The sequence below is a fragment of the Diadema setosum genome, chromosome 2, assembly GCF_964275005.1.
Source record: "Diadema setosum chromosome 2, eeDiaSeto1, whole genome shotgun sequence".
Classification (NCBI taxonomy): domain Eukaryota; kingdom Metazoa; phylum Echinodermata; class Echinoidea; order Diadematoida; family Diadematidae; genus Diadema; species Diadema setosum.
Window position 1 is genome coordinate 32,930,318 of NC_092686.1, and position 72,089 is coordinate 33,002,406.

Sequence of the window (72,089 nt, forward strand, 5' to 3'; positions counted from 1 at the left end):
AACCATTTTCCTGAACCCAATCCTAACCCAAACTCTAACCCTATAAGCCTAAGTCTAACCCTAATCTTTACTCTAACCTTTTCCACTAACCAGTATTTAGCCGGGGGTAATTCCCCTTATGGGGGGGGGGGGGGGGGGGGGGGTGGGTAGCCTAATTCATAGCCCTGACACGAGGATGACATACATGTACTATAAAAGATTACGGATTTACAGAAAGAGGAGGTACCGAGGTAACTTGTATTGTGATGCCCTTGTAGAACAGTGCGAATAAACTTGGACTGATTGAACTACTTAGGCCTACATACACGCACAAACACAAAAAGTAAGATTTTATTAAAGTGGAATTGAATGATGTTCAAATTCCCAGGGTAGAGAAAACAAAATTTCTTGGTGTTATTTTAGATTCAAAATTAACATGGAGGCCTCATATACAAGAGACAGAGAAAAAAATATCAAAGAACATTGGTATTATATCCAGACTAAGCTACATGTTACCTACTGATGTATTACGGATGTTATACTCCACTCTTGTTTTGCCCTATTTGTCTTATTGCAACATGGTGTGGGGAAGTACTTTTCAGTCCAGTCTAAAGAAATTGACTTCAAAGCAAAATAAAATAGTAAGAGTTATACATGGAGCGAACCCGAAATCTAAAGCAGGCCCGTTATACTCATAACTAAAATTGCTTACTTTGAAAAATATCACCACCTATCAGCAATGTATTCTTGTATATCAGTGTGTCAACAAACTTATGCCTGACCATTTTGTTCAATTGTTTGATATCAATCAGAATGTGCATAATTATACAATACACGCTCCTCGTCATTAATGCATTTGCCCAGACCCAGAACCTTGTCTTACCAACTAATATTCGTTTTATGGGCCCGAAGAAATGGAACAATATCTAAAGACATAAGAAATGCACCATCTCAAAATTGTTTTAAGATAAGACTCAAGAAAAAGTTGTATTCATCCATGTAAGGTAGTTTATAGTGAGGGCTGCATGCTAAATTTATCTTGATTTACTAAAATGCATTATACATGTACATGTAATGTTGCCTTGTTTGTTTTAGTATTACAAGTGTATATATTTTTGGGTACTCTTTACCTCTCCTTAATGTATTTTTTTCTTTCTTTCTTTCTTCTCTTTTCTTTTCTTTCTCTTTTTCCTTCTTCCTATCTGTTTTCCTCCTGCATCTTTAGCTTTAGTCTCTTGTGTATCTGTATTTTGTCTTGTAAATGAAGGGGTCGGTGCATTATAGTGTTAACCCACACTTTGGTGAAAAATGAGTTACATGCATTTACACCATCCTGAATCACAGCTCTATAATCCCTAAAAATGTCATCTTGAAATTTAAGCAATAAATGGGTTTTTAATGCAGTCATGTTTTTGCCCCGAAAATTAATCACATCTTATAGGCAGGAATATAATGCTAAGCCACACTTTTCAAGATGGCGACCTCCATGGTAGCAGACAGAAGGGTGTCATAAAAATATCTAAATCTGAACAGTGAGGAAACTTTTTCATCTGCAAAAATGAGTGATTCTGATTCATAACATAACTTGTACTCTTCTGCCAGTTATGAAAGTGGAGATGAGATAAACATTAATGAACTTTTAAGCATTTAATGAGTATTTTTTTGTCAATTTTTGTGCTGTTGGGGTTAGCACTATTTTCATGCTAATTCTACTTATCATGACATTTTTTGCCAGTTTTTTATTTTTGTTGAACTTATCACCAAAATACCACAATCACTGGTTTTAGGAGTATTTTAGCATTGTGCATTATGACCTATAAGAAACTTAATCAACGTTCATGGTCTGTCCCAGCAGCTTAAAGTTTCATTAGTGGGTTAGCACTTTATTCATGCTGACATTTCGCTTCAAAAGGAAAGCTTCCTCAAAATTAATCAGTAGTTAAATAACTGATGAAATATATTCAAAATATAAATCTTCATTTGTTATGTGTGGTTTTTTCATCGAAATGACTTATTGTAATAAGTGTATTGTCTCTAAATTTATCATTTTTCCCGATGCAAGTGTGATCTGAAAACGTTCATATGGGTAAAAAAAAATGTACAGATAGCTGGATGTTTGAACATGTGCCTTTTCTGTTAGTAATTCTTACAGAGTTAGATCACTAGTGTAACAACATTTGAAATTGTCATTGATTAATTTGTAACTTCTTTTGAATAAAATGCAATTTTGCTATGCTTTCACAGCCATATTTAGGGGGATTAGCTATAGACAGTAGAAAATGGATGAAAACAAAATGCATTTTAATATCGATTTATTTACCTCAAATTTAAAAAAAAAAATCCTGCCGCTTTAAATACAGCTGCGCTTCCCTGTAGTTTCTTACATAACCGAGACACGATACTTACATGTTTAACATCCTTTGAAAGGATGTTGCATTTATGATATAACTGCAAACATTATTTTTCAAATCTAACGCTGTCGTATAAAATTCATAGTTCATGTTGTTGATATCTCTATACGGTTTCTCAATTTAAATCAATGAACGTTGAAAGCAATCAAAGCGGAATTTAAAGCATCAATGCTGATAGTATAGTGTTTTTTTAACGTAATTTAATTGTGAGTCAATAGCTCCCTTTTTTCCACTTCTGAATTTACCCTTTAAACTCGGTATTTATCATGCATTTTTATGAAGAAGTCTCAATGTTGGAAAGAAAATGTATTTGCTGTATTCTGTTACAAATTTCAGTTATTTTTTTTTTCCACAGGGTTGTTTTCAAGATTAATTTACAAAAAAGAAAGTTTCCTTCAAATTAATTTGGAGATTTGTGATTGATAAAACTAATTGAAAGCATATAGATTTTTCATTTTTTGGTGTACATTTTTTCACCGTAACAGCTTTGACATAAGAACATTTTTTTCTTGTTCCTAAATGATCTTCATGATCCAAATGTAGTCTGAAAACGTGCATATGGGGTAAAATATACGTATATAATTAATATAAACACACCAACTTGGTATAATACGTAGGCTATTTTGGTCTTATTCGGCACATTGCTTGTATGGTCTATCCGAATATACGAAATGATTGTTCGGACTTCCAAAGAGATTTTTTTCCCAATTTTTAAAAATGTTCTTTTCATGGATTTTTTGGCCATTAAGACTTAGTCATTCATTTTGTGATAAGAACTTTCCTGCATAATTTCACACAGTCTGCATTGACCAACGAACATGGAGGGGGGAGGATTCATTGAGGCATGTACAGTCATAATTCTGATGCAACACTATTTTTTTTTTTTTTGGTAAATTCGTTGCCATACAAAGAAGGATTTTACAGTACTATTGGTGATTTTGATACCCTAAACAAGAAAACCAATGTAGCTAAACAAGGCCTTAATGTCTACTTTATGGTATTTTATTCCCTTTAACAAAAGACATAATAATCTCTGGAATATGTTGATATGTACAATTTTACTTTATTTTCTCTGATGTAGATACTCTAAATTTAAAATGCGTTATATGCATAATGCTGAAGAAGGGACTCTTTCCCTGCTTTTAGGTACACGAAAGATGTAAAATCCTCAATGAGATGTAACCCCCCAAACAAATCATATTATTTGTATGACACTGAATGTTTGTCTTTTAAAACTTGAATTGTTGAAATTGTTTAATATCCACATTTCAAGAAGTCTTTATGCGTATATGATTGATTGTGTGCACGTGTGTGCGTCCGAAATATATGCAAAGTGTGTCTTCATAATTCACACAGATTATACAATACAGACAGTTAAAAACAAGTATATCTTACTTTAATTTCACTTCACAAAGGAGGGAAACTCAAATATTTCATTAATTTTCCATTTTAAGCGAAGAGATATTGATATTTTGTGAGTTTTCAAAAAATAAAGAGTATTTGTATACACGACGGATTTGGCTGCAATAAAGTGCTAAGCCACAAATTCAAAATGTGACTTGAAAAATCCTCTTAAATCCGCCAAAATATCAGCGTAGTAAATTTTCCGAAGACACTATTCAATCTTGAGTATGTGAGGGTTCATGTACGAAAAAATTGGCCTTCTCGAGTCATTAACCTGATTTATGGATTTTTTCAAACTTTCAAAAGCGATTATCTCAAAATGAACATTGTGTGGGTTAGCACTATAATGCACCGACCCCTTCAAATGTATATTAATGTCTTTTTAGCTATGTTTCAATCAGATTCAACTACGTTTTCAAATGTTAAAGGTGCACTCACTTCAAGCTGTGCTTACTGAGTTGTCACCTCCAGTTTGTCATTACTGAATGTTACTGTTGTTACACGAATTGATCTGGAAATAAATGTTCTATTGAATTGAGTAAAAGTGAAAAAGAAGAAAAGAAAAATAAGGAAGGTAGGCTACATGTTGGTATGATAGACCGCCCCCCCCCCCTGCCAAAAAAAAAAAGAAAAAAAGTAGTGTATATACATGTACACTGTATAATGTTTGCTTATCAACGCCGTATCACTAGCAATCGAATCAGTGACGGATCCAGGGGGAGCGCATCTGGCCCCTCCCCCTTTATTTTTGGTTAAAACAGAAGAAAAATAAAGAAAGAATGGGGGAGGGGTGTGTGCGCCCCCTTTAATTTTGTAAATGCGCCCCCTCTTTACGGAATTCCTGGATCCGCCCCTGCGAATGGTATGTTTTATTGTGGTGGAACCCTGTACCAACGATAAGTACAATGTAAACGTTTTTCGAGACCCGCATATAGTGTTGAACTTAGATGATTACTGAGTAGGTCCGCACTTGAATTCCAGATCCTTTTGTATACTTGTTTATAAGAAATGTTTTTCTACCGACTCAAGCAGGGCAAGGTGTAACTTATACACAACCATGTGGCTGTACACAAGTTAGTATCGTGCTTCGCACGGCGTCTGGGTCGGGATAGGCAAAGTAGTGAATATCATAAAAATTCTAGATAGACTAAACTAAGCAAAAATTCATTTCTGGCATTTTACGTCATTCACAAAGAATAGACCTGACGAAGGCCCCGGCACGCCGAGCACGGCAACCGTAAGGTGACGGCAACGAATCTTTTTTTTAGGTGATCCGAGTATCCTCTCGGATCACCTTCTGTTTTTGTACGGATTCTTTCTTCTTTAGGTGATCCGAGAATCCTCTCGGATCACCTATTGTATCTGTACGGATTCTTTCTTTCTTTCTTTCTTTATTTCTGGACAAAAGTTGTGCAGAGGTTAGTTCAGAAAGTGCATTGCCTATCAATGTCAAACTTATACCATATATGTATCATGTCGCAAAGACGACAGCGCAAGTAAAATCATAGTGATCAGTCGACCGTGACGTCACTATGACGTCATTATATGAAAACACATTTAAATGCATATCTCATTAATGGAATAGAATATTTCAATGAAATTTACGTCATATATATTTCAAGTCAAGCGGATTCTACTCATATTCTCAAAATTCATTTTTATCTCAAAACGCGCGCGTACGCGCGCGTTGAAATATTTGTATGCTCAAATTGAGCTCAAAATTGTTTTGCACACGTTTCAGACCATTTGGAGCATTTTTTGAAAAATTGAAAAAATTGGGCGGACGCGTACGCGCGCGCGCATATACGCACGCAAAGCTCATATGCAATAGAAATTTATCGTTTTTTCACTTATATCTGATTTCTGAAATGTCAGGGAATATTTCTACCAAGTTTCAAGTCAATTCGACGCAATATGACGTCATACGGGCCAGTCAAAGTTGAAATTCCGCGCGCGCGTCAAAGGCGATATACAGTGCAACTATGCCAAAAAATCGCCAATTTTAAATCCGATTTTACTCGTCAGGATGGACGGTGACCCCCCATTTTCTTTACATATTTTGAAAGCTGATGATTTGTACATGTCATTTCATGGGTTGGCGATGCTGAAAAAATGATTAAAAGATATCAAATTTCTTAATAAAGTAAAAAAAGTAAATTTTCAAAATGACGTCATCAAATTTCAAGTTCACTCAAGCGTATCTCCCATATTCTTTTGTCGATTTTCGTCCAAATTTCAATATGTTGTAGCTCATGAAATGTTCTTTCAGTTGTATAATAACAATATTTTGATTAGATGACGGCATCACCTCGTAAAAGGGGATTGAAAGTAACATTGTCAAATTTGACCAGTTTACGTGTTATCTCTATGGGAGTGCAGTTTTTCTGGAAATGAAAACTGACATGACTATCTTTATCGAGCACTACCTCACTTATGCTTCGGTGAATTTCTCCCATATTTTAGTATGTTGTAGCTGAGACTTTGGGCTATCGTCAGTGTGCCCTTTGTTTTTTCATACGGAGTCGGCATCATGCCCAAAAACCTGGTTGAAATTAAAGCTTATCTTCCATTTTTTTCATATTCCTTTCTTTCTGCAACTTTCTTTGCAATAACTCAAGAAAAACAAGCTCTATCAGCCCAATACTTTGCACATGTTTAGTTTATGTCACGTACATTATTTCATAAAATAACAACTACTTGATCGGGCACCTTCTTGGGTATGTAAATTAGGGTCAAAGGTCAAAAATGTTTCATCCTGTATCTTGGTGAATACATGTCTTATCTTTCCCATATTTTGCATACGTAAAGACCATGTTACAAGAATCATTTCACAAAATAACCACTTTTTGCTAAGACGCCATCTTGTCTGTGCAAAGTAGGGTCAAAGGTCATATGTACTTCTTTCTTTATCTTCATTATGACGTGTTATCTCTATGGGAGGGAATTTTTCTAGATGTGAAAATTGACATGATTGTCTTTATCGACGACTAGCTCAATTACCCTTCGGTGAATTTCTTCCAGATTTTAGTATGTTGTAGCCAATGTAATACTCTTTAAGTTTTGTTCAATCAAAGTTTTAATCGGATGATGTCTTCACCTCGTGAAAATAGATATAATGTAACCTTGTCAAATTTAACCAGTTTACGTGTTATCTCTATGGGAAGGAATTTTTCTGGAAATGAAAATTGACATGACGGTCTTTATCGAACACTAGCTCACTTACTCTTCTGTGAATTTCTCCCAGATTTTAATATGTTGTAGCTCAGACTTTGGACTATCGTGACTATACCCTGCATTTTTTCATACGACGCCGAGATCACGTCAAAAAACTTGGTTGAAATCAAACTTATCTTCGATGTATTGAGATATTTCTTTCTTTCTACAACTTTCTTTGCAATAACTCAAGAAAAACAGCCCCTATCACGCCCATATTTTGCATATGTTTAGTTCATGTCACGTACATTATTTCATAAAATAACAACTACTTGATCAGACACCATCTTGGGTATGTAAATTAGGGTCAAAGGTCATAAATGTTTCAACCTGTATCTTGGTGAATACATGTCCTATCTTTCCCATATTTTGCACACGTAAAGAGCATGTTACAAGGATCATTTCACAAACTAACAATTTTTTGCTCAGATGCCATCTTGTCTGTGCAAATTGGGGTCAAAGGTCAAATATACTTCATTCTGTATCTTCGTTAGTGTATACGGAATTGTGTACCATAGATGGCAGGTCTGACTCCCTTTTCTAAATGAGAATCCAAACATCACACGGCCAATGTCCACTAAACACAGATGAAACCGGTATGGTCATGCCTATTGGGATCAGGAGACTCAAATCGTTGATTTACGAACAGATCGGATCACCTAATTTGTCAGTGTTGACAAATTCTAAGTCTAGTTAGGTGATCCGAGTATCCTTCGGATCACCTTCTGTATCTGTACTGATTCTTTCTTTATTTCTCCTCAAAAGTTGTGCAGAGGTTAGCTCAGAAAGTGCATTACCTATCAATATCAAACTTATACCATATATGTATCATGTCGCAAAGACGACAGCGCAAGTAAAATCATAGTGATCAGTTGACCGTGACGTCACTATGACGTCATTACATGAAAACACATTTTCATGCATATCTCATTAATGGAATGGAATATTTCAATGAAATTTACGTCACATATATTTCAAGTCAAGTGAATTCTACTCATATTCTCAAAATTCATTTTTATCTCAAAACGCGCGCGTACGCGCGCGTGGAAATATTTGTATGCTCAAAACGAGCTCAAATTTTTTGTGCACACGTTTCAGACCATTTCGAGCATTTTTTGAAAAATTGAAAAAATTGGACGGACGCGTACGCGCGCGCACATATTCGCACACACAGCTCATATGCAATAGAAATTTTCAGTTTTTTCACACGGATCGGATGTCCAAAATGTCAAGAAATATTTCTACCAAGTTTCAAGTCGATCCGACTCAATATGACGTCATACGGGCCCGTCAAATTCAAAATTCCGCGCGTGCGTCAATGGGGATACACAGTGCAACTATGCCAAAAAACCGCCAATTTTAAATCGGATTTTACTCGTCAGGATGGACGGTGACCCCCCATTTTCTTGACACATTCTGAAAGCTGATGAGTTGTACATATCATTTCATGGGTTGGTTATGCTGACAAAATGATTAAAAGATATCAAATTTCTTAATAAAGTAAAAAAGTAAATTTTCAAAATGACGTCATCAAATTTCAAGTTTACTCGAGCGTATCTCACTTATCCCTGGCCAATTTTCACCCAGATTTCAGTATACTGTAGCTTATCTAATTCTCTATCAGTTTTAATCAGTCAAATATTTCGCTGGATTAAATCTTCACCTCGTAAAAATAGATTGAATGTAACCTTGTCAAATTTGACCCATTTGCGAGTTATCTCTATAATAGTGCAGTTTCTCTTGAAATGAAAATTAACATGACTACCTTTATCGAGCAGTATCACACTTACCCTACGTTGAATTATTCCCAGATTTTAATATGTTGCAGCTGAGACTTTGTTCTATCATATGAGTTCCCTTTATTTTTTCACACGATGTCGGTATCACGTCAAAATACTTGGTTGAAATTAAAGCTCATCAACGATGTATTGAAATATTTCTTTCTTTGCGCAACTTTCTTTGCAAAAACTCAAGAAAAACATGCTCTATCACCACCATATTTTGGACATGATTAGTTCATGTCACCTACATTATTTCATAAAATAACGACTTCGTGATCAGACGCCATCTTGGGTATGTAAATAAGGGTCAAAGGTCATAACTGTTTCATCTTGTATCTTGGTGAATACCTGTCCTATCTTTCCCATATTTTGCACACTTATAGACGATGTCGCAAGAATCATTTCACAAATTAACCACTTTTTCCTCAGGTGCCATCTTGGCAGTGTAAAGGTGGGTAAAAGGTCACATGTATTTGTTGCTATATCTTCGTTATCTAGTGTATACAGAATTTGGTACCAAAGATGGCAGATATGACTCCCTTTTCTAAATGAGAATCCAAACATCACACGGCCAATGTCTCTAAACACAGATGAAACCTGTATGGTCATGCCTATTGCGATCAGGAGTCGAATCACTGATTAAAAAAAAAAATCGGATCACCTTAATTTGTCAGTAATGACAAATTACAATCTCTAGTTAGGTGATCCGAGTATCCTCTCGGATCACCTATTGTATCTGTACGGATTCTTTCTTCTTTAGGTGATCCGAGTATCCTTCGGATCACCTTCTGTATCTGTACTGATTCTTTGTTATTTCTCCCCAAAAGTTGTGCATCGATTAGCTCAGAAAGTCCTCTTCCTATCAATTTCAAACTTATACCATATATGTATCGTCTCCCAAAGACGGCAATCGAACTAAAATCAAAGTGATCAGTCGACCGTGACGTCACTATGACGTCATTATATGAAAACACATTTTCAATCATATCTCATTAATGGAATGGAATTTTTTAATGAAATTTACGTCATATATATTTCAAGTCAAGCGCATTCTACTCATATTCTCAAAATTCATATTTTCTCTTAAAACGTGCGCGTACGCGCGCGTTGAAATATTTGTATGCTCAAATCGAGCTCAAATTTTTTTTGCACACGTTTCAGACCATTTGGAGCATTTTTTGAAAAATTGAAAAAATTGGACGGACGCGTACGCGCGCGCACATATACGCACGCACAGCTCATATGCAATAGAAATTTTCCGTTTTTTTACACTTATCGGATGCCTGAAATGTCAAGGAATATTTCTACCAAGTTTCAAGTCAATCCGACTCAATATGACGTCATACGGGCCCGTCAAAGTTGAAATTACGCGCGCGCGTCAATGGCGATATACAGTGCGACGATGCCAAAAAAACGCCAATTTTAAATCCGATTTTGCTCGTCAGGATGGACGGTGACCCCCAATTTTCTTTACATATTCTGAAAGTTGATGAGTTGTACATGTTATTTCATGGGTTGGCGATGCTGGCAAAATGATTAAAAGATATCAAATTTCTCAATAAAGTAAAAAAAGTAAATTTTCAAAATGACGTCATCAAATTACAAGTTCACTCGAGCGTATCCCACTTATCCTTTGCCAATTTACATCTAGATTTCAGTATGTTGTAGCTTATTAAATGATCTTTCATTAATATAATTACAACATTTTGATTGGATGACGGCATCACCTCGTAAAAATGGATTGAAAGTAATATTGTCAAATTTGACCAGTTTACGTGTTATCTCTATGGGAGTGCAGTTTTTCTGGCAGTGAAAATTGACATGACTATCTTTTTCGAGCACTAGCTCATTAATGCTTCGGTGAATTTCTCCCAGATTTTAGTATGTTGTAGCTGAGACTTTGGGCTATCGTAACTGTGCCCTCCATTTTTTCATACAATGTCGGCATCACGTCGAAAAACTTGGTTGAAAATGGCACGAGGCTTCGATGCAGCGTCATTTTGCTTAATACACAGGGCCTATGGAGAATGAAATAGGTCATTGCGTAGCGCATCCGACTCGTAATCCTAAGGTCCCTGGTTCGAGGCTCACCCCTGCCAATATTTTTTTTAAATTTTTTTAAACACGTTTTTTCTTCTTTTTCTTTAGTTAATCTTAATCTCCCTTTCCTTACTTTATCTTTTTCTGATTTTTTTATGCTTCTCCTTCAAATTTCTATAAAATAACATATTTTTTTCTTTATTTTTCTTTCTTTCTACTACTTTCTGTGCAATAGATGAACAACAACAATGGCTATCAATCCCATATTTTGCACATGTTTAGTACATGTCACGTACATTATTTCATAAAATAACAACTACTTGATCGGACACCATCTTGGGTATGTAAATTAGGGTCAAAGGTCATAAATGTTTCATCCTGTATCTTGGTGAATACCTGTCCTATCTTTCCCATATTTTGCACACGCAAAGACCATGTTACAAGAATCATTTCACGAAATAATCACTTTTTACTTTGACGCCATCTTGGGTCTACAAAGTGAGGTCAAAGGTCAAATATACTTCATTCTGTATTTCCGTTAGTGTATACGGAATTCGGTACCAAAGATGGCAGGTCTCACTCCCTTTTCTAAATGAGAATCCAAACATCACACTACCAATGTCCCGTCAACACAGATGAAACCTGTATGGTCATGAATATTTGGATCAGGACTCAAATCATTGATTTTCGAAGAGATCGGATCACCTAATTTGTCAGTGTTGACAAATTCCGGTTCTAGTCTTCTTCTTCTTCTTTATTTCTTTCTCCTCAAATGTTGTGCAGCGGTTAACTCTAAAAGTCATTCAACTATCACTTCTAAACTGATACCATATATGTATCACGTCATAAGGACGACAGATCTAATGTATCACTGTGATCAGTCAACCATGACGTCACTATGACGTCATTATCTGAAAACACGTTCACATTCGTATCTCATTAATGGAATGGATTTTCTCAATGAAATTTACATATCATATAGTTCAAGTCAAGCTCTATTGATGTATTTCATAAAATTTAGTCACGTTCATAGTAAACGAGCGCGTACGCGCGCGTTGAAATTTTAACATGCTCCAATCGAGCTCAAAATTGTTTTGCACACGTTTCAGGTCATTTGGAGTATTTCAGAAAAAATCGACGGACGCGTACGCGCGCGCGCATATACGCACGCACAGCTCATATGCAATAGAAATTTCCCGTCTTTTCACACGTATCGGATGTCTGAAATGTCAAAGAATGTTTCTACCAAGTTTCAAGTCAATCCGACTCAATATGACGTCATACGGGCCCGTCAAAGTTGAAATTCCGCGCGCGCGTCAATGGCGATATACAGTGCAACAATGCCAAAAAACCGCCAAATTTAAATCCGATTTTACTCGTCAGGATGGACGGTGACCCCCCATTTTCTTTACATATTTTGAAAGCTGATGAGTTGTACATATCATTTCATGGGTTGGCGATACTGAAAAAATGATTAAAAGATATCAGATTTCTTAAAAAAGTAAAAAAAGTAAATTTTCAAAATGACGTCATCAAAATTCAAGTTCACTCGAGCGTATCTCACTTATCCTTTGCCGATTTTCACCTAACTTTCAGTATGTTGTAGCTTATTTAATGTTCTTTCATATTTATTATTACAAACTTTTGATTGGATGACCTCATCACCTCGTAAAAATGGATTGAAAGTATCCTTCTAAAATTTGACCAGTTTACGTGTTATCTCTATGGGAGAGCAGTTTTTCTGGAAGTGAAAATTGACATGACTATCTTTTTCGAGCACTAGCTCACTTATGCTTCGGTGAATTTTTCCCAGATTTTAATATGCTGTAGCTGAGACTTTGGGCTGTCGTAAGTGTCCCCTTCGTTTTTTCATACGATGTCGGGATCACGTCAAAAAAGTTACTTGAATTTAAAGTTTATCTTCGATGTATTGAAATATTTCTTTCTTTTTGCAACGTTATGTGCAATAACTCAAGAAAAACATACCCTATCACCACCATATTTTGCACATGTTTAGTTCATGTCACGAACATTATTTCATAAAATAACAACGACTTGATCAGACGCCATCTTGGGTATGTAAATTAGGGTCAAAGGTCATAGATGTTTCATCCTGTATCTTGGTGAATACATGTCCTATCTTTCCCATATTTTGCACACGTAAAGACCATGTTACAGGGATCATTTCATAAAATAACCACTTTTTGCTCAGATGCCATCTTGTCTGTGCAAAGTGGGGTCAAAGGTCATATTTTCTATTTTCGCTATGACGTGTTATCTCTATGGGAGGGAATTTTTTAGATGTGAAAATTGACATGACTCTCTTTATCGAGCACTATCTTACTTATGCTTCGGTGAATTTCTCTCAGATTTTAGTATGTTGTAGCTGAGACTTTGCACTATCACGACTCGAATCATTGATTAAAAAAGAAATCGGATCACCTTAATTTGTCAGTGATGACAAATTACAATCTCTAGTTAGGTGATCCGAATATCCTTCGGATCACCTTCTGTATCTGTACTGATTGTTTATTTCTGGACAAAAGTTGTGCAGAGGTTAGCTCAGAAAGTCCGCAGCCTATCAATTTCAAAATTATACCATATATGTATCATGTCGCAAAGACGACAGATCTTATGAAATCATAGTGATCAGTCGACCGTGACGTCACTATGACGTCATTTTATGAAAACACATTTTCATGCATATCTCATTAATGGAATGGAATATTTCAATGAAATTTACGTCACATATATTATAAATCAAGTGAATTCTACTCATATTCTCAAAATTCATTTTAATCTCAAAACGCGCGCGTACGTGCGCGTTGAAATATTTGTATGCTCAAATCGAGCTCAAATTTTTTTTGCACACGTTTCAGACCATTTTGAGCATTTTTTGAAAAATTGCAAAAATTGGACGGACGCGTACGCGCGCGCGCATATACGCACGCACAGCTCATATGCAATAAAAATTTCCCGTTTCTTCACTTTGATCGGATGTCTGAAATGACAAGGAATATTTCTACCACGTTTCAAGTCAATCCGACTCAATATGACGTCATACGGGCCCGTCAAAGTTGAAATTCCGCGCGCGCGTCAATGGCGATATACAGTGCAACTATGCCAAAAAACCGCCAATTTTAAATCGGATTTTACTCGTCAGGATGGACGGTGACCCCCCATTTTCTTGACATATTCTGAAAGCTGATGAGTTGTACATGTCATTTCATGGGCTGGCTATGATGACAAAATGATTAAAAGATATCAAATTTCTTAATAAAGTAAAAAAAGTAAATTTTCAAAATGACGTCCTCAAATTTCAAGTTTACTCGAGCGTATCTCACTTATCCTTTGCCAATTTTTACCCAAATTTCAATATGTTGTAGCTTATAAAATACTCTTTCATAGATGTAATTACACAATTTTTATTAGATATTGACATCACCTCGAAAAAATGGATTGAAGGTAACCTTGTCAAATTTGACGAGTTTACGTGTAATCTCTATGGGAGTGCAATTTTTATGGAAATGAAAATTGACATGACTATCTTTATCGAGCACTAGCTAACTTATGCTTCGGTGAATTGCTCTAAGAATTTAATATGTTGTAGCTGAGACATAGGGCTATTGTAATGTGCCCTTTGTTTTTTCATACGTTGTCGGGATCACGTAAAAAAACTTGGTTGAAATTAAAGCTTATCTTCGATGTATTGAAATATTTCTTTCTTTCTGCAACTTTCTGTGCAATAACTCAAGAAAAACATACCCTATCACCAACATATTATGAATATGTTTAGTTCATGTCACGAACATTATTTCACAAAATAACAACTACTTGATCAGACGCCATCTTAGGTATGTAAATTAGGGTCAAAGGTCATAAATGTTTCATCCTGTATCTTGGTAAATATATGTCCTATCTTTCTCATATTTTGCACACGTAAAGACCATGTTACAAGGATCATTTCACAAAATAACCACTAATTGCTCAGATGTTATCTTGGGTGTGCAAAGTGGGGTCAAAGGTCACATGTACTTCTTTCTCAATCTTCGCTATTACGTGTTATCTCTATGGGAGGGAGTTTTTCTAGATGTGAAAATTGACATGACTATCTTTATCAAGCACTATCTCACTTATGCTTCAGTGAATTTCTCCTAGATTTTAATATGTTGTACCTTGGTGAATACCTGTCCCATCTTTCCCATATTTTGCACACTTATAGACGATGTCGCAAGAATCATTTCACAAGTTAACCACTTTTTCCTCAGGTGCCATCTTTGGAGTGTAAAGGTGGGTCAAAGGTCATATGTATTTGTTGCTGTATCTCCGTTATCTAGTGTATAAAGAATTTAGTACGAAAGATGGCAGATATGACTCCCTTTTCTAAATGAGAATCCAAACATCACACGGCCAATGTCTCTAAACACAGATGAAACCTGTATGGTCATGCGTATTGCGATCAGGACTCGAATCATTGATAAAAAAAAAATCGGATCACCCTAATTTGTCAGTAATGACAAATTACAATCTCTAGTTAGGTGATCCGAGTATCCTCTCGGATCACCTTCTGTATCTGTACTGATTCTTTATTAGGTGATCCGAGTATCCTCTCGGATCACCTTCTGTTTTTGTACGGATTCTTTCTTCTTCTTCTTCTTTTTAGGTGATCCGAGCATCCTCTCGGATCACCTTCTGTTTCTGTACGGATTCTTTCTTCTTCTTTTTATTTCTCCCCAAAAGTTGTGCATCGATTAGCTCCGAAAGTCCTCTTCCTATCAATTTCAAACGTATACCATATATGTATCGTCTCCCAAAGACGGCAATCGAACTAAAATCAAAGTGATCAGTCGACCGTGACGTCACTATGACGTCATTATATGAAAACACATTCTCAATCATATCTCATTAATGGAATGGAATTTTTCAATGAAATTTACGTCACATATATTTCAAGTCAAGCGCATTCTACTCATATTCTGAAAATTCATCTATACCTTAAAACGTGCGCGTACGCGCGCGTTGAAATATTTGTATGCTCAAATCGATCTCAAAATTTTTTTGCACACGTTTCAGACCATTTAGAGAATTTTTTCAAAAATTGAAAAAAATATACGGACGCGTACGCGCGCGCACATATACGCACGCACAGCTCATATGCAATAGAAATTTCCCGTTTTTTCACACTTATCGCCTGCCTGAAATGTCAGGGAATATGTCTACCAAGTTTCAAGTCAATCCGACTCAATATGACGTCATACGGGCCCGTCAAAGTTGAAATTCCGCGCGCGCGTCAATGGCGATATACACTGCAACTATGCCAAAAACCCGCCAATTTTAAATCCGATTTTACTCGTCAGGATGGACGGTGACCCCCCATTTTCTTTACATATTCTGAAAGCTGATGAGTTGTACATGTCATTTCATGGGTTGGCGATACTGGAAAAATGATTAAAAGATATCAAATTTCTTAATAAAATAAAAAGAGTAAATTTTCAAAATGACGTCATCAAATTACAAGTTCACTCGAGCGTATCTCACTTATCCTTTGCCCATTTTCACCCAGATTTCAGTATGATGTAGCTTATGAAATGATCTTTCATTAATATTATTACAACATTTTGATTAGATGACGGCATCACCTCGTAATATTGGATTGAAAGTAATCTTGTCAAATTTGACCAGTTTACGTGTTATCTCTATAGGAGTGCAGTTTTTCTGGAAATGAAAATTGACATGACTATCTTTTTCGAGCACTAGCTCACCTATGCTTCGGTGAATTTCTCTAAGATTTTAATATGTTGTAGCTGAGACTTTGGGCTATCGTTGCTGTGCCCTTCATTTTTTCATACGGTATCGGGATCACGTCTAAAAACTTGGTTGAAATCAAAGCCTATCTTCGATGTATTTTCATATTTCTTTCTTTTTCCAACTTTCTTTGCAATAACTCAAGAAAAACATACTCTATCACCACCATATTTTGCACATGTTTAGTTCATGTCACGTACATTATTTCATAAAATAACAACTACTTCATCAGACGCGATCTTGGGTATGTAAATTAGGGTCAAAGGTCATAAATGTATCATCCTGTATCTTGGTGAATACATGTCTTATCTTCCCCATATTTTGCACACGTAAAGACCGTGTTACAAGGATCATTTCACAAAATAACCACTTTTTGCTCAGATGCCATCTTGTCTGTGCAGATCGGGGTCAAAGGTCATATGTACTTCTTTCTTTATCTTCGTTATGACGTGTTATCTCTATGGGAGGGAATTTTTCTAGATGTAAAAAATGACATGATTGTTTTTATCGAGCACTAGCTCACTTACCCTTCGGTGAATTTCTCCCAAATTTTAATATGTTGTAGCTGAGACTTTGCGCTATCGTACGTGTCCCCTTTGTTATTCATATAGTGTCGAGATCACGTCCAAAAACGTGGTTGAAATTAAAGGTTATCTTCGATGTATTTTAATATTTCTTTCTTTTTCCAATTTTCTTTGCAATAACTCAAGAAAAATAGCCCCTATATTAACCCCATATTTTGCACATGTTTAGTTAATGTTACGTACATAATTTCATAAAATAACAACTACTTGATCACACACCATCTTGGGTAGGGGTCAAAGGTCATATGTACTTCTTTTTCTATCTTCGTTATGAAGTGTTATCTCTATGGGAGGGAATCTTTTAGATGTGAAAATTGACATGACTCTCTTTATCGAGCACTATCTTACTTATGCTTCGGTGAATTTCTCTAAGATTTTAACATGTTGTAGCTGAGACTTTACACTATCAGGACGCGAATCATTGATTTAAAAAAAAAATCGGATCACCTAATTTGTCAGTCTTGACAAATTCCGGTTCTAGTTCTTCTTCTTTCTCCCCAAAAGTTGTGCATCGATTAGCTCAGAAAGTCCTCTTCCTATCAATTTCAAACTTATACCATATATGTATCGTGTCCCAAAGACGACAGCGCAAGTAAAATCATAGTGATCAGTCGACCGTGACGTCACTATGACGTCATTATATGAAAACACATTTTCATGCATATCTCATTAATAGAATGGAATTCTTCAATGAAATTTACGTGACATATATTTTAAGTCAAGCGAATTCTACTCATATTCTCAGAATTCATATTCATTTTAAAACGCGCGCGTACGCGCGCGTTGAAATATTTGTATGCTCAGATCGAGCTCAAATTTTTTTTGCACACGTTTCAGACCATTTTGAGCATTTTTTGAAAAATTGAAAAAATTTTACGGACGCGTACGCGCGCGCGCATATACGCACGCACAGCTCATATGCAATAGAAATTTCCCGTTTTTTCACACTTATCGCCTGCCTGAAATGTCAGGGAATATGTCTACCAAGTTTCAAGTCAATCCGACTCAATATGACGTCATACGGGCCCGTCAAAGTTGAAATTCCGCGCGCGCGTCAATGGCGATATACAGTGCAACAATGCCAAAAAACCGCCAATTTTAAATCCGATTTTACTCGTCAGGATGGACGGTGACCCCCTATTTTCTTTACATATTCTGAAAGCTGATGAGTTGTACATGTCATTTCATGGGTTGGCGATGCTGGAAAAATGATTAAAAGATATCAAATTTCTTAATAAAATAAAAAGAGCAAATTTTCAAAATGACGTCATCAAATGACAAGTTCACTCGAGCGTATCTCACTTATCCTTGGCCAATTTTCACCCAGATTTCAGTATGTTGCAGCTTACTTAATGCTCTTTCATTAATATAATAACAACATTTTGATTAGATGACGGCATCACCTCGTAATATTGGATTGAAAGTAATCTTGTCAAATTTGACCAGTTTACGTGTTATCTTAATGGGAGTGCAGTTTTTCTGGAAATGAAAATTGACATGACTTTCTTTTTCGAGCACTAGCTCACTTACCCTTCGGTGAATTTCTCCCAGATTTTAATATGTTGTAGCTGAGACTTTGCGCGATCGTACGTGACCCTTTGTTTTTCATATGGTGTCGGGATCACGTCCAAAAACGTGGTTGACATTAAAGGTTATCTTCGATGTATTTCCATCTTTCTTTCTTTTTCCAATTTTCTTTGCAATAACTCAAGAAAAATAGCCCCTATCATCCCCATATTTTGCACATGTTTAGTTTATGTTACGTACATTATTTCATAAAATAACAACTACTTGATCAGACACCATCTTGTTTATGTAAATTAGGGTAAATGGTCATAAATGTTTCATCCTGTATCTTGGTGAATACATGTCTTATCTTTCCCATATTTTGCACACGCAAAGACCATGTTACAAGAATCATTTCACAAAATAACCACTTTTTGCTCAAATGCCATCTTGGGGTGCAAAGTGGGGTCAAAGGTCAAATATACTTCATTCTGCATCTTTGATAGTGTATATGGAATTCGGTACCCAAGATGTGTGGTCTGACTCCCTTTTCAAAATGAGAATCCAAACATCACACGACGAATGTCCCTAATCTCAGGTGAAAACTCGAATCATTGATTAAAAAAAAAAAAATCGGATCACCTAATTTGTCAGTCTTGACAAATTCCGAGTCTAGTTAGGTGATCCGAGTATCCTCTCGGATCACCTTATGTATCTGTACTGATTCTTTCTTTATATCTCCTCAAATGTTGTGCAGAGGTTAACTCAAAAAGTCCTTCGCCTATCACATTCAAACTTATACCATGTATGTATCATGTCATAAGGACGACAGATCTAGTGCAGCATTGTGATCAGTCAACTGTGACGTCATTATGACGTCATTATCTGAAATCACGTTTACATTCATATCTCATTAATGGAATGGAATTTCTCGATGAAATTTACATATCATATACTTCAAGTCAAGTTCTATTCATAAATTTCATTAGATGTGATCACGTTCATAGTAAACGAGCGCGTACGCGCGCGTTGAAATTTTAACATGCTCTAATCAAGCTCAAAATTGTTTTGCACACGTTTCAGGTCATTTAAAGTATTTCAAAAAAAATCGACGAACGCGTACGCGCGCGCACATATACGCACGCACAGCTCATATGCAATAGACATTTCCCGTTTTTTCACACGGATCGGATGTCTAAAATGTCAAGGAATATTTCTACCAGGTTTCAAGTCAATCCGACTCAATATGACGTCGTACGGGCCCGTCAAAGTTGAAATTCCGCGCGCGCGTCAATGGCGATATACAGTGCAACTATGCCAAAAAACCGCCAATTTTAAATCCGATTTTACTCGTCAGGATGGACGGTGACCCCCCATTTTCTTTACATATTTTGAAAGCTGATGAGTTGTACATGTCATTTCATGGGGTGGCAATGCTGGCAAAATGATTAAAAGATATCAAATTTTGTTAATAAAGTAAAAAAGGTAAATTTTCAATATGACGTCATCAAAATTCAAGTTCATTCGAGCGTATCTCACTAATCCTTGTTTGATGTTCGTCCAGATTTCAGTATGTTGTAGCTCATTTAATGTTCTTTCAAACATAAGATAGCAACATTTTGATTGGATGAAGGTATCACCTCGTAAAAATGGATTGAAAGTAATCTTGTCAAATATGACCAGTTTACGTGTTATCTCTATGGGAGTGCAGTTTTTCTGGAAATGAAAATTGACATGACTATCTTTCTCGAGCACTAGCTCACTCATTCTTTGGTGAATTTCTCCCAGATTTTAATATGTTGTAGCTGAGACTTTACGCTACCGGTAATGTGCCCTTCGTTTTTTCATATGATGTCAGGATCACGTCAAAAATTTTGGTTGAAATTCAAACTTATCTTCGATGTATTGACATATTTCTTTCTTTCTGCAACTTTCTTTGCAATAACTCAAGAAAAACAGCCTCTATCACTTCCATATTTTGCGCATGTTTAGTTCATGTCACGTACATTATTTCATAAAATAACAACTACTTGATCGGACACCATCTTCGGTATGTAAATTAGGGTCAAAGGTCATAAATGTTTCATCCTCTATCTTGGTGAATATATGTCCTATCTTTCCCATTTTTTGCACACACAAAGACCATGTTACAAGGATCATTTCACAAAATAACCACTTTTAGCTCAGATGCCATCTTGTCTGTGCAAATTTGGGTCAAAGGTCATATGTACTTCTTTCTGTATTTTCGTTATGACGTGTTATCTCTATGGGAGGGATTTTTTTTTTTAATGTGAAAATTGACATGATTGTCTTTATCGAGCACTAGCTCACTTACCCTTAGGTGGATTTCTCCCAGATTTTGATATGTTGTAGCTGAGACTTTGGGCTATCGAAAATGTGCCCTTTGTTTTTTCATACGATGTCGGGATCACGTCAAAAAACTTGGTTGAAATTAAAGTTTATCTTCGATGTATTGAAATATTTCTTTCTTTTTGCAACGTTATGTGAATAACGCAAGAAAAGCATACCCTATCACCACCATATTTTGCACATGTTTAGTTCATGTCACGAACATTATTTCATAAAATAACAACTACTTGATCAGACGCCATCTTGGGTATGCAAATTAGGGTCAAAGGTCATAGATGTTTCATCCTGTATCTTGGTGAATACATGTCCTATCTTTCCCATATTTTGCACACGTAAAGACCATGTTACAGGGATCATTTCATAAAATAACCACTTTTTGCTCAGATGCCATCTTGTCTGTGCAAAGTGGGGTCAAAGGTCATAGGTACTTCTTTTTCTATTTTCGCTATGACGTGTTATCTCTATGGGAGGGAATTTTTAGATGTGAAAATTGACATGACTCTCTTTATCGAGCACTATCTTACTTATGCTTCAGTGAATTTCTCTCAAATTTTAATATGTTGTAGCTGAGACTTTGCACTATCAGGACTCGAATCATTGATTAAAAAAAGTCGGATCACCTTAATTTGTCAGTGATGACAAATTACAATCTCTAGTTCTTCTTCTTCTTTATTTCTTTATTTCTCCCCAAAAGTTGTGCAGAGGTTAGCTCAGAATGTCCTCTGCCTATCAATTTCAAAATTATACCATATATGCATCATGTCCTAAAGACAACAAATCTAATGCATCATTGTGATCAGTTGACCGTGACGTCACTATGACGTCATTATATGAAAACACATTCTCAATCATATCTCATTAATGGAATAGAATTTTTCAATGAAATTTACGTCACATATATTTCAAATTATGCGCATTCTAGTCATGTTCTCAAAATTCAATTTTCTCTTAAAACGTGCGCGTACGCGCGCGTTGAAATATTTGTATGCTCCAATCGAGCTCAAATTTTTTTTGCACACGTTTCAGACCATTTAGAACATTTTTTGAAAAATTAAAAAAATTGGACGGACGCGTACGCGCGCGCGCATATACGCACGCACAGCTCATATGCAATTGAAATTTCCAGTTTTTTCACTTTGATCCGATGTCTGAAATGTAAAGGAATATTTATACCAAGTTTCAAGTCAATCCGACTCAATATGACGTCATACGGGCCTGTCAAAGTTGAAATTCCGCGCGCGCGTCAATGGCGATATACAGTGCAACTATGCCAAAAAACTGCCAATTTTAAATCTGATTTTACTCGTCAGGATGGACGGTGACCCCCCATTTTCTGTACATATTTTGAAAGCTGATGAGTTGTACATGTCATTTCATGGGGTGGCAATACTGACAAAATGATTAAAAGATATCAAATTTCTTAATAAAGTAAAAAAAGTAAATTTTCAAAATGACGTCATCAAATTTCAAGTTTATTCGAGCGCATCTCACTAGTCCTTTGTCAATTTTCACCCAGATTTCAGTATGATGTAGCTTATTTAATGTTATTTTAAACATAAAATTACAACATTTTGATTGGATGACGGTATCACCTCGTAAAAATGGATTGAAAGTAATCTTGTCAAATTTGACCAGTTTACGTGTTATCTCTATGGGAGTGCAGTTTTTCTGGAAATGAAAATTGACATGACTATCTTTATCGAGCACTAGCTCACTTACCCTTCGGTAAATTTCTCCCAGATTTTAATATGTTGTAGCTGAGACTTTACGCTACCGTAAGTGTGCCCTTTGTTTTTTCATACGATGTCGGAATCACGTCAAAAATTTTGGTTGAAATTCAGGCTTATCTTCGAGGTATTGAGATATTTCTTTCTTTCTGCAACTTTCTTTGCAATAACTCAAGAAAAACGGCCTTTATCACTTCCATATTTTGCACATGTTTAGTTCATGTCACGTAAATCATTTCATAAAATAACAACTACTTGATCGGACACCATCTTGGGTATGTAAATTAGGGTCAAAGGTCATAAGTGTTTCATCCTGTATCTTAGTGAATACATGTCCTATCTTTCCCATATTTTGCACACGCAAAGACCATGTTACAAGGATCATTTCACAAGATAACTACTTTTTACTCAGATGCCATCTTGTTTGTGCAAATTGAGGTCAAAGGTCATATGTACTTCTTTTTGTATCTTCGTTATGACGTGTTATCTCTACGGGAGGGAATTTTTTTAAATGTGAAAATTGACGTGATTGTCTTTATCGAGCACTAGCTCACTTACCCTTCGGTGAATTTCTCCCAGATTTTAATATGTGGTAGCTGAGACTTTGCGCTATTGTTCAGTTGACCTTCGTTTCTTCATACGATGTCGAGATTACGATAGAAAACTTGCTTGAAATTAAAGCTTATCTTCTATGTATTGATATATTTCTTCTTTCTGCAACTTTCTTTGCAATAACTCAAGAAAAACACCCCCTATCACCCCCATATTTTGCACATGTTTAGTTCATGTCACGTACATTATTTCATAAAATAACAACTACTAGATCGGACAACATCTTGGGTATGTAAATTAGGGTCAAAGGTCATAAATGTTTCATCTTGTATCTTGGTGAATACCTGTCCTATCTTTCCCATATTTTTCACACGTACAGACGATATCGCGAGAATCATTTCACAAAATAACCACTATTTCATCAGATGCAATCTTGGGAGTGCAAAGGTGGGTCAAAGGTCATATGTGCTTGTTGCTGTGTCTTCCTTATAGTGTATACAGAATTTGGTACCTAACATGGCAGATATGACTCCCTTTGCTAAATGAGAATGCAAACATCACACGGCCAATGTCTCTAAACACAGATGAAACTTGTATGGTCATGCCTACTGCGATCAGGACTCGAATCATTGATTAAAAAAAAATCGGATCACCTTAATTTGTCAGTGATGACAAATTACAATCTCTAGTTAGGTGATCCGAGTATCCTCTCGGATCACCTTCTGTTTCTGTACGGATTCTTTCTTCTTCTTCTTCTTCTTTTTCTTATTAGGTGATCCGAGTATCCTCTCGGATCACCTTCTGTATCTGTACTGATTCTTTATTTTTCGTCTTCTTTATTTCTTTATTTCTCCCCAAAAGTTGTGCAGAGGTTAGCTCAGAAAGTGCTATGTCTATCAAGTTCAAACTTATACCATGTATGTATCGTGTCCCAAAGACGGCAATCGAACTAAAATCAAAGTGATCAGTCGACCGTGACGTCACTATGACGTCATTATATGAAAACACATTCTCAATCATATCTCATTAATGGAATGAAGTTTTTCAATGAAATTTACGTCACATATATTTCAAGTTATGCGCATTTTACTCATATTCTCAAAATTCACATTTTCTCTTGATACGTGCGCGTACGCGCGCGTTGAAATATTTGTATGCTCAAATCGAGCTCAAATTTTTTTTGCACACGTTTCAGACCATTTGGAGCATTTTTTGAAAAATTGAAAAAATCGGACGGACGCGTACGCGCGCGCGCATATATGCACGCACAGCTCATATTCAATAGAAATTTTCAGTTTTTTCACACGGATCGGATGTCCAAAATGTCAAGGAATATTTCTATCAAGTTTCAAGTCGATCCGACTCAATATGACGTCATACGGGCCCGTCAAATTCAAAATTCCGCGCGTGCGTCAATGGGGATACACAGTGCAACTATGCCAAAAAACCACCAATTTTAAATCGGATTTTACTCGTCAGGATGGACGGTGACCCCCCATTTTCTTGATATATTCTAAAAGCTGATGAGTTGTACATGTCATTTCATGAGTTGGCGATTCTGAAAAAATGATTAAAAGATATCAAATTTCTTAATAAAGTAAACAAAGTAAATTTTCAAAATGACGTCATCAAATTTCAAATTCACTCGAGCGTATCTCACTTAAATTTCCCTAATTTTCACCCAGATTTCAGTATGTTGTAGCTTATGAAATGTTCTTTCATTAATGTAAAAACAACATTTTGATTGGATAACGTCATCACCTCGTAAAAATGGATTGAAAGTATCCTTGTAAAATTTGACCAGTTTACGTGTTATCTCTATGGGAGAGCAGTTTTTCTGGCAGTGAAAATTGACATGACTGTCTTTTTCGAGCACTAGCTCACTTATGCTTCGGTGAATTTTTCCCAGATTTTAGTATGTTGTAGCTGAGACTTTGAGCTATCGTAAGTGTGCCCTCCATTTTTTCATACGACGTCGGCATCACGTCGAAAAACTTGGTTGAAAATTGCATGTGGCTTCGATGCAGCGTCATTTTGCTTAATACACAGGGCCTATGGAGGATGAAATAGGTCATTGCATAGCGCATCCGACTCGTAATCCTAAGGTCCCTGGTTCGATGCTCTCCGCTGCCAGTTGTTTTTAAATTTTTTTAAACACTATTTTTTCTTCTTTTTCTTTAGTTAGTCTTAATCTCCTTTCCTAACTTTATCTTTTTCTGATTTTTTTCATGCTTCTCCTTCAAATTTCTATAAAAATAACAATTTTTTCTTTATTTTTCTTTCTTTCTACTACTTTCTGTGCAATAGATGAACAACAACAATGGCAATTAATCCCATATTTTGCACATGTTTTGTTCATGTCACGTACATTATTTCATAAAATAACAATTACTTGATCGGACACCATCTTGGGTATGTAAATTAGGGTCAAAGGTCATAAATGTTTCATCCTGTATCTTGGTGAATACATGTCCTATCTCTCCCATATTTTGCACACGCAAAGACCATGTTACAAGAATCATTTCACAAAATAACCACTTTTTGCTCAGATGCCACCATGTCTGTGCAAAGTGCGGTCAAAGGTCATATATTCTTCTTTCTGTATCTTCATTATGACGTGTTATCTCTATGGGAGTGCAGTTTTTCTGCAAATGAAATTTGACATGACTATCTTTTTCGAGCAATAGCTCACTTATGCTTCGGTGAATTTCTCCCAGATCTTAATATTGTGTAGCTGAGACTTTGGGCTATCGTATTTTACCCTTCGTCTTTTTCATACGATGTCGGGATCACGTTAAAAAACGTGGTTGAATTTAAAACTTATCTTCAATGTATTGAGATGTTTCTTTTCTTTCTGCAACTTTCTTTGCAATAACTCAAGAAAAACAGCGTCTATCACCCTCAAATTTTGCACATGTTTAGTTCATGTCACGTACATTATTTCATAAAATAACAACTTCTTGATCAGACACTATCTTGGGTATGTAAATTAGGGTCAAAGGTCATAAATGTTTCATTCTGTATCTTAGTGAATACATGTCCTATCTCTTCCATATTTTGCACACGCAAAGACCATGTTACAAGAATCATTTTACGAAATAACCACTTTTTGCTTAGATGCCATCCTGGCTGTGCAAAGTGGGGTCAATGGTCAAATATACTTAATTCTGTATCTTCGTTACAGTGTATACGGAATTTGGTACCAAAGATGGCAGGTCTGACTCGCTTTTCTAAATGAGATTCCAAATATCACACGGCAAATGTCCCTAAACACAGATGAAAGCTGTATGGTCATGCCTAAATTATGTATTTGTTGCTGTATCTTCGTTATCTAGTGTATACAGAATTTGGTACCAAGGATGACAGATATGACTCCCTTTTCTAAATGAGAATCCAAACATCACACGGCCAATGTCTCTAAACACAGATGAAACCTGTATGGTCATGCCTATTGCGATCAGACCTCGAATCATTGATTAAAAAAAAATCGGATCACCTTAATTTGTCAGTGATGACAAATTACAATCTCTAGTTTCTCCCCAAAAGTTGTGCATCGATTAGCTCAGAAAGTCCTTTTCCTATCAATATCAAAACTAGACTCGGAATTTGTCAAGACTGACAAATTAGGTGATCCGATTTTTTTTTTTAAAATCAATGATTCGAGCTTTCACCTGAGATTAGGGACATTGGTCGTGTGATGTTTGGATTCTTATTTTGAAAAGGGAGTCAGACCTGCCATCTTGGGTACCGAATTCCGTATACACTATCAAAGATGCAGAATGAAGTATATTTGACATTTGATCCCACTTTGCACCCCCAAGATGGCATCTGAGCAAAAAGTGGTTATTTTGTGAAATGATTCTTGTAACATGGTCTTTGCGTGTGCAAAATATGGGAAAGATAAGACGTGTATTCACCAAGATACAGGATGAAACATTTATGACCGTTGACCCTAATTTACATAACCAACATGGTGTCTGATCAAGTACTTGTTATTTCATGAAATAATGTACGTAACATTAGCTAAACATGTGCAAAATATGGGGTTGATAGGGGCTATTTTTCTTGCGTTATTGCAAAGAAAATTGGAAAAAGAAAGATGAAAATACATCGAAGATAACCTTTCATTTCAACCACGTTTTTGGACATGATCCCGACACCAAATGAAAAACAAAGGGAACACGTACGATAGCGCAAAGTCTCAGCTACAACATATTAAAATCTGGGAGAAATTCACCGAAGGGTAAGTGAGCTAGTGCTCGATAAAGACAATCATGTCAATTTTCACATCTAGAAAAATTCCCTCCCATAGAGATAACACGTCATAACGAAGATAAAGAAAAAAGTACATATGACCTTTGACCCCGATCTGCACAGACAAGATGGCATCTGAGCAAAAAGTGGTTATTTTGTGAAATGATCCTTGTAACACGGTCTTTACGTGTGCAAAATATGGGGAAGATAGAACATGTATTCACCAAGATACAGGATTAAACATTTATGACCTTTGACCCTAATTTACATGCCCAAGATGGCGTCTAATAAAGTAGTTGTTATTTTATGAAATAATGTACGTGACATGAACTAAACATGTGCAAATTATGGTGGTGATAGAGTATGTTTTTCTTGAGTTATTGCAAAGGAAGTTGGAAAAAGAAAGAAATATGAAAATATATCGAAGATAGGCTTTGATTTCAACCAAGTTTTTGGACGTGATCCCGATACCGTATGAAAAAATGAAGGGCACACTTACGATAGCCCAAAGTCTCAGCTACAACATATTAAAATCTTAGAGAAATTCACCGAAGCATAGGTGAGCTAGTGCTCGAAAAAGATAGTCATGTCAATTTTCATTTCCAGAAAAACAGCACTCCCATAGATATAACACGTAAACTGGTCAAATTTGACAAGATTACTTTCAATCCAATATTTCGAGGTGATGCCGTCATCTAATCAAATTGTTGTTTATTATATTAATGAAAGAGCATTTAGTAAGCTACAACATACTGAAATCTGGGTGAAAAAGGGCAAAGGATAAGTGAGATACGCTCGAGTGAACTTGTAATTTGATGACGTCATTTTGAAAATTTACTCTTTTTATTTTATTAAGAAATTTGATATCTTTTAATCATTTTTCCAGCATCGCCAACCCATGAAATGACATGTACAACTCATCAGCTTTCAGAATATGTCAAGAAAATGGGGGGTCACCGTCCATCCTGAGGAGTAAAATCAGATTTAAAATTGGCGGTTTTTTGGCATTGTTGCACTGTATATCGCCATTGACGCGCGCGCGGAATTTCAACTTTAACGGGCCCGTATGACGTCATATTGAGTCGGATTGACTTGAAACTTATTAGAAATATTCCCTGACATTTCAGGCAGGCGATAAGTGTGAAAAAACGGGAAATTTCCATTGCATATGAGCTGTGCGTGCGTATATGCGCGCGCGCGTACGCGTCCGTCCGATTTTTTCAATTTTTCAAAAAATGCTCCAAATCGTCTGAAACGTGTGCAAAAAAAAATTGAGCTCGATTTGAGCATACAAATATTTCAACGCGCGCGTACGCGCACGTTTTAAGGTTTAGATGAATTTTGAGAATATGAGTAGAATGCGCTTGACTTGAAATATATGTGACGTAAATTTCATTGAAAAATTCCATTCCATTAATGAGATATGATTGAGAATGTGTTTTCATATAATGACGTCATAATGACGTCACGGTCGACTGATCACTTTGATTTTAGTTCGATTGCCGTCTTTGGGAGACGATACATATATGGTATAAGTTTGAAATTGATAGGAAGAGGACTTTCTGAGCTAATCGATGCACAACTTTTGGGGAGAAAGAAGAAGAACTAGAGATTGTAATTTGTCATTACTGACAAATTAAGGTGATCCGATTTTTTTTTATCAATGATTCGAGTCCTGATCGCAATACGCGTGACCATACAGGTTTCATATGTGTTTAGAGACATTGGCCGTGTGATGTTTGGATTCTCATTTAGAAAAGCGAGTCACATCTGCCATGTTGGGTGGCAAATTCTGTATGCACCAGAAAACGAAGATACAGCAACAAACACATATGACCTTTGACTCAACTTTACACTCCCAAGGTGGCATCTGAGGAAGAAGTCGTTAGTTTGTGAAATGATTCTTCCGACATCGTCTATACGTGTGCAAAATATGGGGAAAATAGGACAGGTATTCACCAAGATACGAGATGAAACATTTATGACTTTTGACCCTAATTTACATACCCAAGATGGTGTCCGATCAAATAGTTGGTGTTTTAGAAAATAATGTACGTGACATGAACTAAACCTGTGCAAAATATGGGGGTGTTAAGGGCTGTTTTTCTTGAGTTACTGCAAAGAAAGTTGCAGAAAGAAAAATATATCTCAATACATCGAAGTTAATTCAGTTTAACCAAGTTTTTAACGTGATTCCGACATCGTGAGAAAAAACGAAGGAGACTCATACGATAGCGCAAAGCCTCAGCTATAACATATCAATATCTGAGAGAAATTCACCGAGGGTAAGTTAGCCAGTGCTCGATAAAAACAATCATGTCAATTTTCACATCCAGAAAAATTCCCTCCCGTTTACAAGTACGTCATAACGAAGATACCTGTAGGAAGAAGTACACCACTTTTGAACCCACTTTGCACAGACAAAATGGCATCTGAGCAAAAAGTGGTTATTTTGTGAAATGATTTTCGGAACATGGTCTTTGCGTGTGTGAAATATGAGAAAGGTGGGTCATTTATCCACCAAGATAGAGGATGAAACATCTATCACCTTTGACCCTAATTTAATCATACTGAAAATGGCAGATATGACTCCTTTTTCTAAATGAGAATCCAAACATCACACGGCCAATGTCTCTAAACACATTTGAAACCTGTATGTTCATCCTATTGCGATCAGGAATCGAATCACTGGTTTTAAAAAAATCGGAACACCTTAATTTGTCGGTCATGACCAATTAGAATCTCTATGGTTTTGTGAAACGATTCTTCCTGTAAGGGCATTGTCTATACGTGTGCAAAATATGTGAAAGATAGGACAGAAGGTTGTGTTCACCAAGATGCAGGATGAAACATTTATGACGTTTGTCTCTACTTTACATACCGGTACCCAAGATGTGTCCGATCAAGAAGTTGTTATGTTATAAAATAATGTATATGACACGAAGTAAACATGTTCAAAATATGGTTGTGATAGGGGCCGTTTTTTTTTTTTTATATAGTTATTGCAAAGAAAGTTGCAGAAAGAAAGAAATATCTCAGTACATCGAAGATAAGCTTTAATTTCAACCAGGTTTTCTAACGTGATCGCAACATTGCATGAAAAAAACGAAGGGCACACAATAGCGCAAAGTCTCAGCTACAACATATTAGAATCTGGGAGAAATTACTGAAGGGTGAGTGAGCAAGTGCTTGCTGATTAAGGGGATCATGTCAATTTTCACTTCTAATCCCGACATCGTGTGAAAACACGAAGGACGCTCACACTACTGCTCAAAGTGTCAGCTACAACATATCAAAATGTGGGAGAAATTCACCTAAGGGTAAGTGAGCTAGTGCTCGATAAAGACAATCATGTCAATTTTCATATCTGGAAAAATTCCTTCCCATAGAGATAACAGGTACGTCATGAAGACACAGAAAGAAGCACCTGGTACGGCGTATGGCGTACGTATGACTCCACTTTGCACAGGCTAGATGGCATCTGAGCAAAAAGCAGTTATTTTGTGTGATGATTCTCGTAAAATGGTTGTGTGTGCGAAATATGGGAGAGATAGGACATGTATTCACCAAGATACAGGATGAGAAAATTGTGACCTTTCTCCCTATTTTACATACCCAAGATGGTGTCCGATCAAGTACATTGTAGTTATTTTGTGAAATAATGTACGTGACATGAACTAAACATGTGCAAAATATTGGGGTGATGGGGCTGTTTTTCATGTGTTTCTGCAAAGAAATTTGCAGAAAGAAATAATTATGCAGACCGATTTTTCGGTCAACGGCTACCCATGAAAGGGGGAAATGTACCATTCATCGCCGAAGCTTTGAGAATATTATGTGAAGACAAAGTTGTGCGTAACTTGTTTCATAAGGCTGTTCGTACATACAGTTACGAAAAACTTACGAGCGACTGGTGATCAGTTCTGGATTGCTATAGTTATCAGAATTTCAATAATTCAGCACAAGAACTGATCACCAGTCGGTCGAAAGTTGTTGGTGACTTTACGAACAGCTTGAAACACCCCCAAATTCTCGGGCTTGTGCTTCCATGGTACGCGTCTCGCGCACAGAGTGGTCTCGCGGTACGGTGCTCCCTCCATGATCCACACAGTGCTTGCATGCGTGGAGTGTACGTACCAAAGAGTATAGAAGCGTATGCGTGCGCTACTATGCTCGTACGCTTATACTGTTACCCACCACGTCCGTCCACGCGTAGTACGGGGTTGGAGATCGATGGTGTCTGTCAATCATTACGTGAGCTACTGCGTGGCAGCGCAGCGACGGGCTCACAAATACGACTTCTGAAGACCTTTGCTTGAGACTGACGGTTTAAATAGTTTGGAGTTCGAGTACCAGGTGGGTATTAGTCTGTAAACGCAGGCGGCATGCCTAAATACAGATGTTTGGGTTTTTAGAACAAAATTTCATGTGTGTCGTCGTGGTGATGTTAGTGTTAGTGGCTATAAACGTTAGAGTCTATCTACTATCACTCTTATGTGTTCAATAGTGTCTGGGGACAAGCCCATCGTATCCACCACAGCTCAGCCGAAGCTAGCTGTTGTAGTGCGTACACCGTGCGTCAAATGTCAGAAGTATCAGGAAGGAAGTTGCGAAGTTTTTAACGTTAGACAAGACCGCGTTTCCTGAATGGACAAGGTGTGAGCCATATCATGATTTGCTATGTAATTACTAGGAAGGCTAAGTTCCAAAGAACCTACGTTAAGAGTTGACGTTGACTAAGAGGGCTTACGGATGGGGCTATAATACTCCCGTGATTCGCTTCTGGGCGACATGCGGACGCCATTATTTTAATGCTTAGCTAACACCCACCACGACTAAGAGGGCGTATTTTACATTGCGGATCATATAGCGGTGGTTCCTGTCCCCCTTTCATTTCACTTTTTTTTTTTTTTTTTTTTTTTTTTAGGGGGCATGCAGGGGAAGAAATATAACGTTACTTAGCCTGGACCTTGTTTTGTCATACAGAAGTATCATTCCTGTTTAATCATGAAATGTAACTGAAGAAAAGTAATTTATTTTCCAATATGCAGTCCCACAATTACACATCACAAGCTTGCACTGAGTTACTGACCGTGTTATAACAGTAGGGTTTCCCTGTATATGTATGCACAGTAAGAAATGTGTTTTTAAGCAAGATTTTAAGTTTAAAAGATGGTTTTCCTTTGTTAAAAGAATTGTTTAGACTGCAGGAACAGTAAAACAATTTTACAAAGATTTAAAAAATTTTGGTGTTGTGCCTCATATTCCTCTCAAGTATGTATTTCCAGAATGTGTGTACCTTACATTATTAGTGTTCTCTCCTTAACACAAGGTCCTCACAGGACCAGGAAAATGTGCTTGTTATAATGAAACCTTGTTATATCAGGGTTACAAAAATAATACAATACAAAAATTGAAATTACAATCTAGGACCACAAAAAAATTACCTTGTTAATATAATGAACTTCGTTACATCAGTGCTAATTTTAGAGAGTTCACTGTCGAGCCTTGTCTACAAGTATTGTTGTAATGTTTGTATTTTTCTTTTCTTTTCTTTCTGCAGGTACTGGTTGCCTTGGAAGGAGATTTGTGTTGGTCTTGTTTAAAGTACGTTTATGTTTGTGTTTGTTCTTTGTTGAATCATCTTCATCCTACATTTCATCTCATACCATTTCACCTTCATCCTTGAATATTCACTGAATATTCACTGAGATTTCATCTGGAAATTCATCCTGGAACTCACGAACTCATCCCTGAAATATCTGAAATATACCTGAAATACCTGGACTTTACCTGAAATACCTTAACTTGAACTTTACCTGAAATACCTTAACTTGAATTTGAAGAAAGCTGAGAACAGAAAACTTCTGAGTGCGTGAGAATAAGACAGTATCAGAAGGAGAGAAAGTTTCAGAATCAGAGGCAGAAAGAGTTAGAAAGAGTCAAAGAGGAAAAGAGTGAAATCAAAGAGAGGAAGAGTGAGTGTTGATGAAAAAAGAGTAAAAATTAAACAGAATAATAGTTTTAAGGAGTGTTTGAATGAAAGAGTGCATTCTTTAAAAGGATAGTTAAAAACTGGAAAGAGAATTGTCGTAGAGAAGGCGAGAAGTTTGCTTAAAAATTGAAAATAGAAACAGTTAATTTCAGAAAAGGTGTTTAAGAGTCCAGAATACACTGAAAGATTATTAAAGAGTGCTGTCTTAAGACAAAAGCATTATAGTGTCATAAACGTAACTAGGGTAGACAATATTTGCACCTTCAAGGTTTATTTGATATTTGATATATTCTGCATTGAAAGTTGCTGCAAATAATTCAACTGCAGTTGACAAGAGTTGATAGCTAGGAGTTAATATTTTGAAGGAATTGTTAAAAGTGTGAGAAACAATTTATGAGGTGAGGCAAGAAGTATACTAAAAATTTTATGTAAAAATATTTCTTGGTATTTTGAGTCTTGAATTTTCGTTAATTGTTAATACAATAAAAGAATAATTGAAGAGTGCCATCTTCAGATAAAAGCATTCTGGTCAGTAAACAAAGGGAGAGACATTAATATTGCACCTTCAAGGGCTATTTATAATTATTGGGCTGTGAAAACAAAAGCACAATTAGTAAAAGACATACCTTTATTGCAAAAGGAGTCATCTCAAAACAGAAACATTACTGTTTCTGTAATTGTCGGTGAAAACGAAGAATAATTGGTGAAATTGAAATTTTTGTTGCGAAAATCCCTACCCTAAGAGAAAAACATATAAGGGAGACTGATTATTGTGCAGTTAAGGCAAAAGCATAATTGGTAAAATTGAAACCTTTATTGCAAAGAACATAATCTTGAAATAAAGGCATCTTGAGATAAAGGCATCGGTCAAATTAAATGTTACAGAATTGAAGCTGAAATTTCTGTTGGCAGATACCGTAAAAGGAAATTGGCATAGCTTTTCCATAAAGTAGGAATTGAAGCACGTAACAGACGAAGAGTGCCACCTGTTGCTGGAAAGAAGCAAACGTACAAATATCCCCACCTGTTGGTAGAAACATTATATGGATCAGTGTCGCAGCTTACTGCTGGAATTTATATTGCAGTGAAATATAGTACATGTACTGTACACTTGTGTTAGTGCAACTTTCAAAGCTGTTCAATCCGACAATTCTGTTATCAATCGCAGTACTAGTGGAGTAGGTGTGATTCATAAAAGCATAGTGATTCAAGGAATATAACTGTGTTGATTGAACTGTTGGTTGATATACATTTATTGAGTAATAGGTACCATATACTTTCAAAGATTCGAAAGCCCTGTAATTTGACAATGGAAGCAAGTGAATTCAAGATTGTTATTGGTGATATCCTAGATATTCTCCATAGTTGCGACTTGATGAGAAATGTAGAGGTCAGTGAATGTGATGCATGTTGCAATGTGATCAATGAAAATGAAAGCAGAGTACCATGTGAGGATTGTGGCAAGCAGTTTCATGTGATGTGTACAGGAACCAATTCTCATGAGGCTAGAATGTGTGATGCAAGGTTGATTTGGGTATGTTCAGCATGTGGAAGCAATAATATTGCCCATCGCATCTTTGACAAAATTGGCATTCCCTGTCATTTCAATAGATACGTGCTTCTCGAAGACCTTGGTGATGAAGATTTTCATGTTGATGTTTCACTTTCATCATGCAAGAGCAACCAGAGAAAGAAACCAACGAAGAGGCTAAAAAAGAGGTATGTGAGAAGAAAGAACAAACGTGGTGTTCTAGAAATGACAAATGTGTGTGTGAGGGAAAGAGCAAATTGTGAGAGAGATGAATCAGATCCGACATTCACTACAAATCTCACTGGGAGGCAATTTCAACCATTAGAAACTGCAGTTGATGATGGTTGGACAACTGTGAAATCAAGGAAGACAAAAATGATTGAGAAGGCCAAACTGACAACATCCCAAACAATGACTGACAATCCTAAGACCAAGACCAGTAACAAGAGCTCAGTGAGATCAGTAAATGGTGTGATTCTCCAACCTGGTGTGACCTACATTGGCAAAGCAATGAAAGCCTACTATCTTGAAAAACAGAGAAGAGCCAAGACCAGCAAAGGCAAGAAATCAAAAGTAGAAACAAGGCAAGAAGAACATGGTGAACTCGTGAAGCGAAATATGAATGCAAACTTGGACACAGGACGAAATGATAGTCTGCAGGTATATACTGAATCTGTGTTGAATGTATATTCAAAGTGTGTTCAGTCACCTCATGTTATGGCAAAATACTCTGAGCAAATCTATGCAAAAACACAGAGAAGTTGGGCTGATGTGGCTAAAAGCACTCCGAATATGACTAATGAATGTTTCGTGCTGAATGGTGATCAGGCTACATGTGTCTCTGTCCTTTCCACAGACATTGAAAAAGAAGTTTGGAATGTAAACAGGCTCTATGGAGGTGGAAATGCACGGCAACCAAGAAAGAAAGGTCGTTTCACGAAGATCCGCAACAAACAAAGTGTGCCACCAGTGAAAAATGCTGACTCACAGGTGCGTAATAATGAAAAGGTGAAACATGACATTCCTGAAGGAGAACATGCAGCAAAGAATGAAAAGTTGTGTAAGAATAAAATATCTGACTATGAGGACAGTATTTCCACAAGTAGAGATAACACAGGCTCGAATGATATGTCCGAAGTGAAATGTGACAGAATCCACAATGTGCATGAACTAAACTCATGTTACAGTGAAACAAAAGGTGTTGAAGGTGACAGTCAAATATCAGTGAAAGAATTGTTCTCTATGAATTCTTTTACAAATATAAATGTTCACTCTCCATGTCACAGACCTGTTTCAGGTACCCAAAACATGTATGTTCAAGTTTGTGATGAATCAATATTCCTGCCTGATCGTGAAAAAATTACTAATCCATCTGATTGCATAGTAACGAATGATGATTCTGCAAAAAGTGTTGACCACTATTATTCATATGATGTTCAGGAATCGACAGTACTTATATTAGATGAAGAACCAGCTGCAAATAATTTAGAGACTGAAGAACGTGTGTTTGAGCCTGTTTCTCTTTCAGATTCTGAATGTGGTGGAAGGCAATCATATTCTATGACCAAAACAATCGCACAAGGAAATTTTAATCAAGGTGATCAACGATTTGGTTATACTGCTGGCAAACAATGTGCATGTAATTCTCTTGTGGCAGTTCTCTACACTCAAACTAAAAATGGAATGGAAATGAGACCTTGTGATCTTGATCAGATTCTGACACTCGGGAATGAGTTGTATTATTACATAAAGAAGGATTCACCATTGAATGAAGAGCTTGTAATGATAGATGAATTACCCAAGGAACTTCATATTCTGGATGAAAACTTTCAAATAACCTATGCTGAATCAAAATATGGTGTGTTGGATGGAAATCAAAACAATTTGTCAAATTTTGGTGCTTTGTCATTGAACCAAGCATTAGAACAAGAACTGTGCAGATATGATGCGTGTCTTATGAATTTTGCTGAGAGTGCATTTGCAATCATTAGACATGACAAGGGTTATTATGTGTTTGATTCTCATTCCAGAAGTCATGATGGATACTTGGTGCAAGATGGGTGCAGTGTATTGCTTAGCATTTCATCATGGCAAGGTGTACAGGTACACTGTTTGAATTTGGCAAAATCAATGGCATGTGATTTACGTACTACTCAGTTTGAACTAACTGGTCTGGCATTAGAATCGAATTCTAAGAAAACTGCATTGACAGCTAGTAGCTTCAAGAGATCAAACCCAGTAAATACTGCATGTGGGAATACAAATGATCAAAATAGCAACATTTCAAAACATTGTGATCATGTTAAAGGAATTAACAGTGATGGCTGTAAAACTCAAAATGAAACAAAGAAAAACAGAGAATATGTAAACAGTGATGACTATGGAAATACGAATGAAGTTGAATTTGTTTCAGTTGAGAAGACAACAGAAAGAAGAGATCGAAATTTCAAATTTGTTCCAATTACATATGCAGACAAGCAGTGTTTGTGCAACAAATTGAATGTCAGTTACAGTGGTGCTGCCAGTGAATCAGTGCACGATAGAAATGAAAGTTTGTGTATGAGGAAACCTGTAAATATCAAGAGAGTTACAGGTGATGGCAACTGCTTTTACAGAAGTATTGCTCATGTCGTTACTGGCAGTGAAGGAAATCATTCCATGCTCAGGAAATCCAATGTGGCACATTTACTGGAAACAGGTGATTTATTTAAAAATGTAATAGACACAGTGAAATATGAGAGTGTCAGGGACTTTGTTTTTCAAGAGAAATTGATGGATTTAGGAACATGGGCTGGTCACACTGATATTAGTTCAATGGCACATATGTTGGATTGTGATATATATGTGTATGATGATCGAACAAAAAATTGGCAAATACTGTCTGCAAGGAAACCTGGGTACTACAACAAAGTAACAACTGAGAGAGGCATATATATTCTGTTCACTGGGGGCAATCATTTTGACGTAGTGGAAAGTGTAACTACTGTTCAGTCTAGTACTTTGGATGAGGAATTACCTATTTTTCATGTGAATTCAGATACAAGCATAGAAAATAAGAAAGAAAGTCATGATGTTTTATCTGAAATTACTAAAAACGTGACATTAAAGAAATGCAGTGTTAGAGTGAGAAAAATGACATCAAAGCAAATAATAATGGTATCAAACCTGAAACAGACACAAATTCCATTAGAAAACACCTGTGCGCAGACAGAAAAAGCTGACATTGGTGCATCTGAGGTGAAACAAGTGGGAAGAATAAAAAATATTAATCTTAGGTACAGTCCTGTGAATAAATCTGATAAAGAGAGGTTTTGTTGCAAATTAGGTATGAAGGTTAATGACAAATGTAGCAGTAATGATATGCAAGAAGATGTGGTAGAAATCAGTGATATTACTATTCTGTCACAACCATTGGCTATCTACAGAATTACTGGTGATGGAAATTGCTTTTACAGAGCTATATCATATGTCATATGTGGCAAGGAAGATTCACACCGTGATGTTCGAAAAGCAATAGTTAAGCATATTTTACAAAACAAGGAAGATTATGTAAGCCTTTTAAGATCGGGATACACAGATATTGTAAAATACATTGCAAAGGAAAGAATATATGACAATGGCACATGGGCTACAGAACTGGAAATAATGGCCTTATCAAATTTGCTAGATACTGATATTTATATATATGAAGAAAATGGTTCAAAATGGAAATTGTTTGGTGCGAGCAAACTTCAGTTTGGAATTGTTACATCACAAAGAGGTATTTACTTGCAACACACAAATGGCAATCATTACGATGTCATAGAATCTCTGTGTCCAAGGATCCAAAAATCAAGTTCATATCAAAAGGTGTCAAGATCACAAAATATTACTGGTATGGAAGCACCTGTGACAAGAAAGAGAAGAATCACAAGAAAGAGGAAAGTTGCAAAACAAGTTGATGATTGTCAAATCAATGTATTGAATGATGAAGTATTAGAGGATGACATGAAACCTGCAGTTAAAATGAGTAGGCACACTGAAGAATCTGAAGCAGTTAAAACTACAATGCAAAGTACAAAAAGGAAAAAGCAAAGAAAAAAAAGTAATGCTAATGTTACCAGACGAAGAAATAGAGGTCGTATGAGAGCACAGAGACAAAAGAAGAAAAATGAGCAAAGGCAGTTAGAAACAGAATTTTTATCAGATGATCAGCCTTATCTATCCCGCAAACTTAAAAAAGCAGCTGCAAAGAAAGTAAAATATCAAACAGATGTACGTTACAGGTTAGAAAAGATAAAAGAAATTAAGGAGAGACAAAGAGACAAGTATTTGTCGGATCCCACTTACAGAGAAAATGTCAAGAAAGCAATGAGCACAAAGATGAAAGCTTGGTATCGACGCAATGCTTTATTAAGAGAAAAAATCAAGAAAAGGATGAGGGCAAAGATGAAAGCCAAATATCAAAACAATGCTTCATTCAGAGAAAGGCTGAAGACAATGAGGAAAGTAAACTATGGATGCAATGTTCTACATAGAGAAAGGCTTAAGAAAATGAGGAAAGCTAGGTATCAAAACAATGCTTTATTCAGAGAAAGGCTAAAGAAAATGAGGAAAGCTAGATATCAAAACAATGCTTTATTCAGAGAAAGGCTTAAGAAAATGAGGAAAGCTAGATATCAAAACAATGCTCTATTCAGAGAAAGGCTTAAGAAAATGAGGAAAGCTAGATATCAAAACAATGCTTTATTCAGAGAGAGGCTTAAGAAAATTATGAGAAAAGTTTCAAACATAAAGTACCAGACAAATTCTGTGTACAGACAGCAGCTTGCGATGAAAAACGTGAAACGAAAAAAGCAAGAAAAAATGAATATGAGAAATTGTGACCATGTTTTGAAAAAATTTAGGGAAATTGTTTCACATGGCCCTGAATATGTATGTTGCGCATGTTTGAAATTATTATTCAAAAATCAAGTGTTGAAGTGCACAAAAGCAAAATATAACGATTCGAAATGCTTAAAGGAGGAGTACTTACATACATGCAGCGATGACTGTGATATTGACTGTCAAATAGTAAAGTCATCAAGAAGTTGTTTATGGATTTGTTACACTTGCCACAGGAAATTATTAGCTGGTAATATGCCTGCTGAAGCTAGTAGAAATAACTTAGAATTACATGCTATTCCTGCGGAACTTGGAAATCTGAATCAGTTGGAAACACATTTGATTGCACTAAACATTCCATTTATGAAAATTTTGAATTTGCCTAAAGGAGGACAATATGGAGTACATGGCCCAACAGTTTGTGTACCTTCACGCACAGATGAAACTGTAAAGATATTACCTCGACCAGAGACTGATGATCAATTAATTCGTGTAAAACTGAAGAGGAAACTGTCGTATAAAGGACATTATGAATATCAGTTTGTCAATAAAAAGAATGTGCTAGCTGCATTGGAGTATTTGAAGAAAAATAATAAGTGGTATTCTGATATTGCTATAGATAATGAGTGGAGCTCAGACTTGTCAGACGAAAATAGTCAGAGAGGTTATGTTGAACTAATTGATTCAAATGAAACTAATGATGATGATGATATAGAGGATGATCAAGATGGACGATTGCAAGGCATTCAGTTGGACACATGTTTGCAGAAGGTTGATATGAGGCAAGAAGTGCTTGATCATTTTTTTGATGATATTATATGTTGTGCACCTTGTGAAAAGAATAGTCCTGTATCACTGTTGATGGATGAGAGTAATGAGGCAAAATGTTTTCCTGCTCTGTTTCCAACAGGCCAGCCAACATTTCATGATACCAGGTACATTAAAATAACACTTGGTCGTTATTTACATAATCGTCTGATGCATGTAGACAACAGATTTGCAAAAAATACAGACTATATCTTTTATGCTCAGTGTATTTATGAACTGCAACAAATACTTTCTAATGTTTCCATAGCTGTCAGAAAAAGCTCAGAGAAAATAGATAATTCCATATCCGTGCGATGTTCAGATCTAAAGGATGCAAGAAAACTTCATGAGATTCTGGATTCGAATAAAGGATATAAATTTCTGAAACAAATACGAGGAACACCTCCGTACTGGCAGTCTACACAGAAAGATGTATTAGCAATGGTTAGACAACTTGGAAAGCCTACGTGGTTTGCATCATTTTCATCAGCTGAAATGAGATGGCCTGAAGTTATTAACACATTGCTAAATCAACAAGGTGATAGAAGAAAAGCAAATGATCTGGATTGGACAGATAAGTGTAACTTACTAAAATCAAATCCAGTGACAGTAGCTCGTATGTTTGATAAACGCTTTCATGCATTTTTGAACAAAGTGATTCTTTCTGAGGCAGAACCTATTGGCAAGATAATTGACTACTTCTACAGGATTGAATTTCAACAGAGAGGATCTCCACATACACACTGTTTGTTCTGGGTTGAAAATGCACCTAACTTGGGTATTGACAAAGATGAAACTGTCATTGATTTTGTTGATAAGTACATTTCATGCAACATTCCATGTGAGGATGAAGATGAGGAACTATATGAAATAGTGAAGAATGTTCAGCTTCACTCAAAGAAACATTCAAAATCATGCAAGAAAAAGGGAACTACCTGTAGGTTTAATTTTCCAAGACCACCTTCTGAGAAAACATTTGTTGTGAAGCCTGATGATAATCCAGAAGATACAGATGAAGCTCAAGATATTCTGTCTGCAGTAAAGAATTCATCATGTGTGGAAGGCAAATATGGTAATGCTAGACAGCTCTTTGAAGCTCTTGGGATGTCTCAAAAGGAATTTGAAGATGCCTATAATGCTGTAGCCACAAAAGAAAATATAGTCATGAAAAGAGATCCAAAAGATATGTGGGTGAACCAATATAATTCATTATTACTCAGAGCTTGGAATGCCAATATGGATTTGCAGTATATAACAAATGAGTATGCCTGCATTGTTTATGTTGTGTCATACATGTCAAAAGCAGAAAGAGAGATGGGTTTGCTCTTGAAAAATGCAGAAAGTGAAATGAAAGAGGGCAATGAAGATGCTCGAAAAAGTATGAAAGAAATAGGACATGTGTATATGCAAAACCGTGAAGTTTCAGCACAAGAAAGTGTGTTTCGTGTTTGTAGCTTGAGATTGAAAGAATGCTCAAGAAAAGTAGAGTTCATACCTGTTGGACCAAACCCTGTGAGAATGAGTTTACCATTGAGTGTTATTCAAAGCAGGCGAGACGATGATGATAGGAGTCCATGGATGCCAAACAGAATTGATAAATATAAAGCCCGACCTGATGGTTTTGAATTTGAAAATATGTGTTTAGCCACATTTTGTTCAAAGTATAGACTACTCAGTGAATCTGATATAAAGGGTAAGAAACAGAAACAGAATGTGTTTAAATTGAGAGATCAGCTGGGCTATGTACAAAAACGATCCAGAACCAATGATGCTGTAGTGAGATATCCTCGTTTTTCACCGACTGTAACCCCAGAAAAGTATTATCAGAGTATACTGCAACTATATTTGCCATTTCGTACTGATAAACAGTTAAAACCTGACCAATTTTTGACATATGAGGATTTCTATCAAAATGGATCTGTACGAATGTTTAATAAGCAACTGGAAAGTGTCAAAAGTATTGTCAATGAAAATCTCAGGCAGTATGAAAAAAATGCTGATACAATTGATCAGGCACAAGAATATCTTGAGAAATTTGGTCCACAAGAAGATGCATGGGGATTACTCTGTCCAGAAACAGAAATTGAAAGACATGAAACAGCTAAAATCCATGTAGAAGTTGAAGATGCTGACTATGAATTTAGAATCCCAGATCTTGAGTCTAAATCTCAGGAAAAACAGTCATACGGAATAGAATTTCGATCATGTAGCATTTCGAGAGAAGACAGTAATGTCTTATTAAGAACATTAAACAGCAAGCAGCAAAAGGTGTTCTACAAAATACGACAATGGTGTCTTGACAGAGTTAATGGAAAAGAACCTACAACATTTCAGATATTTGTGACAGGTGGTGCTGGAACAGGAAAAAGTCATCTAGTGAAATGCATATGTAATGAAGGGACAAGAATTCTTAGCAGAATGATGCATAATCCGGATGATATTTCAATTATGAAAGTAGCTCCAACTGGAATTGCAGCCTACAATATTGATGGTAGTACTATTCATAATGCTCTGTCCATACCCATTTCTGCTTCACTACCTTATCAACCCCTTGGAGAAGAAAAGATAAGTCATTTACGTAATCAGCTGGGTCAATTACAGATACTAATAATTGATGAAATATCCATGGTTGATCAGAAGCTATTGTGGTATATACATGGACGTTTAAGGCAAATAAAGCAGACGCGTGATGATGCTCCATTTGGAAAGGTTTCAGTTATTGCAGTTGGAGATTTCTATCAGTTACCCCCAGTAAAAGGTTCTCCTTTGTACAAAGATACACTGCAAAGTTCCTTATGGACAGACAACTTCTCTATAATTAACTTGAATGAAATAATGAGACAAAAGGATGACGCAGAGTTTGCTGTTGTTTTGAACAAATTAAGGGTAAAAGAAAAGAAAGATGAATTATCTAGTGATGATATAGCAGTTCTTCAATCATGCCAAACTGGAGAACAATGTGAGGATGCATTGCATATATATTCTTCAAACAAACAAGTAAATGACTGGAATAAAATAATGCTTCACAAGAAATGCTCAAATATCATCTGTATCAATGCACAAGATTCTGAACTTGGTGATGAAGGTAAAAACAAAGCATGTGACAAGCCACGGAGATGTACTAAAGCTTCTTTGCCAGCATATCTTTGGATTGCTGAAAATTCTAGAGTGATGCTTATCAAAAATGTGAATGTGACTAAAGGTTTATCAAATGGCTGCATTGGCACTGTAACTGAGATAGTAAGAGTAAATGAAAATGCAAGACCTACAAGTGTGCTGGTAGAATTTGACAATGAAAAAGTAGGAATTCAGTCAATAGAAATGCAACAGGAATCAATTGGGAAAAAATACACTAGGAAACAATTTCCCTTGAAATTAGCATATGCATGTACAATACATAAAGTACAAGGCATGACAATGGAAAAAGCTGTTGTTTCTCTGAAAAATATTTTTTTGCCCGGACAAGCATATGTAGCTCTGAGCCGTGTTACATCATTACATGGACTAACTATTGAAGATTTTGATCCAAAAGTTATGTATTGCAATCCAACTGTTAAAGAAAGTTTAGAGAACATGCCAACGTTTATTGATGAAAAGAATATTGACACTGATGCCTCAATTGCGACTCTGAGCATAATGTTACATAACATTCAAGGTCTTAAAGCACATTTCAAAGATATCCAATCAAATTTCCTATTTAGAAATTCTGACATTATTTGTTTAACAGAAACCTGGATTAATGATGACATTTTTGATGTGAATTTAGATCAGTTTAAAATGTACAATCAGCCTCGGTCAAAATCGTATTCAGATGACAGTCCCTTATTTTCTGCACTGAAAAATCAAGCACATGGTGGAGTTGCAGTGTACAGTAAAATCAGATCTATTAGTAGGCTGGATTTACATGTCAATAATTTAGAATATATAACATTTGCAGTAACTTGCCCTTCATTTCTCATTTCAGTGATGTATAGACCTCCTAGATATGACAAGAAACAATTTTGTGAGAAACTGAAGAGATTACTCATAGAATTGCAGCAAAGAAGTACAAAATGCATAGTTATTGGTGACTTCAATGAAAATCTCAGACAAGGTTCAAGTGATTCATGTGTGCATAAATTGATGTGTTCTTATGGATATCAACAACATGTACTTGATGCTACAACAGAAGGTGATACATTGATTGATCATGTATATAGCATAGGTATTGATGCACTTCACACTGAAGTTATTCCACTCTACTACAGTTATCATGAGGCTATTAGAATACAGTTTTGATGAGTGATGTCGTGAGTCTATGCAAAGTAATGTGGTATATACTCAAATCAATCAATATTCATTTTTATTTGTCATCATATTTCCTGTTTGTAATACAGAATGAGGTAAACAGAAAAGTGTGAATATGAGAGAATATACAACAATAAAAACAAAAACAATTTAGTAGAAGTGATACATTATCATGAATACTGAGGTGTTTGAAGTATAAAAAAAAATGCAATGACTTAAAAAACATGCAAAGCGTGAAGGGATCTACTGAAAATATTATGCTTGTGAATATAAGCACAATTTCAACAAGAGTATGACTACAACAGAAAAAACCGACATTACATGTATGAGACAGAAAGTGACAATTCAGTGATATATAGTCTTCCTAAATATGACTAAAAAAAAAAAACAATTTTGTGAGAAATTAAGGAAATTAGTTATTGAATTGCACCAAATAAGTACTAAATGTATAGTTTTTGGTGATTTTAATGAATATCTCAGACAAGGTTCAAGTGATTCGCTTGGCATACATTGATGTGTTCTAATGGATATCACAACAACATGTACTTGATTCTACAACAGAAGGTGACACATTGATTGATCATGTGGGTAGCATAGGTATTAATGAACTCACCATTAAAGTTATCCCCTTATGAAGCTATTTGAATATACTTTCAATGAACTTGTTTTTACGAGTAGCATTGGATGTTTATTCAAGGTTTTTCATAATACTGAAATCAAATGAAATTTATTTTTATCTTTTATCATATACTGTATATTTCATGATGTTATAGAGAATAGAGTAAATATAGTAAAGTGAAATGAACAGAATGTATAACAATAGTGAAACCCTATGATAATAATAGATTGTAATGAATACTGAAGTGAAGAAAACAGTGTGCAATGAGCAAAATGTGCAAAGGGTGGAGAGACCCTCTGAAACTACCCTGATTGTGCACAGGAAACAAAACTTGAGCAACAATAAGACTACTACAAAAAACATTGAGATTATGAATTTAAGAAAAATAACTATGCAATGACAAGAACGTACAACAGAAACAATGATCTTTCATTGCTTGTTGAAAGAAATGTTGGCATGCATGTCAAGAGGAAGGAAAAACAGAGAAATTGTATAATTGCAAGAATGATTTAAAGGACTGCAATTATAATGTTACATGTGTGTCAGCAATGGTGATGATAATATGAAGTGGTAATGCAGATTCTAGGTGAGAATTATCATCCTTTTTACAAAGCAATAGCTGCTGGCAGTTGCTCTTCTTTAAATATCAGTGTTTGGAAATGAAACAAAAAAAAAAAGATGCAAGTATAGTGTAAAACAGAAATAAAACTAAAGACAGAAAATATAATTGAAATAGAATTGACAAAGAATGAAAATAGCACAGGCACAACAGAAATAAATATAGCCCAGAAAATGACAGTGTGTAAAGGTAGATTTGGCAAAATAATCACTTTGAAAAATATTTTTACTCAGAGAATTAAACGCTGATAGTGATAAGTTTGTTCTACTGTGTGATGAATGTTTAGAGCAGAAGAAAATCAAATTGTTAATGGTGGTGAAAGTGCTTTAGAATAAATGGAAAAAGTAGGGGTTGCATCTATGTGTGCAAAACCTGATAGGCATGTGTTGTAATTGATAGAAATAGATATTTCACGAGGCAAAATGGAGTGAAATTTATGAGTGATCATGTATATGGTGCAGGAATTGCATTTATCATGCATACATTATGAGCTATATAGCACAAGTTTTGATTGATTTCATGCAAATTTATGAAAAATGTTTTAAGTTTTCAAACCCCTGTTTCTCAAACATTTGCTCTTATTGATTGCTATCATTTATTTGTCTTTAGCAGCCATGGTAGTGAGAGTAAAGCACTGGCGAAAAAAAGAAAAAAAAAAGAAGCATCAACTTGGTATATTGCATCTAAGTGTTTATGGCTAACATCTTTACATCTTTACATTAGCCTGGTGAATGATGGACTGGTCTGTGCTTGTGCCCCAAACATGTCCATCCTTGTATCCAAGTGTTTTCACTGGTAAGTTTTCCTTTTTTTTTTTCCTTTTTTTTTTCCTACATTTTGTCAGGTTTAACTTTAACTTTTCACTCAACTTTTTGACAAAAGCAAGCTCAATCACACACAGTGTTCAGATTAAATACTCCTAATAATCTCTCCAGGCTGTGTGTTTTTAAGCTGTATAAACATAGCTTGTAGAATTATGTATGCACAGGTATTTCCTCAGAAATAATTTTTCGCCTGAAATGTTTGTAATCATGTTTTATCATCTAAAGTCTTTGATCTGAAACAGTTTGTTAATTCCATATTGCATTTATGAAATTTTATGTACATATTTCTTCATTCTTAAAAACGTGACTGTACAAGTATAGTTTTTGTTCTGTCCAATTTACATTGTACCTGTACATAACATGATATACATCCAGAGAACTATAATCTATACACTCTACATCTCTAAGAGCTATAGGTGTATGTGTTCATGAAATGAAAGGTTAACATAAAAGGTGATGTGATGTTATGTGGAGTTGTGAATCTTTCAGTACAGTTGTATTCGCAAGTTATGACAACAAGAAATAGGTTGTATTTGTCTAAAATATGTGAAACATTATGTAACTTTCTCTGTAACATTTGTGATACTAATATGTATGTTTTCTCATTTTAACAACACATATTGTAGTCCTTTGATTTTAGCGTTGTTAAAAGACACGCAGTGTCCTTCATGTGTAACAGTATGTTGTTTATGTCTTTTAAAGCCAGGTCTTGCCCAGCAGAGAGAACAAGCCAGCTTTGCTTTGCAGCGTTGGTGTAGCACAGGGTGTAGAAATCAACTGGTTAAAGGCTCAAAACCAGTCCATTGGACCAGGTGTGGATCTCATCTATTTCAACTGTGTGGACAGCTGTCAATCTTGGATCAAACTTGGTTGGCATGCAAGACACTTCATATCAGATGATAACAGCTGAGCAACTTCATAGTTTCTCAAGACTTCATAGTTTCTCAAGACTTCCACACCCTTCCATCTACAATAATTGTAAGCACAGTGAACAGTATGCAGGATAAATGCAAAAGCAAAAGGTGTAAATCTATTTGAAGAATTGTGGAATAATTTATGCAATATAAAATACCTGAATAATTATTAATTTCATGTTAATGTGGTAGTAAACAGATCATGTGTAGTACTGGAAGGTACAGTAGGTTTACCATAGTGGCACGTTAAGCCACCATTCCTAGAGACACTCAAGTGGTAACATGTTAATGACACATAGCATAACCATTATGGATCAAAGCTATGACATAGTTGTTAGATGGTGATTGTGAGAAGCAGGTGTGGGTCTTTTTTTCTGTTTTATCCTTTTGAATAATTGCAAAGATGCAAAGTTGAGAAAAAAAATTTAACAGCAAGATTTTGATGACTTGGCGTCTCGGCGCTCGCGCACATGCGCGCACAAACGAGAGGGGTATTCCCCCTTCCACAGTAGGGGGCTTTCTTTAATTTGTAGCTGTTAATGCAGGATCTGGTGCATAACTAAGTGACTATTTTTTACTAATTTGGCATGATAAAGGGAAACATACTTTCAAGTGCCACCACCACTTCAATCCTTTAAGCTATACTCCTCATTTTTGGCTAAAGTCGCAATTTCATTTAATGTCTGAGAAAAACGGGTGCAATGTGTGAAATCGTACCCTAAACGTTTAAGTCTCACGCATAATGCATGAGACTTGGTTGGTCCGTAATTGATGCATACATTTTCTTTATATACACATATGTAAACCTCCAGTAATGCTAGGTCTGGAGTTAGTTGAGCAAGACTCTATGTGGCAAATTGAGCCATGGCTCAACTTGCCCTAAAGGCCTGCATTCATGACAGTGGTACAATTGAAAACATAGTTTGAACCATGAGCAATTTGTATGGAGTACTAGGTGTGGTGTGGCTTCTTTCGTTAGGAAATCAGTCATTTGTGAACGTGATGACCATTTCTTCAAAAAATGTTCATTTCATTAAACATTTTTAAACATTACAAAATGACTGATTTTGTAACGAAATAGGCCATGCAACATTTAGCGCTCCACACAAATTGTCCATGATTTGAAATGTACCACCTTCGTGAATTTATGCCATAAAATCTAGCACACCTTACTAAATACAATGTGTGTAATCACTTCATATCTTTAAATGTTTCTGAGATATGAAAATTAAAAAAAGAAGTCCAATAGATTTATGTTGGAAAGTGATTTTTAAAAAATGTGTTCTTTATAGAGGATTTCAAAAGTAACACTGCTTTTCTGTGTGGGAATAGTAAGTAAGCACTACCTACTTCAAAATTTATCAAAGGATTAAATGAAATGGCATGATTAGAATTTCTGCAAAACAAAAATTGACTCATTATACCTTACCTTCACCAACTGCAGATAAAGTAAAACTCAAACCATTTGAAAGTTTTCATGAAACAAGAATGGAATTTAGTATGTAGAATATGTTTCAGTGGTTATTTGAGATGCTGGGTTCTCTCTGAAAAAAAAAGAAGATATTTCAAAGAGGTTGCTTTGTTTTATTTAGAATTGTTGAACATTGTCATTTGAATTGAATCAAGTGATGGAAATGTCGTTTGTGTTATAAATTGTAGAAGGTAGCTCTCATCGCTTATTCGACATTTTGTTTCATTGTAAGTGTAATCAACTCCAGCAGTATTGATGTTTTATTTATATTTTGATAGGTATTTATTGTCCTCATATCAGATATGATCTGTGACAAAAGTGGTGCCATTTTTCTAGCTGCTTGCTTTCTTCAAGAAAGCTGCCATTGCTAATTGATATTCTTTAATAGTGTATATAGAGGTTAAATCATGTTGAAGGGAAGAAAAGTTTCTCTTTTGTGTTATAAATCACCAATCAGCAGTCTTGACTGTTTTTATATTCAGCTTATCATTGGTCTGTGACAAAAAAGGCTGCCATTGTTTTAAGTGATTACCATTGTTTATTTGTAATTCTTTGACATTGCTAAATCAATTTAACGGTTGGGACTACTTCTCTGTGTGTGTGTGTGTGTGTGTGTGTGTATGTGTAAATCAGGAATTTCATTGTCCATGTTTTGGTTGAATGGCTAATAATTGAGTTAATATTGTGACAAGGCAATTTGTTTAAAGCCATGATTCGCCATCCGATGGACATCAGGAAGACTGTAGTTGATGTCCTGAACCCTGGTCAGATTCCAGTCCTTACATGTGATCAAGCACTCTACACTCTGGCAAAGCAGATCCAATGGAGCAGCCCTACAAGTTATTCCAGGGATCATTTCATAGTGATTTTTGGTTGACTATGGATTGTGAGGATATTCTGACACATTACACATTGTGTCAGATCTGAACATAGCAGATATTTTGCAGACAGATACTTGCAGCATAGGAGCAAACTGAACAGGAGGCAATTGCAGCTATCAACTGTGGTTACTAAAAAATGGCAAAATTTTTTGCATTATGTAATTAAAACCAGAGGACTCTGCTGTACTTCTTGATCTCTAACGGGAGAGACATTAACGCCAGCAAAGATCTCATCAGTACACAAGGTAGTGGCATTCTTTGCTCCGATTGTCCAGACATGTCAGATGATACAGCACCATGCTTATATGGAGAGGCAGACACTGGTACATTATATACTTGTTCACCTATAGGATGCCGTACAATAGCAGTTTAGCAAAGTGTCAACACACTCTGTTGATACAAGTATTGTACCCTTCAAGCTCATCATAGCATCAGCCATCACCAGAATATCTGTGAACAGTGGATTGCCGTTGGAGCTGCAAAGAGCTTCAGGTGCATTACTTCTCATGGGATCACCAAAGCTTTTGGACCTGACTGATGTGTTGCCATGCTAATGTTTCATGTTTTAGCGTCCTGTTTTTGTAACAAGGCAGAAAGATTGCATACAGGTACCTGGACTACCTATGAAGAAATCACAATGGTATTCAGATCTCATCACCACACAAGGTAGTGGCATTCTTTGCTCTGATTGTCAGGACATGTCAGATGATATAGCACGATGCACAAGTGAGGTCGCAGACACTGGTACATTGTATTGTTCACCTATAGGATGCCGTACAATAGCAGTTTAGCAAAGTGTCAAAACACAGTGTTGATACAATTATTGTACCCTTCAAGCTCGTCATAGCATCAGCCATCACCAGCATATCTGTGAACAGTGGATTGCCGTTGGAGCTGCGAAGAGCTTATGGTTCATTATTTCTCATGGGATCACCAAGGCTTTTGAACCTGGCTGATGTGTTGCCATGCCAATGTTTCATGTTTTTAGTGGCTGTGACCTAGCATCCTGTTTTTGTAACAAGGCAGAAAGATCGCATGGGTACCTGGACTACCCATGAAGAAATCACAATCATATGTAGCACCTTCTATGCTAAGCAGACTTACATACTATTGAGGAGTAGATGCAGCTAATGGAGCGATGTATGGTTTGTTGGAGTGTGGCTGAAAAAAAGAATAGATGCAGTGGAAGATGACAATGCCAGAATGTGACTTTGCAGTGTGCAGCTCCTTATTTTCTTTTGTTTTTTTGTTTGCTTCTTTGTTTGTTTGGTTTTGGTTTTTTTTTGTTTTGTTTTGTTGTTGTTGTTGTTGTTGTTGTTGTGTGTGTGTGTGTGTGTGTGTGTGTGTGTTTTAATGGTGAGGGAATTGGCCTAAGTTTCATACCCACCAAAAAGAATGCTGGCAAGCATCTTTAAAAGTAGCTATTTTTGTCACAGTTCAAATCTGAAATGTTATGCACACAGTAAAATTACTGATGTCTAATTGAAAATACCACAGGAAAACATTCACACCCAAGAATGTATTTAATCCCTAATATCAAAAACTTGCTAATAAAGATATACAGCCATTTTCATAATGGTCACCATCTTTGTCAAAATCAAATTTGCCTAGCTCCATACTCAGAATCTATATTTAAACTAGTATTTTCATGTGCAGGTATTTCGCAAATGAGAAGATCACATGAAGTGTATTAAGAGGGTATTATACAGTGGAAATGAGTGTGTGATCAACGAGTTGGCTGAGCAAAACTGGAAGGGTGTCATATTTTTCTTGTAAAATTTGCTGTATTTTCCACTTATTGAAAGATGCTATAGAGGTTAATATTAATTGTGCAAAAAATATGTGCCTCATTGGAAAATATCAATTGTGGCTCTCTGTGGGAAAGCTGATGTTTTTTTTTTTTCAGCCTTTTTTTATTGGAATCCACTTCATAAGATGGGTGTGTGTCAGTCCAGATGAAAAAGAAAGTTGAAAGTTCATGTCACAGAAGGAAATTCCCCAAAAATGTTAAAGGAAGTGATGAATTAAGGGTCTTTTGTTTAATATTGATATGTAAATGTAACGTAGAATTGCACAGACGCGAATTATGACGAGGTATGCAATGATGAAATGTGTGAGCAAAACATGCAATTCTAAAATTGTCTGTCAGTGAATGTGCTTAGACTGTAATTGTACAAGTATTATTATTGTTATTAGTACTATTTTTGTTATATTTATTTGTTTCATTTATTTACTTATTTATTTATTCATTTATTTATTTGGTCATACAATTGCGTTTTAAAGTACAATTTCATATAACATACATACAGGGTATAAAGACACATATATAAACCCATAATTGCTGGAATTTGTAGTAAGGTTAAGTTGCATACATGGTGTTCATGTAAATATAAATGTCAAAGTTGGGTTGATGCAAATTGACCAGGTTTGCAACTGCCATGAAAGAATGTCAAGCTACATGTCATGGCACAGAGATTACGCCATGAACATGGTATGTTTTGTAGACATGGAAAAGGAAAAAATGAGACTTCCTGTGATGCAGCCATTGATAATGATTCATTGATGAAAGTTGAGAACAACTGCAAAAATCAATTTAAAGCACTGTTGTAGCTGATACAGCTGTATTGTGTCAGTTTAGTTCAGATTTCAGAGTTTCAGGCTAATTCATACAGTGGTGAAAATTATGGATGAATATTTCCCTTGAGCAAGGCTGAACGTGTTATGTCAACGGAACTGTAACACACAAACTATGAATCAGTTTGAAGCTGACATGCACTTCAGAATGTAAAATTATTAATACATGTCTGCAAAAGTTGCAGCTATTGTACAATGTAGTTATTGTATACTTGCAGTCTTATTTCAATAAAAATTGAAATAGTTTCATAATTTGAGGACAGAGACAGTGCATAAATTATGTGTTTAGTGTTGATATTTAAGTCTTGGATCAAATAGTTGATTAGTTCATTTTGTTCATTGCATGCAAGGCAGGCAGTGATGTAACAGCATGAGTAAAATAAACCTGTTCATATGCAAATTTGACGTAGAGATACAACAACAGCACACATACAAAAAAAAAAAAAAAATGCATTGGCTATTAATTCCCAACCATTGTATGTGACAGCATAAAGGGGTGGTGCAGTATTGGTGGAGACGCTTTTAACTTTTTGTGAGATACCAAGTAACTCTTATGAAATAGCACATATAGCATAGTATTTTAAGAGGAATTCAAAGTTTAATTGAAGAAAATCAGGTTTGGAATGACTGAAACATCCTTCTTTAAAGTAAAACAAAGTGATTGTAATAAAGTGTGAGTCTCACACTTATTAGAATCGCCATTTTGGATATTTTAGTCATTTCAAAACCAATTTTCATCAAATTAACATTGAATTTCTCATGGACTTGCATGTTCTTTCATTTTTCATAAGAGGTTTCTCATTATCTTACCAAAAATGTTAGAAAACCTGAAATTAAGTCTCAAACAAAACTTTCACACTGTACAATCATTTTAATGAGTCAGTGCATGCATTCATTAAGTGTAGGAGCAAAAAAGCTTGCACGTGCACATAAGAGGTGGAATGTGTGGTTACAAAGTAAACTGGTTTTTTTTTATGTGACAACAAATATCTGGTGTATCAAATAGGAGTAGTAAGATAATTTTCAGATAAGAGTAGCCAGTTCAATATCATTCATAAGAGCATGCATTAAGCATACAATGGTGATTGTGCTAACTACAGTTATGTGGGTGGATAAAAAGGAATACACTGTATGTAGAAATAGCAAAGTAGTTGTATGAGCTATGTATTTTTATATAGGCAAGTGTTAAAAGAATACGCACACAACAGAAACTGTGTAACACAGGAAGCAACATTTATTCATGGGATGTGTGTATTTTTGTTGTTCACCTACACAGATTAAATTAATTGTGACCATGACCATTAGAGTAACCAGAGTACTTGACCTTTGGTGAACCTTTTAAGAATACAATAAAGAAACATCACAACCATCATATTTTGACAAGAATCTACTTTCTTCTTTAGCCGTTCAGAGTCGTAGATGTGAAAGACATGTTGCTTTTGTGTTTTTGTGTGTGTGTGTGTTTGTGTGTTTATCACAAAAGATGTTGCTGTGGTAATCACAATTCTCCAAAAACCTTGTGGAGCAAAATTCTTCTACAGTATTAAAACATATTATTTCAAATTTGGTATAATTACTCACATCATAATGGATATATCATGTTTTGCGATGAAACTTTATATGTGTCAATATTCCAACACTCAGACGTAGAGCCTACACGGCACACACACACACACACACACACACACACACACACACACATTATCGTGTACATGATATGGTTGTTATATTGTCTAGCCTATGATACTGCTTGTATTTGGATGTACATGTATTTAATGTATTTCTATTTTAAAGGAATGGTACAGTATTGGTGGGGATGAGAATTGGGCTTTTAACTTTTCACAAGAAACTAAGAAAACACTTATGATATAGTACAGAGCACACCATTTTAGCAGGAATTCAAAGTTTATTTAATGAAAATAGGGTTTGGAATGGATGAAACATCCAAAAACAAAGTAAAACAAAGCGATCGTAATAAAGTGTGGTCCCACAGTTTATTACAATCGCCATTTTTTGGATATCTCAGCCATTTCGAAACCAATTTTCATCAAATAAATGCTGAATTCCTCATAGAATTACATGCTCGTTCATATTTCACACAAGGTTTTTCATTATCACACACACACACACACACAAATGTTACAAACCTGATATTAGGTCTCAACCAAAACTATATGATCCCTTTAATGTGCATTTTATTAATTACTACGATAACTCTTCTACTAGTAGCATAAGCGTAGTGAGAAAAGAAGAAAAAAATAATGAGCAAATTACAACAAACTCGAAAGTTACCAAAATGGATTATAAGCGCATCTTGGTTGAAACGTATTCGCATATAGCTATAATAACTATATACCAAATAAATTATACACACATTTCCATGTGTACATGAACACACAAACACACACATACATTACCCACTTTACATAGACAAGATGGCATCTGAGCAAAAAGTTATTTTTGTGAAATGATTCTTGCAACATATTCCTCACGTGTGCGAAATGTGGAAAAGATAGGACGTTTGGATTCTCATTTTAGAAAAGGGAGTCATATCTGCCATCTTTGGTACAAAATTCTGTATGCACTATAACGAAGATACAGCAACAAGTACATATGACCTTTGACCCTCCTTTACTCTCCCAAGATGACATCTGAGCAAAAAGTGGTTATTTGTGGAATGATTCTTGTAACATGGTCTTTGCGTGTGCAAAATGTGGGAAAGATAGGACATGTATTCACCAAGATACAGGATGAAAATTTATGACCTGTGACCCTAATTTACATACCCAAGATGGTGTCCGACCAAGTAGTTGTTATTTTATTAAATAATGTACGTGACATGAACTAAACATGTGCAAAATATGGGGGTGATAGGGGCTGTTTTTCTTGAGATATTGCAAAGAAAGTTGCAAAAAGAAAGAAAATCTCAATACATCGAAGATAAGCTTTAATTTAAACCAAGTTTTGTAACGTGATCTCGACATTGTATGAAAACACAAAGGGCACAGTCTTGATAGTGCAAAGTCTCAGCTACAACATATTAAAATCTGGGAGAAATTCACCGAGGTATAAGTGAGCTAGTGCTCGAAAAAGATAAATCATATCAATTTTCATTTGCAGAAAAACAGCACTCCCATAGAGATAACACGTCATAACGAAGATACAGAAAGAAGCACATATGACCTTTGACCCCACTTTGCACAAACAAGATGGCATCTCAGCAAAAAGTGGTTATTTTGTGAAATGATTCTTGTATAACATGGTCTTTGCGTTTGTAAAATATGGAAGAGATAGGACACGTATTCACTAACATACAGGATGAAACCTTTATGACATTTGACCCTAATTTACATACCCAAGATGGTGTCTGATCAAGAAGTCGTTTTTCATGAAATAATGTACGTGACATGAACTAAACATGTGCAAAATATGGTGGTGATAGCAGCTGTTTTTCTTGAGTTATTGCAAAGAAAGTTGCAGAGAGAAAGAAATATCTCAATACATCAAAGATATGCTTTAATTTCAACCACGTTTTTGACGTGATCCCGACATCGTATGAAATATCGAAGGGCGCTTTAACGATAGCCCAAAGTCTCAGCTACAACATATTAAAATCTGGGAGAAATTCACCGAAGCATAAGTGAGCTAGTGCTCGAAAAAGATAGTCATGGCAATTTTCATTTGCAGAAAAACAGCACTCCCATAGAGAAAACACGTCATAACGAAGATACAGAAAGAAGCACATATGACCTTTAACCCCACTTTGTGCAGACAAGATGGCATCTGAGCAAAAAGTGATTATTTTGTGAAATGATCTTTGTAACATGGTCTTTGCATGTGCAAAATATGGGAAAGATAGGACATGAATTCACCAAGATACAGGATGAAACATTTATGACCTTTGACCCTAATTTACATACCCAAGATGGTGTCCGATCAAGTAGATGTTATTTTATGAAATGATGTACGTGACATGAACTAAACATGTGCAAAATATGGGGGTGATAGGGGCTGTTTTTCTTGAGTTATTGCAAAGAAAGTTGCAGAAAGAAAGAAATATCTCAATACATCGAAGATAAGCTTTAATTTCAACCATGTTTTTTGACGTGATGTTGACGTCGTATGAAAAAACGAAGCACGCATTAACGATAGCGCAAAGTCTCAGCTACAACATATTAAAATCTGGGAGAAATTCACCGAAGGGTAAGTGAGCTAGTGCTCGATAAAGACAATCATGTCAATTTTCACATCTAGAAAAATTCCTCCCATAGAGATAACACGTCATAACGAAGATACAGAAAGAAGTACATATGACCTTTGACCCCAATTTGCACAGACAAGATGGCATCTGAGCAAAAAGTGATTATTTTGTGAAATGATTTTTGTAACATGGTCTTTGCGTGTGCAAAATGTGGGAAAGATAGGACATGTATTCACCAAGATACAGGATGAAACATTTATGACCTTTGACCCTAATTTACATACCCAAGATGGTGTCCGATGAAGTAGTTGTTATTTTATGAAATGATATACGTGACATGAACTAAACATGTGCAAAATATTGGGGTGATAGAGGCTGTCTTTCTTGAGATAGCACAAAGAAAATTGCAGAAAGAAAGAAATATCTCAATACATCGAAGATAAGCTTTAATTTCAACCAAAACTTTAGACGTGATCCCGACATCGTATCAAAAAACGAAGGGCACACTAACGGTAGCGTAAAGTCTCAGCTACAACATATTAAAATCTGGGAGAAATTTACTGAAGGGTAAGTGAGCTAGTGCTCGAAAAAGATGGTCATGTCAATTCTCACTGCCAAAAAAACTGCTCTCCCATAGAGATAACACGTATACTGGTCAAATTTTACAAGGATACTTTCAATCCATTTTTACGAGATGATGACGTTATCCAATCAAAATGTTGTTTTTACATCAATAAAAGAACATTTCATAAGCTACAACATACTGAAATCTGGGTGAAAATTGGCGAAATTTAAGTGAGATACGCTCGAGTGAATTTGAAATTTGATGACGTCATTTTGAAAATTTACTTTTTTTACTTTATTAAGAAATTTGATATCTTTCAATCATTTTTTCAGCATCGCCAACCCATGAAATGACATGTACAACTCATCAGCTTTTAGAATATGTCAAGAAAATGGGGGGTCACCGTCCATCCTGACGAGTAAAATCCGATTTAAAATTGGCGGGTTTTTGGCATAGTTGCACTGTGTATCCCCATTGACGCACGCGCGGTGTACGTGACATGAACTAAACATGTGCAAAATTTGAGGGTGATAGACGCTGTTTTTCTTGAGTTATTACAAAGAAAGTTGCAGAAAGAAAAGAAACATCTCAATACATTGAAGATAAGTTTTAAATTCAACCACGTTTTTTAACGTGATCCCGACTTCGTATGAAAAAGACGAAGGGTGAAATACGATAGCGCAAAGTGTCAGCTACAACATATTAAGATCTGGGAGAAATTCACCGAAGCATAAGTGAGCTATTGCTCGAAAAAGATAGTCATGTCAAATTTCATTTGCAGAAAAACTGCACTCCCATAGAGATAACACGACATAATGAAGATACAGAAAGAAGAATATATGACCTTTGACCGCACTTTGCACAGACATGGTGGCATCTGAGCAAAAAGTGGTTATTTTGTGAAATGATTCTTGTAACATGGTCTTTCCGTGTGCAAAATATGGGAGAGATAGGACTTGTATTCACCAAGATACAGGATGAAACATTTATGACCTTTGACCCTAATTTACATACCCAAGATGGTGTCTGATCAAGTAATTGTTATTTTATGAAATAATTCACGTGACATGAACAAAACATGTGCAAAATATGGGATTAATAGCCATTGTTGTTGTTCATCTATTGCACAGAAAGTAGTAGAAAGAAAGAAAAATAAAGAAAAAATTATGTTATTTTTATAGAAATTTGAAGGAGAAGCATGAAAAAAATCAGAAAAAGATAAAGTTAGGAAAGGAGATTAAGACTAACTAAAGAAAAAGAAGAAAAAATAGTGTTTAAAAAAATTTAAAAACAACTGGCAGGGGAGAGCATCGAACCAGGGACCTTAGGATTACGAGTCGGATGCGCTATGCAATGACCTATTTCATGCTCCATAGGCCCTGTGTATTAAGCAAAATGACGCTGCATCGAAGCCACATGCAATTTTCAACCAAGTTTTTCGACGCGATGCCGACGTCGTATGAAAAAATGGAGGGCACACTTACGATAGCTCAAAGTCTCAGCTACAACATACTAAAATCTGGGAAAAATTCACCGAAGCATAAGTGAGCTAGTACTCGAAAAAGATAGTCATGTCAATTTTCACTGCCAGAAAAACTGCTCTCCCATAGAGATAACACGTAAACTGGTCAAATTTTACAAGGATACTTTCAATCCATTTTTACGAGGTGATGACGTTATCCAATCAAAATGTTGTTTTTACATTACTGAAAGAACATTTCATAAGCTACAACATACTGAAATCTGGGTGAAAATTGGCGAAATTTAAGTGAGATACGCTCGAGTGAATTTGAAATTTGATGACGTCATTTTGAAAATTTACTTTGTTTACTTTATTAAGAAATTTGATATCTTTTAATCATTTTTTCAGTATCGCCAACTCATGAAATGACATGTACAACTCATCAGCTTTTAGAATATATCAAGAAAATGGGGGGTCACCGTCCATCCTGACGAGTAAAATCCGATTTAAAATTGGCGGTTTTTTGGCATAGTTGCACTGTGTATCCCCATTGACGCACGCGCGGAATTTTGAATTTGACGGGCCCGTATGACGTCATATTGAGTCGGATCAACTTGAAACTTGATAGAAATATTCCTTGACATTTTGGACATCCGATCCGTGTGAAAAAACTGAAAATTTCTATTGCATATGAGCTGTGCGTGCGTATATGCGCGCGCGCGTACGCGTCCGTCCGATTTTTTCAATTTTTCAAAAAATGCTCCAAATGGTCTGAAACGTGTGCAAAAAAAATTTGAGCTCGATTTGAGCATACAAATATTTCAACGCGCGCGTACGCGCACGTATCAAGAGAAAATGTGAATTTTGAGAATATGAGTAAAATGCGCATAACTTGAAATATATGTGACGTAAATTTCATTGAAAAACTTCATTCCATTAATGAGATATGATTGAGAATGTGTTTTCATATAATGACGTCATAGTGACGTCACGGTCGACTGATCACTTTGATTTTAGTTCGATTGCCGTCTTTGGGACACGATACATACATGGTATAAGTTTGAACTTGATAGACATAGAACTTTCTGAGCTAACCTCTGCACAACTTTTGGGGAGAAATAAAGAAAGAAGAAGAAGAAGAAGAAACTAGACCCGGAATTTGTCAAGACTGACAAATTAGGTGATCCGTTTTTTTTTTTAATCAATGATTAGAGTCCTGATCACAATAGGCATGACCATAAGGTTTCATCCTTGTTTAGAGACATTGGCCGTGTGGTATTTGGATTCTCATTTAGAAAACGGAGTGAGACCTGCCATCTTTGGTACCGAATTCCGTATACACTAACGGAAATACAGAATGAAGTATATTTGACCTTTGACCTCACTTTGCACACCCAAAATGGCGTCTAAGCAAAAAGTGATTATTTTATGAACTGATTCTTGTAACATGGTCTTTGCGTGTGCAAAATATGGGAAAGATAGGACATGTATTCACCAAGATACTGGATGAAACATTTATGACCTTTGACCCTAATTTACATACCCAAGATGGTGTCCGATCAAGTAGTTGTTATTTTATGAAATAATGTACGTGACATGTACTAAACATGTGCAAAATATGGGATTGATAGCCATTGTTGTTGTTCATCTATTGCACAGAAAGTAGAAAGAAAGAAAAATAAAGAAAAAATTATGTTATTTTATAGAAATTTGAAGGAGAAGCATAAAAAAATCAGAAAAAGATAAAGTAAGGAAAGGGAGATTAAGATTAACTAAAGAAAAAGAAGAAAAAAGTGTTTAAAAAAATTTTAAAAATATTGGCAGGGGTGAGCCTCGAACCAGGGACCTTAGGATTACGAGTCGGATGCGCTACGCAATGACCTATTTCATTCTCCATAGGCCCTGTGTATTAAGCAAAATGACGCTGCATCGAAGCCTCGTGCCATTTTCAACCAAGTTTTTCGACGTGATGCCGACATCGTATGAAAAAATGGAGGGCACACTTCCGATAGCCCAAAGTCTCAGCTACAACATACTAAAATCTGGGAGAAATTCACCGAAGCATAAGTGAGCTAGTGCTCGAAAAAGAGAGTCATGTCAATTTTCACTGCCAGAAAAACTGCTCTCCCATAGAGATAACACGTAAACTGGTCAAATTTGACAATATTACTTTCAATCCATTTTTACGAGGTGATGCCGTCATCCAATCAAAATGTTGTAATTATATTAATGAAAGATCATATAATAAGCTACAACATACTGAAATCTGGGTGTAAATTGGCAAAGGATAAGTGAGATACGCTTGAGTGAACTTGAAATTTGATGACGTCATTTTGAAAATTTACTTTTTTTACTTTATTAAGATATTTGATATCTTTTAATCATTTTTCCAACATCGCCAGCCCATGAAATAACATATTCAACTCATCAGCTTTCAGAATATGTAAAGAAAATGGGGGGTCACCGTCCATCCTGACGAGTAAAACCGGATTTAAAATTGGCGTTTTTTTGGCATCGTTGCACTGTATATCGCCATTGACGCGCGCGCGGAATTTCAACTTTGACGGGCCCGTATGACGTCATATTAAGTCGGATTGACTTGAAACTTGGTAGAAATATTCCTTGACATTTCAGGCATCCGATAAATGTAAAAAAACGGGAAATTTCTATTGCATATGAGCTGTGTGTGCGAATATGTGCGCGCGCGTACGCGTCCGTCGAATTTTTTCAATTTTTCAAAAAATGCTCCAAATGGTCTGAAACGTGTGCAAAAAAAATTTGAGCTCGATTTGAGCATACAAATATTTCAACGCGCGCGTACGCGCGCGTTTTGAGATAAAAATGAATTTTGAGAATATGAGTAGAATTCACTTGACTTGAAATATGTGTGACGTAAATTTCATTGAAGAATTCCATTCTATTAATGAGATATGCATGAAAATGTGTTTTCATATAATGACGTCATAGTGACGTCACGGTCGACTGATCACTATGATTTTACTTGCGCTGTCGTCTTTGCGACATGATACATATATGGTATAAGTTTGACATTGAGAGGCAATGCACTTTCTGAGCTAACCTCTGCACAAATTTTGTCCAGAAATAAAGAAGATTAAAAAGAAGAACAAAGAATCAGTACAGATACAGAAGGTGATCCGAGAGGATACTCGGATCACCTAAGAATCCGTACAGATACAATAGGTGATCCGAGAGGATACTCGGATCACCTAAAAAGAAGAAGAAGAAGAAAGAATCCGTACAAAAACAGAAGGTGATCCGAGAGGATACTCGGATCACCTAATTATACCATGTATGTATCATGTCCTAAAGACGACAGCGCAAGTAAAATCATAGTGATCAGTCGACCGTGACGTCACTATGACGTCATTATATGAAAACACATTTTCATTCATATCTCATTAATGGAATGGAATTTTGCAATGAAATTTACGTCACATATAATTCAAGTTATGCGCATTCTACTCATGTTCTCAAAATTCATATTTTCTCTTAAAACGTGCGGTACGCGCGCGTTGAAATATTTGTATGCTCAAATCGAGCTCAAATTTTTTTTGCACACGTTTCAGACCATTTGGAGCATTTTTTGAAAAATTGAAAAAATTGGACGGACGCGTACGCGCGCGCACATATTCGCACACACAGCTCATATGCAATGGAAATTTCCCGTTTTTTTACATTTATCGGATGCCTGAATTGTCAAGAAATATTTCTACCAAGTTTCAAGTCAATCTGACTCAATATGACGTCATACGGGCCCGTCAAAGTTGAAATTCCGCGCGCGCGTCAATGGCGATATACAGTGCAACGATGCCAAAAAAACGCCAATTTTAAATCCGATTTTACTCGTCAGGATGGACGGTGACCCCCCATTTTCTTTACATATTCTGAAAGCTGATGAGTTGTACATGTCATTTCATGGGCTGGCTATGCTGGAAAAATGACTAAAAGATATCAAATATCTTAATAAAGTAAAAAAAGTAAATTTTCAAAATGACGTCATCAAATTTCAAGTTCAATCAAGCGTATCTCACTTATCCTTTGCCAATTTACACCCAGATTTCAGTATGTTGTAGCTTATTATATGATCTTTCATTAATATAATTACAACATTTTGATTGGATGACGGCATCACCTCGTAAAAATGGATTGAAAGTAATATTGTCAAATTTGACCAGTTTACGTGTTATCTCTATGGGAGAGCAGTTTTTCTGGCAGTGAAAATTGACATGACTCTCTTTTTCGAGCACTAGCTCACTTATGCTTCGGTGAATTTCTCCCAGATTTTAGTATGTTGTAGCTGAGACTTTGGGCTATCGTAAGTGTGCCCTCCATTTTTTCATACGATGTCGGCATCACGTCGAAAAACTTGGTTGAAAATGGCACGAGGCTTCGATGCAGCGTCATTTTGCTTAATACACAGGGCCTATGGAGAATGAAATAGGTCATTGCGTAGCGCATCCGACTCGTAATCCTAAGGTCCCTGGTTCGAGGCTCACCCCTGCCAATATTTTTTTAAATTTTTTTAAACACTTTTTTCTTCTTTTTCTTTAGTTAATCTTAATCTCCCTTCCCTTACTTTATCTTTTTCTGATTTTTTTATGCTTCTCCTTCAAATTTCTATAAAATAACAATTTTTCTTTATTTTTCTTTCTTTCTACTTTCTGTGCAATAGATGAACAACAACAATGGCTATCAATCCCATATTTTGCACATGTTTAATACATGTCACGTACATTATTTCATAAAATAACAACTACTTGATCGGACACCATCTTGGGTATGTAAATTAGGGTCAAAGGTCATAAATGTTTCATCCAGTATCTTGGTGAATACATGTCCTATCTTTCCCATATTTTGCACACGCAAAGACCATGTTACAAGAATCATTTCAAAAAATAATCACTTTTTGCTTAGACGCCATTTTGGGTGTGCAAAGTGAGGTCAAAGGTCAAATATACTTCATTCTGTATTTCCGTTAGTGTATACGGAATTCGGTACCAAAGATGGCAGGTCTCACTCCCTTTTCTAAATGAGAATCCAAATATCACACGGCCAATGTCTCTAAACAAGGATGAAACCTTATGGTCATGCCTATTGTGATCAGGACTCGAATCATTGATTAAAAAAAAAATCGGATCACCTAATTTGTCAGTCTTGACAAATTCCGGGTCTAGTTAGGTGATCCGAGTATCCTCTCGGATCACCTTCTGTATCTGTACGGATTCTTTCTTCTTCTTTATTTCTTTATTTCTCCGCAAAAGTTGTGCAGAGGTTAGCTCAGAAAGTCCGCTGCCTATCAATTTCAAAATTATACCATGCATGCATCATGTCCCAAAGACGGCAAATCTAATGTATCATTGTGATCAGTCGACCGTGACGTCACTATGACGTCATTATGTGAAAACACATTCTCAATCATATCTCATTAATGGAATGAAGTTTTTCAATGAAATTTACGTCACATATATTTCAAGTTATGCGCATTCTATTCATGTTCTCAAAATTCATATTTTCTCTTAAAACGTGCGCGTACGCGCGCGTTGAAATATTTGTATGCTCCAATCGAGCTCAAAATTTTTTTGCACACGTTTCAGACCATTTGGAGCATTTTTTGAAAAATTGAAAAAATCGGACGGACGCGTACGCGCGCGCGCATATACGCACGCACAGCTCATATGCAATTGAAATTTCAAGTTTTTACACTTTGATCGGATGTCTGAAATGTCAGGGAATACTTATACCAAGTTTCAAGTCAATCCGACTCAATATGACGTCATACGGGCCCGTCAAAGTTGAAATTCCGCGCGCGCGTCAATGGCGATATACAGTGCAACAATGCCAAAAAACCGCCAATTTAAAATCCGATTTTACTCGTCAGGATGAACGGTGACCCCCCATTTTCTTTACGTATTTTGAAAGCTGATGAGTTGCACATGTTATTTCATGGGGCGGCAATGCTGGCAAAATGATTAAAAGATATCAAATTTCTTAATAAAGTAAAAAAAGTAAATTTTCAAAATGACGTCATCAAATTTCAAGTTTACTCGAGCGCATCTCACTTATCCTTTGCCAATTTTCACCCAGTTTTCAGTATGTTGTAGCTTATTAAATTTACTTTCATATTTATAATTACAAAGTTTTGATTGGATGACGTCATCACCTCATAAAAATGGATTGAAAGTATCCTTGTAAAATTTGACCAGTTTACGTGTTATCTCTATGGGAGTGCAGTTTTTCTGGAAATGAAAACTGACCTGACGGTCTTTATCGAGCACTAGCTCACTTACCCTTCGGTAAATTTCGCCCAGATTTTAATATGTTGTAGCTGAGGCTTTGCGCTAGCGTAAGTGTGCCCTTAGTTTTTTCATACGATGTCGGGATCACGTCAAAAATTTTGGTTGAATTTCAGGCTTATCTTCAATGTATTGAGATATTTCTTTCTTTCTGCAACTTTCTTTGCAATAACTCAAGAAAAACGGCCTCTATCACTTCCATATTTTGCACATGTTTAGTTCATGTCACGTAAATTATTTCATAAAATAACAACTTCTTGATCGGACACCATCTTGGGTATGTAAATTAGGGTCAAAGGTCATAAGTGTTTCATCCTGTATCTTAGTGAATACATGTCCTATCTTTCCCATATTTTGCACACGCAAAGACCATGTTACACGGATCATTTCACAAAATAACTACTTTTTACTCAGATGGCATCTTGTCTGTGCAAATTGAGGTCAAAGGTCATATGTACTTCTTTTTGTACCTTCGTCATGACGTGTTATCTCTATGGGAGGGAATTTTTTTAAATGTGAAAATTGACATGATTGTCTTTATCGAGCACTAGCTCACTTACCCCTAAGTGAATTTCTCCCAGATTTTAATATGTTGTAGCTGAGACTTTGCGCTATCGTTAAGTTGCCCATGGTTTTTTCATACAATGTCGGGAACACGATAAAAAACTTGGTTGAAATTAAAGCTTATCTTCTATGTATTGAGATATTTCTTTTTTTTTCTACAACTTTCTTTGCAATAACTCAAGAAAAACACGCCCTATCACCCCCATATTTTGCAAATGTTTAGTTCATGTCACGTAAATTATTTCATAAAATAACAACTACTAGATCGGACAACATTTTGGGTATGTAAATTAGGGTCAAAGGTCATAAATGTTTCATCTTGTATCTTGGTGAATACCTGTCCTATCTTTCCCATATTTTTCACACGTATAGACGATGTTGCGAGAATCATTTCCCAAAATAACCACTATTTCATCAGCAATCTTGGGAGTGCAAAGGTGGGTCAAAGGTCATATGTACTTGTTGCTGTTTCTTCGTTATAGTGTATACAGAATTTGGTACCAAACATGGCAGATATGACTCTCTTTGCTAAATGAGAATTCAAACATCACACGGCCAATGTCTCTAAACACACATGACACTTGTATGGTCATGCCTATTGCGATCAGGACTCGAATCATTGATTTAAAAAAAATCGGATCACCTTAATTTGTCAGTGATGACAAATTACAATCTCTAGTCTTCTTCTTTTTCTTCTTTCTCCCCAAAAGTTGTGCATCGATTAGCTCAGAAAGTCCTCTTCCTATCAATTTCAAACTTATACCATATATGTATCGTCTCCCAAAGACGGCAATCGAACTAAAATCAAAGTGATCAGTCGACCGTGACGTCACTATGACGTCATTATATGAAAACACATTCTCAATCATATCTCATTAATGGAATGGAATTTTTCAATGAAATTTACGTCACATATATTTCAAGTCAAGCGCATTCTATTCATATTCTCAAAATTCATCTATACCTTAAAACGTGCGCGTACGCGCGCGTTGAAATATTTGTATGCTCAAATCGAGCTCAAATTTTTTTTGCACACGTTTCAGACCATTTGGAGCATTTTTTGAAAAATTGAAAAAATTTTACGGACGCGTACGCGCGCGCGCATATACGCACGCACAGCTCATATGCAATAGAAATTTCCCGTTTTTTCACACTTATCGCCTGCCTGAAATGTCAGGGAATATGTCTACCAAGTTTCAAGTCAATCCGACTCAATATGACGTCATAAGGGCCCGTCAAAGTTGAAATTCCGCGCGCGCGTCAATGGCGATATACAGTGCAACAATGCCAAAAAACCGCCAATTTTAAATCCGATTTTACTCGTCAGGATGGACGGTGACCCCCCATTTTCTTTACATATTCTGAAAGCTGATGAGTTGTACATGTCATTTCATGGGTTGGTGATGCTGGAAAAATGATTAAAAGATATCAAATTTCTTAATAAAATAAAAAGAGCAAATTTTCAAAATGACGTCATCAAATTACAAGTTCACTCGAGCGTATCTCACTTATCCTTGGCCAATTTTCACCCAGATTTCAGTATGTTGCAGCTTACTAAATGCTCTTTCATTAATATAATAACAACATTTTGATTAGATGACGGCATCACCTCGTAATATTGGATTGAAAGTAATCTTGTCAAATTTGACGAGTTTACGTGTTATCTTAATGGGAGTGCAGTTTTTCTGGAAATGAAAATTGACATGACTATCTTTTTCGAGCACTAGCTCATTTGTGCTTCGGTGAATTTCTCTAAGATTTTAATATGTTGTAGCTGAGACTTTGGGCTATCTTAAGTGTGCCCTTCATTTTTTCATACGGTATCGGGATCACGTCCAAAAACTTGGTTGAAATCAAAGCCTATCTTCGATGTATTTTCATATTTCTTTCTTTTTCCAACTTTCTTTGCAATAACTCAAGAAAAACATACTCTATCACCACCATATTTTGCACATGTTTAGTTCATGTCACGTACATTATTTCATAAAATAACAACTACTTGATCAGACGCCATCTTGGGTATGTAAATTAGGGTCAAAGGTCATAAATGTTTCATCCTGTATCTTGGTGAATACATGTTCTATCTTCCCCATATTTGGCACACGTAAAGACCGTGTTACAAGGATCATTTCACAAAATAACCACTTTTTGCTCAGATGCCATCTTGTCTGTGCAGATCGGGTTCAAAGGTCATATGTACTTCTTTCTTTATCTTCGTTATGACGTGTTATCTCTATGGGAGGGAATTTTTCTAGATGTGAAAATTGACATGATTGTCTTTATCGAGCACTAGCTCACTTACCCTTCGGTGAATTTCTCCCAGATTTTAATATGTTGTAGCTGAGACTTTCCGCTATCGTACGTGTCCCCTTTGTTTTTCATATGGTGTCGGGATCACGTCCAAAAAAGTGGTTGAAATTAAAGATTATCTTCGATGTATTTTCATATTTCTTTCTTTTTCCAACTTTCTTTGCAATAACTCAAAAAAAAAAACAGCCCCTATTATCCCCATATTTTGCACATGTTTAGTTAATGTCACGTACATTATTTCATAAAATAACAACTACTTGATCAGACACCATCTTGGGTATGTAAATTAGGGTCAAAGGTCATAAATGTTTCATCCTGTATCTTGGTGAATACAATCTTTCCCATATGTTGCACACGCAAAGACCATGTTACAAGAATAATTTCACAAAATAACCACTTTTTGTTCAGATGCCATCTTGGGGGTGCAAAGTGGGGTCAAAGGTCAAATATAGTTCATTCTGCTTCTTTGATAGTGTATACGGAATTCGGTACCCAAGATGGCAGGTCTGACTCCCTTTTCAAAATGAGAATCCAAACATCACACGACCAATGTCCCTAATCTTCGGTGAAAGCTCGAATCATTGATTAAAAAAAAATCGGATCACCTAATTTGTCAGTCTTGACAAATTCCGAGTCTAGTTTTCATTATTATTATTATTATTATTTTATTTTTTCGTATGGTGTGCCAAAATGAACCGGTTCTGTTAAAAAGCAAAATCAATAATTCGGTACAAACCCACCCAAAATGTTATTCCTATGTCAAAATAAAGAACAAAATAACCAAGTGAAGATTTATCTTGTAACAAAATTATTAGCGGAGATGATTGTAACAGAACCAGAAATAATTACTTTTGGTGCACCATAGAAAAACAAAAACAAAACAAAACAAAACAAAACAAAACAAAACAAAACAAAACAAAACAAAACAAAACAAAACAAAACAAAACAAAACAAAACAAAACAAACAAACAAACAAACAAACAAACAAAACAAAACAAAACAAAATGAAAACGGACTGTTTTCATTTTGGCACACTGAGTTACCGTACTCAGTGTGCCGAGGCCTATAGCCGCCTATCTACTGCTTTATCACTTCAAAGAGAGCAGGCTGACGTCGAAAAGCGACGTCCTGCATGGTCCCACCTTTTGGGCCAGGGAGGTGGAAAGAGAGGCATCTCCCTAATTTGATCAAGTAACGTCTTTTTGATGTCTTTCTGTATTTATCACGTCACAAATGAGCGATGTACAATGAATTATAATGATTATGAATGATGACAAGAAAAATGTATACGTCTTTTTGTGCGGTAGCTATCACGTCGTATTAGCGCCGTACTAATCAGGACGTGAAATCCGCGTCTTTCTTGAGACGCACGATGAATCTCGTCATAATTGATAAGTGAAGTATACAGAATGACCAGAAATTTATTTATTCATTTTCTTTTTTTCTTTTTTTTTTGGGGGGGGGGGGGGCTGCGAGAGGAGGCATGTATATTACATAGAGAGAGATTTAGAAAGTTATCGCGTCATTTTAGTATGCTATTGAATTCCGCAATTTAGCAATTCCACTCTTATCATGGTAATTTATGGTTCGACTGTTAATGGTTTCCATCTATTATTTGCCGTTCAATTGTTGCTGTCGTTATTTTCTCCTTTGAGGTTATCTCACAATGAAGTTATTTTAGAGGTTATCTCACGATCGATGCATAGATATAAAGATCTAGAAAACAATCATATTCTATCTACACATCGTTGACTGACTAATCGAACTTTATACTGAGGCACTTCAGAAAAGGTCGGTGATTGCGGTTATGTCATTGACGTATAAATAAAGGTCAAGGACATGATAATGGTATAGGCCTATACTTTGACATAAGAACCCCCCCCCCCCCCCAAAAAAAAAAAGAAAAGAAAAGAAGTGATATGGAGTCATGAGTTAGATTATATACAAACTTATCATACTTTGTACAATATAAAACAAAACAATTAATATAAAGTGCATTTATTGAGTGTTTGAACTTCTTAAATTTTTAGATGTTGCTACTTAAATGTAAGATACTGAAACAAATGTTGTTAGCTAATATTAATTTCTGCCTATACACTTGTAAGCCCATTTTTCGAAATTCATTGTATCTCGAAGTTTACATCTTGTTTCAACTCTCCAACAAATGGCACATATCCTAATATACGTGTCTTCTAAGGCTAGCACAACTCTCCTGAAGACATGGTTCAACTCTCCTCACACTGCGGTAGTGTTGAGTCACTTGACCTTTTTTTTAAAGAGAATTCATTTATTTATTTATTTATTTATTTATTTATTTATTTATTTATTTATCTATTTATTTATTTATTTATTTATTTATTTATTTATTTGTTTATTCATTTCGACTAGGCAATGATCTAAATTTTCAAAGGCACAAGACATGTGCTTTAAGCTATATACTTCAATAAGGTATAAAAACACCTGTTAAGCAAGGATTAATTAGGAAATATATAGGAACATATTTCTAATAGAATGATTTGCTCAACTCTCTTGCATCTCCCCTATTTTGGTAAATTTATTCAAATTACACTCCCGAATCATTGCAGGTGGCAAGGACAGCCATACATTTGATTTATCTACATTTGCACAGAACATTTTATGATAATGATGCAATCACATGAGATTGCAGGAGTATAGGTCATATACATCGTAAAAGATGTTTTTTTTTTTCTCTCTTTCTATAAGGCATCTGACGTGAGGGTGCTATGGACTGTTTAAGTTAGGGGCCTAACCGTGTAACTTCAGGCTATATGGTTAAATTTACTCAACAGAAGTACAAGTATCATATCATAGGCCCTGGTTTGCCCTATAAATACTGTATGTAGTATATAGGCCTAATAATGTTATCAAAATTACTATCAAGAGAATGCCATGTATATAGGATACAGAAAAGTTATAGCTATATTAGCAAATGACTCGTTCATTAACGAAAAACAACTAAAGGTATTTTACTTTTTATAGTATGCATCTATAGGACGAATTCTGTTTCCAGGTCAAACTAAAATGTTCGCTTCACATTGCTACGTCAGCACAACGAGCTGTATTGGAGTTATACAACTGAATTTAGAGACCACACACCAAATCCTACTATAAACAAAACTGAAAACTTGTCCTCCACTCACAACACTGTGACCGGTACTATGGTATCCTCAAAATGTCGGCAAGTAGTCACAACGGACTATTGTCGTCATTGGTCATTATAGCATGTCACGACGATCATTCCCCGTGCGTGCGTATAGGCAAAGGGAGATTTTTTTTTTTTTGGTCTTATCTTTTCTTTCTTTCTATTTTTTTTTTTTTAACAGCAAGTACAAAAGAAATTATTTAACTGAAGTTTGTGGCGATGGTTGTTAGAATGAAACTGGACAACATTTCTGTATACTGGTGAGACAGCTAAGATGTCTATAGTCAGATTGTTAACCCTTGTCATTCTGATTTAATGATTGAGATTGTGATATACTTCACTTCCCTATTAATTTATAATCCTAAAGCAAAATAATTTTTCTTCAATTTGTATAAATCAAATGTGTTAATCTTAAATGATTATGAATGTCTAATACCAG

At 35.8% G+C, this 72,089-nt stretch overlaps 1 protein-coding gene across 1 annotated transcript; it reads left to right on the forward strand.

Moving 5' to 3' along the window:
- Positions 1-34,930: 34,930 nt before the first annotated feature.
- On the forward strand, positions 34,931-48,081 carry LOC140244205 (uncharacterized). Its single transcript, XM_072323840.1, has 2 exons — positions 34,931-36,142; positions 47,878-48,081. Exons 1-2 carry the CDS (start codon positions 34,931-34,933, stop codon positions 48,079-48,081), a joined length of 1,416 nt encoding a protein of 471 aa, XP_072179941.1.
- Positions 48,082-72,089: the final 24,008 nt, after the last annotated feature.

Coding starts and splice junctions, on each gene's coding strand:
- LOC140244205 (XM_072323840.1), top strand. CDS start 34,931: ATGGAAGCAAGTGAATTCAAGATTGTTATTGGTGATATCCTAGATATT. Junction 36,143..47,877: donor TGAAAAATGCTGACTCACAG/GTGCGTAATAAT, acceptor TTTTAAAGCCAG/GTCTTGCCCAGCAGAGAGAA.